Source organism: Sarcophilus harrisii, chromosome 3 (assembly GCF_902635505.1).
Source record: "Sarcophilus harrisii chromosome 3, mSarHar1.11, whole genome shotgun sequence".
Taxonomy (NCBI): Eukaryota; Metazoa; Chordata; class Mammalia; order Dasyuromorphia; family Dasyuridae; genus Sarcophilus; species Sarcophilus harrisii.
In genome coordinates, this window is record NC_045428.1 from 556334473 (window position 1) to 556395420 (window position 60948).

General features: G+C 46.5%; 2 protein-coding genes across 3 annotated transcripts in view; both read left to right on the forward strand.

Annotated features, from left to right (window-relative positions):
- ZNF683 (zinc finger protein 683) overlaps positions 1–6040 on the forward strand; it is a 6723-nt gene extending 683 nt beyond the window's left edge. The window contains exons 2-6 of one of the 2 annotated variants that reach the window (XM_023499841.2): positions 221–368; positions 2008–2197; positions 3050–3675; positions 4911–5039; positions 5438–6040. In XM_023499841.2, coding sequence (XP_023355609.1) covers positions 231–368; positions 2008–2197; positions 3050–3675; positions 4911–5039; positions 5438–5560 — 1206 coding nt within the window. In that variant the 5' untranslated portion in view covers positions 221–230 and the 3' untranslated portion in view covers positions 5561–6040. The remainder of the gene's footprint in view (positions 1–220; positions 369–2007; positions 2198–3049; positions 3676–4910; positions 5040–5437) is intronic. The other variant, XM_023499840.2, reaches the window with a different exon arrangement.
- A 23444-nt stretch (positions 6041–29484) lies between these two features.
- CRYBG2 (crystallin beta-gamma domain containing 2) lies at positions 29485–60654 on the forward strand. The gene is made up of 21 exons (XM_031961527.1): positions 29485–29586; positions 40477–42397; positions 42440–43483; positions 44546–44593; positions 45001–45116; positions 45348–45477; positions 47555–47694; positions 47875–48001; positions 48346–48381; positions 49048–49184; positions 49459–49585; positions 49787–49926; positions 50863–50989; positions 51562–51594; positions 54871–54983; positions 55407–55536; positions 57123–57262; positions 57748–57871; positions 58178–58336; positions 59950–60109; positions 60195–60654. Exons 2-21 carry the CDS (start codon positions 40538–40540, stop codon positions 60281–60283), a joined length of 4980 nt encoding a protein of 1659 aa, XP_031817387.1. The 5' UTR covers positions 29485–29586; positions 40477–40537; the 3' UTR covers positions 60284–60654.
- Positions 60655–60948: the final 294 nt, after the last annotated feature.

The following is a 60948-nucleotide window of genomic DNA, read 5'->3' on the forward strand; positions in this document are numbered from 1 at the left end:
CCAGAAAATACCACATTTGGTGGAATAGGTCCTGCTACAAGGGCAAGGGGGAGATCTCCTAAGAGGATGGAAAATGTGGCCAGCAGGGGTGCAAAACCCAAGGGTGCGCTGAGCCTGAGAGCTCTCTCCCAGACCCATGAGCCAATCAAGTCCCCTTTTGGCTCATATACAAGGGTCTTTCCTCAGCCACGCTCCTAGTACTGACTTGTGTCTCCCCAAGAAGGGACAGAATGAAGGGGGAGCCAGAGGAAGATATTTCCTTTGCCCTGTACCAGCACCAGACATGCCAGGATCAGACAGATGAGGGTCCTGGGACCGCCCCATCCCTTACTCCCATCCTGGACCAGCAGTGGAGTCAAGGTAACCAGGTGAGTCTGGGGTCCTTCCCCCTTCTTTTGGGTCATTCAGCTGGGACTCAGGAGTGGTATAGGAATTAGTATCTCTGAAAAGCAGCATGGGGAATGGGGAAATATAGTGGAAAGCGCTCTGGGTCTAGAATCACAAGATTTGGGTCTGAATCTCAGTTTCTACCCATGTACTTTTGCTCACCATCCCTTCTCTGAGGCTCAGTTTCCTCATCTATACAATACTTGTAGTGAATCCTTTAGAGACTTATGGTGAGAAAAGTCCTTTGTAAACTGTGGGATTGGACTAGTGAGTTCAGTGATTCAGGGAATTCCCATGTTAGGAATATACTGTCACCAATGCAGGTTGGTATCTTCTTTGCATCTTATGGTACAAAAGTTTACCCAGAGTCACACAGTATTTGTCAGAGGTGGATCTGTTTTGGGAATCATTCTTCCCATCCCTCTGGTACAGGCTAATGAGCTTCCTGGCAAAGGAAGGATCCGTGCTGTGGCTGTGGTTGGGGGTTAGGAGGGGAGATCTTTTGGGTAGTAATAGGTTCTGAAGTTTGGAAAAGTGGGAGGGAGGATGTTAGGGAATGGGGGAAAGGAATGCAAGGTCTTAGCGGGAGATGAGAAAGTTCTGGGAGGGAGGAAAAGAGTTCTGGAAGAAGACAAGGAGGTCTTGGTGGGGAGAAAGTCATTTTCACAGGGATGAAAAATCTCAGGAAAGATCCAGAGGAATCCAAGGAATAATGTGGAAGTCTAGGGCTAGCAAAGGGAGGGATAGGAAGGATTAGGGACAGAAGTTCTGAAGCTGGGAGGCTAGGATAGGAGGTCCTCAGAGGGAAAGATGGGGAAGATTAGGGTTAGGAGGTCTGAAGTTGGCAGGCAAGGATAGGAAATCCTTGGGATGAGGAGGATTAGGGATAGGTCTACACCGCAACCCAGTGAATATGCCCTTTTAACTTCCATAGAGTCTAAAGGAGCTGGTATCAGGCACACTTACAAAAGTAGCCCATGACACCTTGTTTAACCACATCCCCACGGGTTACAGCAGTGACTAACATTGAGCTATAAACGAAAGTTTGACTAAATCATAATAAATAAGGGTTGGTAAATCTCGTGACAGCCACCGCGGTCATATGATTAACCCAAATTAACAGAAGAATGGCGTAAAGGGTGTTTACCTTTATTCAGTGAATAGGGGCAGTGCTAAGGTGCAGGCTAGCAAGGACCTAGAGGGTTTTTTTGGAAATCATGAAGAAGATAGTTCTGGAAAGGAAAAATGGGAAGTCTGAGGGGAAGAAGAAAGGGCATTGTGGGGAAATATTCTTAGAGAATTAGGAGGGTCCACTGGGGGAGTGACACCTAGGGGGTTTTCAGTGAATAGAGAGATCCTGAAGTGTGGCCGTTTTCCTGTTACCCAACCTTTTCCACACACACACCCCTTCACTTCCATCTCAGGAAGTAGTAACTCCCAGCACAGACTTGTGAGGATGAGGATGTCAGGAGAAGAAGGGCTTCTAATGAGAGCTGAGTCCTGTGACTCTGGAGAAAGTCCTTGCTGTCCCTGGGATTCGTAGTTCAGCCCCTTAGAAAATGCTCAAGAGACCCAGAGGTGCCAGCCAGCCAGTCTCAGTTCCCCTCCTTTTGCTTTCAGGTTTACTGGTCCTTTAAGGAGTTTCTTCCTGGGGCAGATGCTTCAAATTCTCACTGTGCTAACTGGATGTGCTCCTCAAAGCCTGTCTCTGCTTTGCCCCCCCTGCTGGCCTGCCCGCAGCACTTGAACCTTCACACCTGCAGCCTGAGGCCCAACCCAATGGCTGCTGCCCTGGGAGGTCAGACTCTGAGTAAGGATGTGTTCATGGTGGAGAAGGCCGCTTTTTTCCTCTCTTGATTCTAGGTGGAAGAATCAAGAAAGAGAATCAGAAAGAACTGTTGGATTAAGAGGAATCTGGGGGTAGAGGCTCAGTGAAGGAACTGAGAGGCTCATGCAACAATAGGGTCTTGGAGCGTAGATAGTAGCTCATTGGGATGAATCAGGAAGATGAGGAATTATTGAAGGAAAAGGAGACAGTTAGGACTTTGAGACTCCTGCCCACTGCCATCCTGATTCCTTGGCTGGGGGCATGATCTATGTTCTCCATTTCCTTTCTTCTGGACTGGATAATGGGGAAGGAGCATCTTAGAACAGATCATCAAAACTGGGGGTGGAACACAGGATGTTAGAGCTGGAAGGGCCTTTAGAGCACAGGATGTCAGAGCTGGGAGGGCCCTTAGAACCCAGGAGGTCAGAGCTGGGAGGGCCCTTAGAACCCAGGATGTCAGAGCTGGGAGGGCTCTTAGGACATAAAATGTTAGAACTGGGAGAGATCTTAGGACACAATGGCCTTAGAACATAGAATGTCAAAGCAGGAAAATAGAATTTAGAACAAAAGACATAGAATGTGAATGCTGGACATGATCTTAGAAGACAGAATGTCAGAATTGGAAGGAGCCTTAGGGATAGGAAGTTGTTTAAGGTTACTGAGTTGGTTTGTTGCAGGGTCAGGGCTGCCATCTTGGTCTCCAGACTTTTAATTGCACTGGAATGAACTGCTTTGCATGGTGGGATGGATACAGATGAAGGGAAAGGCTTCCCACATGTAGCTGCTGGTTCTGACCACCATGTTTCTTTTCTACCCCTACCCTTTCCCCTTCAGTTCCTCCTTTTCCCCTAGAGCACAAGTCTTCAGGGTCAATTCTGGGCTCTATTGATGACCCTAAATTCACATCCGAGTGCCATGAGGTCAAGAAGAAAACAGAGAGTGAACCTTGTGCCCTGGACCCAGCCATGGAGATGGTCCAAAGGAGCCCCCACTCTCCTATTTCACATTCCAGCCCAACTTCCAACATGAAGTTTCCATTGAGTCCCCACCCCCCATGCCCTTCCTGCCCCCTTCTCTCTCCCAGGAAGCCCTTATCCTCACTGGATACATGCCTCTTCCCCTATCCCCTCCTCCTTCTCCCATCCCCTGCCACCCCCCACCCTAGCGGGGCTGTCCCGGTGATGCTCCCCGATGGGCCATACTCCCTTGGGGCCCACTCCCCTCTGTACCTAGCACCTTGGCAGACCCTCTCTTCGCCCTTCCCTGCTGGACTGTGGCCCACAGCTGAGGCCCAGAATGAGAGCTCTTCGCCTTCCCAGTGCTGCTCTACAGGAAAAACTGGAACGGTCCCCACCGTGGGCACCACAGTCCTGCCCTATCTGCTGAAGAAAGAGAATGGTGCCATCTTGTACAAGTGTAATATTTGTGCCAAGAGTTTCAGGCAGCGTTCCAATTTCAAGGTAGCATACAGCGTCACCTCCTTCCCCATTCCAGCTTCTCTTCTTTCTCCTTGGATCCCAAAGCCATTTCAATAGGCTCAGCCATCCCAAACCAGCTGAAGACCTCATCCCCTTCCTTCTCGCCACTTCCAACCTCCCCCAAGGAGAATTGTGAAAAAGGAGAAGAGGGAGGGAAGAGGAAAAGAAAGGGAGATTTGGAGGGAGTGGCTAGCTACTAGGACATGAAATGGAAAGGCTGTGGGTGGGGGTGGAAGGACTGCAGGCACAGAAGTCAATCCTAGTTGGTTAGACCCTAACTATGGGATTGATAGGGGCTGGGTGCTATGGATGCAAGAAAATATCTCCAAAGGTATAAATACATAAATGATTAGAGCTAGTTACATGGATGTGCTGGAACTAACTCCTAAGAACTGATTGTTAAATTTTAAGTGTGAGCATTTACACCTTGGAAAATGGCAAATACTACAAATCAGAGTTATGATTTACTGTTTGGATCATCTAGATTTAAGAGAAAAATGGAGAAACTGTTAATAATGCAGAGCAAATGTCTGCATACATTTTTTCCCCTCAGAAAGCCAGTTGTTAAACATTTACCAGGACATTCCTTATGCAGAATTAATTTAGAGATTCATAGACTCATGGATTTCAGGCTAGGAGGTATTTTAGAAGTTAGTTAAATGCTCTCATTTTATAGTTGAGACAATTCAAGCCCAGAAAAATCAATCTCTGTCCAGACAGAGCTAGCAAAAGGCAGAGGTCAGCTTGGAACACAGGTGCTCCAAATTCCAAATCTTGTGCTCTTTCCACTTGACTTCTCTACATCATCTGATTTTATCCCTTCAGTCACTTACCAGCATGTAATCAAGTCTTCTGCACATATTAGGTGCTTAATAAATGTTTCTGGAATTTAGTTATATAATTAGATTGGATTAAATTAGCTGTGTGAGCCTGAATATGTCACATTACTTTTCTGATCATCATTTTCCTCAAAATTTTTAAAAAGGATAGAGGGTCCCTGTAGGTAGCTGAGAGAGTCTGGAGGAATGGAGATGTTTGGAGAGTAAGAAAGATGTCCCAGAGAGAAAGGGAAGGTTAAGAGATTGAGGGGAGAACATAGAGAGGTTCTTTGGGAGATGGGATGAGAGGTAGAGGACCCAGGGAAAACCCTAGAAAGGGACTGTCCCCCAGAGAAATTGTCTCTGACTGTTCATAGATAGCCCTTATCTGCATCCCAGGTCCACTTCCGGGTCCATAGTGGAGAACGCCCCTTTCAGTGTCTGCTTTGTAAGAAGAGCTTCATCCAGCTCGCCCACTTGCAGAAACACCAGCTGGTCCACTCAGGGGAGCGGCCTTACCAGTGCTCGGTGAGATTTCCTGCCCTCCCCCCTTCTTCCCCTTGGGACTCAATTTCCTCATCTGTAAAATGAGAGTTGGGCTACATGAGGTCCCTTATGGTTCTTGACCATATACCCTCCTTCTCTCCCTCCATTTGGCAGCTGGAAAGAAGAAGATAGAGGGAGGAGGGAGGAAAAACACAGTGTTAAAAATAGGGTCAGATTAATCCAAGTCTCCTGGAGGAGGAAAACTTCAGTGTCCACTTGAGAAGGAAAGATAGAAAGGAGAGGAGGGGGAGGACTTTTCAGAGCTGGGAAGCAGGGAGTTAAGCAGCAGTACCTGAGAAAGGAGCAAAGGAGGAGGATGGGAGAGCAGAGGGGAGAGCGACAAGAAGTAGGTGACACTCTGCCCTCTGCCCCCATGCCAGGTTTGCCACAAATGTTTCAGCAGCACCAGCAGCCTCAAGACTCACATGCGGCTGCACTCAGAGGACCTGCCTTTCCTTTACAGACTGTGCCCCAGGTACAGTGACCAACAGGTTGGGCACTAGCCACAGGTGTGTCCTGGCCATACTGTCCTGCTTCCTTGCTGCCTGCTGGCCCCATGTCGGTGACCCGAAACTGGAGAAGCTGGCACTGCTGTGGGCAGTAACCAAGCCTACAAGTGCCAGGGGAAGCCTCTCTGCCAGTTAACAGCCTGGAAGCAGGAGCTGGGGAAGAGGCAGACTGCTAACATATCTTCAGTATAACCAACTGAGCCTTTCTGAGTTGATCCAGAGAGCATAGCACCCCTGGCAATAATCCCTCTCAAGGACCACACTTTGATGCTTTTTGACTGTAAGCCTTTACTGGGGATGGGGTGGGGAAGGAGGTGTTATAAAATCAATGGAAGTTATCTAGGACCAAATGGGTTAGATTTGACACCCTCAAATATCCTGCTCTGATATTCTGTGTTCTAAGGTCCTGTCTTTTTTTCTTATTTAATATTTTATTTTTCCCAATTACATGTAAAAACAAATTAAACATTCCCCCCCTTTTTTTTTTCAAATTTCAAGTTCCAAATTCTCTCCTTCCATCCCCTCCTCCACATTGAGAAGGCAAGCAACTTGACCTACGTTATACATGTGTGGTCATGCAAAATACATGTGTCATTCTGTAAAAGAAGATATACCTCCTTCCACTTTCATCCACAATAGATAAAGAAAGCAAAGGAAAAATATCTTTGATTTGCAGTCAGACTCCATCAGTTCTTTCTCTGGCGCTGGACAACCTCTTTCATTATAATTCTACAGAACTGTCTGAATTATTGTATTGCCGAGATTGGTTAAATTATTCATAGTAGATCGTCATACAATATTGCTCTTAAACTGTGTAAATATTCTCCTGGTTCTGTACATTTCACTTTGCATCACTTCATGTAAATCTTTCCGTGTTTTTCTGAGAGCATACTGGTCATCATTTCTTAAACCATAATAATATTCTGTCACAGTCATATGCAATTTGTTCAACTACTCCCCAGTTAATGGATATCACATCAATTTCTGGTTCTTTGTCATCACTAAAAAAGCTGCTATAAATATTATTGCACATATAGGTCCTTTTCCTTTTTGTAAAAAATCTCTTAGTGTTACAGACCTAGTAGTGGTATTGCTTGGTCAAAGGAGATATACATAGTTACAAATTGCTCTCCAGAATGGTTGAATCAGTATACAACTTCACAAATGGTCCATTAGTGTTTTAATTTTCCTACATTTCCTCCAATATTTGTCATTTTCCTTTTCTGTCATATTAGCCAATCTGACAGGTATTAATAGCTCAGAGTTGTTTTACTTTGTATTTCTTATCAATATGATTTAGAGCATTTTTAAAATTTGTCAACAAATAGCTTTGATTACTTTTTCCAAAAACTCTTTGTGTCTGTCTTCTGACTATTTTTAAATTAAGGAATGGATCTTATTTCTATAAATTTAATTCACTTTTCAATATGCTTGAGAAATGAAGTCTTTATCAGACTTCATTGTAAATCAAACTCACTATAAACTTTTTTCTCAATAATGAAATAACCACAAAAGAATTTCCAGTTTAAAAATTTTTTTAACTTTTAGTCCTAACAAGTTCACAGCACATAAAATAACACAGATGGGGGATCATGGATCTTGGGTTAAAAAGGACCATAGGGGCCAACTAATCCAGGAGTATTGTGATTCACTAAAGATCACACAAGTAACATGAGTCAGAGGTAGGATTTGAATCCAAGACCTCTCTGACTTTGGTTGTTACAAGATTATGAGAAGTCCTTACATGAAATGTCTGGTGGTACACCGCAGTGTCAGTGGAGTTCCACCACCTGAGTTCATAGAGCCCATCATGGCTTCTGTACTAATTGAATAATTCCTTCTTGTCCTGAGAGTCAAGCTTGTCCAGGACTAGTTACCCTCCTTCAATTGTTAATGTCTTTCCTTCCAGGACTATCTTCCTTCTATTCTATATGTAAAAAATCTATTTATGTTCGTATCCTCTCCCCCATTAGAAAGTAAAGGCCTTTGAAGGCAGGGACTGTTTTTGCTTTTTCTTGTATTTTTGTATTGTTGGACACAACTGAAAAATGACTGAACTGAAAATAACATCAGTACCATTGATTAATGCCCCATTATCAGTTTAACCATTAATCACCAACAGCAAATGGACATCCATTAACTTTTAGAAAGGTATATTTAATGAAAAGATACAAGAACTTCACTCCTAACTGGAGCATACTCTTTCTTCTCAGGTCCTAGGGAGAATGAACTCAAATGTAAACTGGTTGCTACAAAACATTCACATTATCAAATTCCCTTTTTTAAAAGTTTTTTTATTTTCAAAACATACATATGGATAATTTTTCAACATCGATCCTTGCAAAACCAAATTTCCCCCCTTTCCCCTACTCCAACCCCTAGATGGCAAGTAATCCAATATATGTTAAATATGTGCAATTCTTCTATACATATTTCCACAATTATCATGCTGCACAAGAAAAATCAGATAGAAAAGGAAAACAAAATGTAAGGAAACAACAACAAAAAGAGTGAACATTCTATGTTATGATCCACACTCAGTTCCCAAGTCCTCTCTCTGGATCTCATCATCACAAGGTCATTGGAACTCACCTCAATTATCTCATTGTTGTAGAGTCATGTCCATCAGAATCGATCATCGTAGAGTCTTGTTGCCATGTATAATGACCTGGTTCTGTTCATTTCACTCAGCATCAGTTCATGTAAGTCTCTCCAGGACTCTCTGAGATCATCCTGCTGATCGCCAAATTCACTTTTAAATGATAACAGGATGTTTCTGATCCACTCCTGGCCTGGGTCCCAAAGATTATGTCTCAGGACTATACTTCTGGCCAGACTGGACCCCAATTAAATTCCAGCTTCTGGACCACTGGTGATTCTACTGACCTTTCATGAGGTTATAGTCTCCTCTGTTATCTCCAATACTCGTTTGCCTAAGAGCAGGACAGAGTGAAAGAGATACACAACTGAGTCACACACTCATGGCACTATGTTGGTCTGGGTGGGAATAGCATTTGGTTGGAACTACATTTCTCCCTATCAGGAGCTTACAACTGTCTTTAACTCAAAGACAGCCAGGAAAGAGAGAGAATGATTTGTCTCATTAGTTCCTTTTGAGAGTCTGAGCTAGTATTCCTGAATTTCCTGCTTCTAGGAGAACTTCTAGAAGGCAGTCACTCTTTCATCCTCTCTTTCATGGGTCCTCTTCTAGCAGTCAATTAAAAGATTTATTCACCAGGGGTAATCGTTTTTTGGTAACATTTCACCCGGGAATAGTTGTAGAATATTGCTGCACATTCTGAACAGGGGCAAAGGCCTTCCAATCCATGTCATCCCTCACTTTCAGAAGTTGTTTCTCCAAGCAGCCATATGGGTTGGGACCAGAGTCTGTTGGCCCAAGACTGGGCCCTCATTGAATGGTCACACTAAGAAGCCTCTATATTATCCTAGAGATATTGGAGATTTCTTAGAGGTGAGTGCTCCTGGCCAGATTGATACTTTAGGACAGTGGTTCTCAAAGTATGGTCTAGAGAATCCTGGGGATCTCTGAAACCTTTTTAGAGGGTCTACAAATTCAAAAATACCTTTTATTTCCAATATGGTAAATGTCATAAATATAATCCAGATAAACAAAAATGCTTTGGAGAGATCCTCAATAATTTTTAATAGGATAAAGATACTGCAAACAAAAGTTTGAGAACCACTGCTTTAGGATTTTCAATTTGATGGCTTATATGGAGGATGTTTTGGAGTGGGATGAGACTAGAGATGAAGACAACGTTAGGATGCAATTGCAGAACATGGATAAGAGATGAAGAAGAGGTGTGAATGTAGAGAGAAAGTGTAGATGTGAGATGTATTGTGGGTATCGACTCAAGAAGACTTGGAAATTGAGTGAATATAGACAGTGAGGGAGAAGGAGAAAGAATCAGGAAGAATCAGTCCATTTTTAGTTGTCTGATTCTTTCTGACCCCACTTATGCTTTATGGGGAAGGATACTGGACTGAGTTGCCACTTTTCTTTCCAGTTCATTTTGCAGATGAGGAAACTGAGGCAAATAGGGTTAAGTGACTAGTCCAGGATCACACTAGCTGAGGCTAGATTTGAACTTATAAAGTTGAATCTTCCTTACCCCAGGTCAGGCTCTCTATGCACTATGGCACCCCTTAGCTACTCAGAGAGGAGTCATGATGGTAGGTGACTTCCTTGTTTATTGATGCAACTATGATGAAGTGGCTTACTGCTTCCCAAAGCATATAAGAAGAAAATAAGCATTTATTGAGTGACTACTACATGCAAGACACCGAGCTAAATGCTTTGCTATTATCTCACTCAATCCTTACAACCCTGACAGATAAGTGCTATGATTATCTCCATTTTACAGATAAGAAAACTGAGGCAGGCAGGGTTATGTGACTTGCCTAGGATCACTCAGTTAGTAAGTATCTGAGGCTGGATTTGAACTCATAAACATGAGTCTTCTTGACTCCAGGCTTAGCATTCTGTGCACAAGATGTGCCCCCATGTTTCCTGTCTATATCTGTATATGAAAATGTATACAGATATATAAATGTAATAAAGAATCTCCCAAGATGTTTCAGAACTGATAACTATTAGCCAGTTTGTAGTGATTCATGTGGGACTATTTCTATTGCCAGGAAGAATTTAGTATTTGTAGGTATTATAAAGGCCTGGAAAGAAACTGCAGCTCAGAAGAGCAAAAGTGGCGAATTTCCTTTTAAAAAATTATTGGTGTCTTTTGCTTTTAATCACCCTAATTTCCACCTATTTGTCCCTCCCTTCTGCTCTCTGGAGAGCCAGACCTAACAAAGAAAAAAGAAATGGGGGTTGGGACTAAAAAGACTACCAAGAAAAACTAAGCAAAATATCAGTGGAATCTTGACAGGTGTGCAATGTTCCATGCCCAAATTGTCCCACTATTGTTGGTGTTTTCCTCCTCCTGCGAACAGAGGCAAGGGTTTCAAAAGAGCAAGAAGTATATTGGCAGGATATGGATAGAGCACCAACCCTGGAGTCAGGAAAATCCCACCTCAGATATTTAATACTTCCTAACTGTGTGATCCTGGGCAAATCACTTAACCCTAATTGCCTTGCAAAAAAAAAAAAAAAAAAGTATATCGGTTAGGGAGCTAGTATGACTTCACATATAGGAGTTCTTGGCTAGGATTATACTTGATGAGATCAGTAAAAGAGCTATTTAGGGATTGGGCCTAGGCCCATACTATTTCCATAGTATGGAGAACTCCCAGTGAGGAAAATCCTTTAGCACCTTGTCTGCAGTGCATGGAGTTAGAGGGTTGTCTAATGCTCTGAGAAGTAATGTGACTTGCTTAGGGTCATAAAGCCATAGTATATCAGAGAAGGAGTTTGAATTAAGGATTCCTTGTTGTAAGTTTAGCTCTCTATCCACTATCCTAGTGATAAAACACTCAAATAGAAACTGCATATTAACTTAGAAAACCACAAATTAAATTAGCTATGTTGTGTTGTATTTTTAATTTATTTTATAAAACATTGCCCGATTTCGTTTTAATCTGGTTTGGATTGCAGTAATCAGTTTCATAGGCCCTGAGTTTGCTACCTCTTAACAACACTATGTTAGGTCTCAGACATATTTTGTAAGAATCAGTATTTTAAATCTTATCATTGATGAGGGGAGGGAGGGTTATACAAGTTATGGCAGAATTCAGAAAATTTGGGGAGATTTATATGAACTGACAGAAGAATCATTTATACAATGATTACAACCTTATAAAAGACTTGAGAATGTTTTTTTCTTTTTTTATTGTGAATATATAGATTCTGTATATTCTGAAAAATTTAAAACTTTTTTTTTATTGGAGTAAGTTTATTTTTAATACACATTGCTTTATGAATTATCTTGGGAGAGAAAAATCAGAACAAAAGGGAAAAACCATGGAAAAGATTAAAAAAACAGAGAAAGGAAGTGACTATAACATGTGTTGATTTACATTCAGTCTGCTTACTTCTTTTTCTGGATGCAGATGGCATTTTCGGTCCAAAGTCTATTGGGATTGCTTTGGATCACTGAACCACTGAAGAATCATCATAGTTGATCATTGCACATTCTTACTGTTATTATGTACAAGATATTCCTGGTTCTGCTTGTTTTGCTCAGCATCAGTTCATGTAAATCTTTCCAGGGCTTTCTATAATAAGCTTATTCATAATTTTTATAGAACAATAATATTCCATTACCTTCATATCACAACTCATTCAGCCATTCCCCAATGGATGGGTATTTACTCATTTTCCATTCTTTGCTACCACAAAAAGAGCTGCTACAAATATTTTTGCATATATGAGTCATTTTCCCTCCTTTATGATTTCCTTGGGATACAGACCCAGTAATGATACTGCTAAAACTTAAGAATGTTAATGCAATAATCAGTGATGAATCTAGAAGACAGATGATGACTTCTTTTTTCTGTTTTTCTTTTCTCTCATTTTTTCTTTTTGTTCTGATTTTTCTCTCCCATCATGATTCATAAAGAAATGTGTTTTTAAAAAGCATATACATATATAACCAGGAAAAAGAAAACAATTAATAAAAAAGAAATGATGAGGAAGACCAATGCCTCTCATGTCTTAGTGCAGAGGCAATAGAGTGTAAGTACAGAATGAGCCATTCGTTTTCTGACTTGACCATTATAAAACAAATATGTTTTGCTTAGCTACATTTACAGGGAGAATCTTATTTGGAGAAAGGGGAAAAAATAAAGGTAATGATAGTAATGCAAAGAAAAAAGAAGAAAAGTGTCAATGAATACACAAAATACATAGAAGAAAGTAAAAAAAAAAAGTTCAGTAGTAGGAGACATAGACAAGCAGGACAGTTTTGCTACTCCCATGTTCAGTCATTTATTTATTCTAGTAAGATACAACTTTTCTTTTCTTTTCCCTTCAATAGCATTTTATTTTTCCAAATAAAGATTGTTTCCAACTTTTTTTTTTTTTTTGCTGAGGTAATTGGGGTGAAGTGACTTGCCCAGGATCACACAGCTAGGACGGTTAAGTGTCTGAGATCAGATTTGAACTTAGTCCATTTGCCACAAACAAATAAAATACATTTCCTTTTAATACATCTGAGTAAGAGCAGATCTTCAAGACTTTAACATCTCTTTCAGCTTCTGTTCTAGCTAACCTTTCTTCAGTCTTTGCCAATTCAACTGTCTTCCACCCTTAAATCCCTTGATCCCTGGTATTCTGCTATTTCTGCTCTGGCTTCCCCTCTCCATCTGCCTTTTTCATTCCTACCTCCACAATACAGAACCTATTAGGAAAACTCATGAAATCATATTAATCACATCTTATTAAAATTCATATAATCTGAACATATGTTAGAAATGAGTTCAGGGCTGGTGCTCTATCCATTGTGCTAGCATTTAGCTGCCCCCAACATTCATTTTTTTAAGATTTTGTGTCCCAGATTTTTCTCTCTCCTTCCCTTTCCTCCCTCCTGCCCAAAATAATGAATAATCTGATATAGATTAAATATGTGCAATCCTTTTAAACATATTTCTATATTTGTCATGTTGTACAAGAATGAGAACAAAGGGGAAAAAATCATGAGAAAGATAAGGCAAACAAACAAAAAAGATGAAAATACCATGCTTCAAGCCATATTCAGTCTCCATAGTTCTCTCTCTGGATGTAGGTGACATTTTCCATTTCAAGTCTTTTGGAATTGTCTTGAATCACTGCATTATTGAGAAAAGCCATGTAGATCACAATTGATCATCACATAATCTTGCTATACAATGTTTTCTTGACTTTGCGAGCTTCACTCAGCATCAGTTCATGTAAGTCTTTCTAGGCTTTTCTGAAATCAGCCTCCTCCTCCTCATTTCTTATAGAACAATACTATTCCATTAACTTAATATGTAAAAAATTATTCAGCAGTCCCCAACTGATTTGCATGCGTTCAATTTCCAGTTCTTTGCTATTACAAAAAGAGCTGCTACAAATATTTTTATTGTATCTATATTTTTAACAAACTATATGTAATAGTTTTACAATGTCGCTATTACAATACCCCTGTTTTCTGACCTTTGTAAATGGAAATCATTTGTTAATTTGTTAGTAATATAAAACAACATAAGTTCATAAATATAATGAAATATTACTTTGCTAAAAAGAATGATGAATATAACTAATTCAAAAAAACATAAGAAGCTATATCAACTGGTGCAAAAAGGAAGTAAATAGAATAAGAAAAACAATACACACTGATTCTAATAATAATAGCTCACATTTACATGGCACTTTATAGATAAATAATCCAGCAGAGAGAATGCAAGTCCTGGAATCAGAAAGACTCCTCTCAACCTCAGACTAGCTGGGGGATTCTGGGTAATTTACCTCATTCTGTTGCCTCATCTGATTCGGTTTCCTCTCTGATTCATCTCACTCAGTTTCCCCATTTGTCAAATGAATTGGAGAAGGAAATGGCAAGCCACCCCGTATCTCTGCCATGGCTAAAACAACTGAACAATAAAAATTTGCAAAGTATTTTACAAATATTTTCTTATTTTATCCTATCAACAATCTAGGATTATAGATGATATTACTATCCCTATTTTACAGAACTTGCCCAGTCACAGTTATTTAAGTATTGAATGCAGAATTTAAATTCAGTATTTCTTGATTCTAGGTCCACTGTGCCATCTAGTGGACATTATTTGCAATAATACAAATGGAAAGAATGATAGGACTATATAAACTGAAAGCTGAGAAATGATAATAACCAGATTTGGACCCATAAAAGATGAGATGGTTTCTCTCCATATTGTTTTGCAAAGGTAAGGGACTATAGGTATAGAATACTGCATTAGGCTTTTAGTTAGATGTGCTGAATTCACAAAATTTGCTCATTGGGAGGGAACCTAGCTTCCAGCTATTGCATCTTGTACAAGAAAACAACTGTTATTCTATATTTCCCCAACGAGTGAACATCTCGCCTCTTCTTGAAGCCCTCTGACAAGGGGAAACATACTACCTCCCAAGGCAGACAATAAGCATTTCTCTTTGCAACTTCTACCCATCATTCCTAGTTTTACTTTCTGAAGCCAAACAAAACAACCTCAACTCCTCTTCCATGTGACAGACTCTCTTGTCCTCCCTCGATTCTTCTCTTTGTTCTAAACATGGACAGTTCCTTCAACCCATCCTAGGGGACATCAGCCTTGAGTCTTGACCATTTGGACTCAAATGGAAGCTTTTCTTTTTTCTTTCCTTTTTTAGGAGGGCAATGAAGTTGGGGTCAAGTGATTTGTTCAGAGTCATACAGGATGAAAGCTTTTCTAAGAAGTCAAATTGGAAAAAGAACAGAAGACCTTTTGGTTGTTTTTAGGGATGAAAGCAAAAAAGTAAGAAATAAGGGACCCTTATCAAATAGCCAACTGGCATGGGCCAGAATCTTTTCAGAGAGTTTAGCATCTCACATTATCTGGTAAGTGCCAAGAGTTTGACCTTACATTCACTTAAGGTTTTGGGTTTTTTTTTTGCTTCATGATTCTACTGAAATTATGGATGTTAACTGAGATTCCAATGGGCAATAAATCAAGGAGGGGGAGAGAGCTTTAATATAGATGAGGAGATAGAGCTGTGTTTTCATTATATGGGGAACATCTAGAGGAGGATACTTCTACCAGTAGAGATTAGCATCTTCTCCCAAACCCATAGTCTGAGAGAGTTTCCTAGAACACGTAATGTTTTTCCCAGGGTCATACAATTTGTGTCAGGGGCAGGATTGAAATCCAGGCCAAAGCTAGTATCTCTGAATCTATTACTCTCAATTGCCTGTCGTGTGCTTATTTTTGTTGTTCAAGGGTTTTAAGTTGTGTCTGGTTCTTTATGATCCCTTTTAAGGGTTTTCTTGGCAGATACACTGGAATATTTTGCCATTTCCTTCTCTGGCTCATTTTACAGATGAGGAAATTGAGGCAAAAAGGTGAGTGTCTTGCCCAAGGTCAGACAGTTTGTAACTGTTCAATTTAAACTCAGATTTTCCTGATTCCAGGTCCAGAATTTTGTGCATTATTGACATATTATCCAGCAGCCCTCTATTTGCAGATAACTATATAAATTTTTGTATGCAAGCGTAATAGGAGTGGTCTGCTCTATGGGGATGGGGTGAGGAGGGGGAGGAAAGGAGCCAGTCTTTGTATAGATATTTCTATGTATCTATCTATGTATAGATATTTCCTGCTGTTTTCAGTCCAGGAAACTCTATGGAAATAAGCAGGGCCAATTAACCCACCACCTGTGGAGGGCTGGATGGGAAACCTAATCGGGGCTTCTGAAACCAGAATTGACAGCTTGGGGGTTGCTGAGTCTGAAATGATAGGTCTGCAAAAGAAGCCTCTAACTTGACCCTTCCTCATTCTGTTTTTCTTTCCAGCTCTGAAGAAGCAGGCCTGTGTAGGGGGAGTGGGCCGTAAACTCACAAGGTTACCTGGATATTTACCTGGATATTCCTTCTGGGAAGTGTCATTCACTTAAGATCAGAAGAGAGGAAACTCAAAGAAAGCCTTGGCCAGGTGAGAGATAGGTTGGCTCCCTTGAAGCTATCAGAGGACAAAGATTCCTGTTAGCTGGGAAGGAAATAAGAAATATGTGACAAATTACCTCTTCTGAATACTGGCTCACTTCAAGGCTCAGGAATCCCATAGTGATCAGTTTTTTTTTTTTTTATTTTTTTTTTTTATTTACAACCAATGAGATAGTTTGTTGTCACTGCCTACTACTGACAGGACCAGGAACCATTGTCCCTTATGTCAGTCAATAATAAGTATTAATTAAGTGCCTACTATGTGCCAAGCACTTGAGATAGAAAAGAAGGCAACCCCCCCAAAAAAAAAAAAACCAATCCTCACTCTCAAGGAACTAATAGGCCATTGAGGGAAACAACATGTAAATACCTATGTATAAACAAGACAAATACAGGATGAATTGGAGATAATGATGACTTGGCTTGAAACCAAGCCAGCTTTGTTCCATGTGTGCTTCAAGGTCTAGTTCCCTACCCCTCAGCCCTGTCTACCTATTATATATATTTATAAATTGGAGCAAACAATGTTGAGTCATTTATGCTCCTCAAAGGAAAGGTGGAACTTGTAATTGGAAAATTCTAATAAGCAAACGTGTCTTTCTACACATTATTGGTAGGGGTATAGAGTCCAGACATAATAGAAAACATTTCAACCATTAAAGTGTTGCTGGTTTTGTCACAGAGAATCACCTGTATCAGTGCCTCCTGATTCTCAATCTGGTTACCTAGGGCAGCTAGGCAGCAAAATGGATAGCATCCTGGGCCTGGAGTCAGAAAGACCTGAATTGAAATACGGCCTCAGACACTGGATGATCTCTTTGTCTCAGTTTCCTTATCTGTAAAATGAGCTGGAGAAGGAAATGATGAAACACTCCAGTATCTTTGAGAAGAAAATGCCAAATATGGTCACAAAGAGTTAGACATAACTGAACAACAGCATTCTTTCACCTACAAAGCTGTCTCCCTTAGCTCGAAGCACATTTTTCTGTAGCACCAAGATTACTGATATCTTTGAGCCATGGAAAAAGTGATTGTTTGAGATTAGATTCTTCTGTAATCAGTTGAGTTCAACAAATGTTTATTGAGTCCCTACTCTGTTTAGGGTCTTTTTTAGAGATGTGCTGTTAATCATTTAATTGGGGCAGATGTATGTACAATATATCTTTAAATTTAATTTGCATCATTAACATTTTCTCTGTTGCTTTTTTTAGGTCTGGAATCAACAAACCAAAACCTGATTTATAGCATTTGCCCATTTCTGAGGTATAAGTAAGAGTGTATCCTGGAAATTTAACAATCAGCTCTCTGAAGTCTGGATGAGCTGGACTCAGCTCTTGCTCGATGTTAGGGACAAAACCCCTCCACAGTCCCTGTTCTCAAGTAGCTGAAATACATGTACACAAATTGCTATAACACACGTCAGAAGGAGAAAAGTGCAGAAATCATAGAGGACCAGGGGATCTGCGGAGATGGGGCTGAATAGTATATTTCCTTTAACAAGGAAATTAGGGAAGACTTTAGACTTGAATTGAACCTTGAAGGAAGAGCAGGATTTTATCAGGCAGGGGCTGGACGCTGGAGACCAGTATGGTGGTGGAACACTGTCTCCTCAGAGAGAGATGCCGAGGGATGAGACCAGGACAGTAAATAGAATGGCAAACGGTGCAGCACCTGCTCATCTCTGTCTCCCTCTAGTGGTCATCATGGCATCCTAAAACCAGGCGTCAGCATTTGTGGAGGGAGCAAATTTCCAACACAGAAATCCCTTCCTTCCTTCTTCCTGCCTGCTGAGTATCCATAGGTTTCTCCCCACTCTTCCCCAGGAGGGCCGACCCTCTCTAGACCTCTGCCTCAGAGAACCAGGGTAGGTCTGTTTATGTATGTTGATGACTTTGTGAAGGAAAACTAGGTAGGACAGGGGATAGAGCCCCCAGCCTGGGGTCAGGAAGTTGAGTCCAAATATGTCCTTAGAGACTTATCAGCTGTGTAACCCTGGGCAGGTCACTTCACCCTATTTGCCTCAGTTTCCTCATCTGTAAAATGAACTGGAGAAGGAAATGGCAAACCACTCTAGAATCTCTGCCAAGAAAACCTCAAATGAAGTCACGAAAAGAATGACATTACTGAAATGACTCAAAACCAACAAACAACAATGTGCCTTTGTGAACATGTTTGGGCACAATTACATGTATGTTGGTATCTCTGTGCATATGTGTATACTGTGGGTTTTCTGGGTTTCTGAAATTTGGGTTCAGGTACCCCAGATCCTGCTTCCCCTTAATGCCCTAAATTGCTTCAAAAATAACTTTGTTGAAATCAACTGCCAATGAATCAAAAAGTATTTATTAAGCGCCTGCTGTTTGCCAAGCACTACATTAGGCATTGACGTCTTTAAAACAGGAATAATAACATTCTCTACCTACTTCATAGGGTTATTAGGAGGAATAGACTTTGTAAAACTTAAAAGCTAGAGAAATAGTAAGAATAAAAGCATTATGACATTTGTGCAGTAGCTTATGATTTGTGCACATTATTTCATTTGATCTGTGGATAGGGGACTTACTATCTCATCATCTCCTGACTCTCTAAACCCCTACCCCACCATGCCTTTCAGTGTAAGTGGGTGGGCTATTCTGCTTAAGGCCACCAGGGATCACCTGGAGAGGAGTCATGGGCCAGAGCTAAGAACATAGGTCTGAGGAAGAGGAAGAGGGGAGCTAGATTGGAGAGCAAGAGTGAAGGGTAGAAAATAGCATTTGCAGTTAAGTACCTCAAGTAATATTTATTTTTCCCCCTGTAGAATGTAAGCTCTGGTTATATAAAAGAACAGGGTTCCCATTGGTTAATCCTTATGAGCATGTATGAGGCATGCTATGTCAAGCAATTTTCCCCACCTCTGCCTCCACATAGGAGATTTTGGGAATATTTTATAGTTATTTTCCACTGTATACTGTGTATCAAAAAGGCTGCTTACTGGGAATTCAATATGCATACCAAAAACATCAACTCTTTTTTATTGGAAGTGATTTAGATGATAAATACTGTAAACCTCTGGGTAAAGAGAGGGGAAGCTCTAAAGCCAGTGGCTCTCCTCACTCATAGTCACATGTATCTGTGAATAATAATAATAATAATAATAAGCAATAAATAGGTAGATAACAATAATAATAAAACAATAAAAATAATAAAATACAAAAAACAATAAAAAATAAACAAACAAAAATAAATAATAATAATAAACAAAAATAAATAACAAACAAACATTAGCCAGCATTTATGGATCTTTTTAAGATTTCCAAAGTGATTTACAAACGTCATCTCATTTCATCCACACAATAACCTTTAGAGGTAGCCATTACTATTTCCAGTGAGGAGAAACAGGAGCTTCTTTCTGTTCTTTGCCTCCGAGTTTGTTTTACCCTGCTTCCAGGTGAAGGAGCAGTAGAGACAGCTGGGAACTTGGAAGCCTTAAAAGGTCAGAAATCCTTCTCTTAGAAGCAGAGCTTGGGGAAATTCCAGCAACCTGAAGAGTTGGGAGAAGGATCCCAGGTTTATAATGGCTATATTTGGGTTTCATCTGCTAATTTGAAAAGCACATGCCAGAGCTGGCTCTCCACAGAACCTCATATAGGTCATTTGATCTCCCATCTTTGGTCCTTTCTATGCCTGGAAATCCCTCTCTGACTCTACCTTTGGATTCCCATGTTTCTTTCAAGATTCAGCTAAGGTTTTTACATGACACTTTTCCTGGATCCTCCCCCAAGGCCATTACATTCCCCCAGTTACTTTATATCTACCTAGTACATGTTTTATGTGCAAAAAAAGGTAGCACTCCTTTTTGTAGTGGCAAGGAACTGGAAACTGAGTGGATGCTCATCAGTTGGTGAATGACTGAATAAGTTCTAATATGTGAAGGTAATGGAATATTATTGTTCTGTAAGAAATGACAAGCTGACTGATTTCAGAAAAGCCTGGAAAGACTTATGTGAATTGTTGCTAAGTGAAATGAGTAGAACCAAGAGAACATGGTGAGCAGTAACAATATTACATGATGATCAACTGTGATCGACTTTTCAACAATGAGGTGATTCAAGACAATTCCGATAGACTTGTAATGGAAAGAGCCATTCATATCCAGAGAGAACTATGGAGACTGAATGTGGATCAAAGCATGGTATCTTTACCTTGTAGTTGTTTTTTCCCCCTCTTTTATTTTCTTTTGATTTGATTTTTTTTTCACAGCATGATGAAAATGGATTATGTTTAGAAGAATTGCACTTATTTAATGTGCAATGCTTGCCTTCTAGGGAAGGAATAGTAATGGAGAAAATTTAGAACACAAGATTTTACAAAGGTGAATGTTGAAAACTATATTTGCATGTATTTGGGGAAAAAAAAGCTGTCACTAAAAATAAAACAGAATAATATACATGCAAGTTATCCCCCTCCCCCATGGATGTTCCTTGAGAGCAGAAATGATTTCCTATTTTGTCCTTTTATTTCCTGTCCAGAGTACAATGTGAATAATAAGTATTTAATAAAGGCTTGATGATGAAGGAACACCTGTTTAATTGAATCCCTACTTTCCAGAAGAGGAAACAGATTCAGATATTAAGTAACTTTCTAGGATCTTAAGACTGGTTACATCTTCTGTAGGAGGTGTTTTGAGGAATCATAGTACAATTAACCTATACTCTCCTCTAGGGCTGGGAATATCTGTTGCCTTTCTTTGTGCCTGATGAGTACATTCTTAATAAATGTTCCTCGACTATGAAAAGAACGGGAGATTGATCAGTCATCAACAAGCATTTATTAAGCACTTACTATGTGCCAGACGCTGTGCTAAGCTCAGAGGATACAAAAAAAAAAAAAAAAAAGAACAAGAACTGCGCCTGCCCTCAAGGAGCTTATAGTCTAAGGGAGACATGAAAATGAGGTATATACAAGATACATGTTGAGTAGATGGGAGCTAATTCCTGCCGCTGGAGTAATCGGAAAAGTTCTAAGGGGAAATCCGAGCTGTCCAGCTGGCAGGGAAGACCGGGAAAGGCTCTCAGGAGATGGGGGAGGGGAGAAAGGGGGCAGAGGAATCTCCCCCTCACCCCGCCCTCCCCTCAGCCAGAACACAGAAACCAAAGTATCTATAGCCGTGTGGCCTTTGAGCTAGTTTCGCTACAAACTCTCTTAAGTTTCTGTTTCCTTATCTTTAAATGGAAGGGCCTTGGATAAGGGTTCGAAAGTCCCTTCCAGCCCTGGATCGATGATTTCCAAGGCGCGGGTTGTTTTATTTATGGGTCCCTAGATGCTAACGCCACCCCGGGAGCTGGTTTGAATTTTTCAAATTTGCTGGATCGAATTGGAGATCAGCTTCAAAGACAAATTTGAAGGGAATAGAAGGCCAGGGGTTGGAGGGGTCCGGACCCCTTCCAGTTCTAACATTGAGTTTCTCACCTCTGCCCTCTGACCTGTCTCTCTGCTGCAGCTAGCTCACTAACCTACCTCCAACCTCTCTCCTATCTCCACCTCCGACCCTTGTCTTCCATTCTGGTCTCTTGACCCTTCCCTTCCCCCGGAGGCCCGGAGCAGAATCTCCCACAGACCTCCGCGCAGTGGGTGGAGGACCAGGGGGATTGAGAAGCGGAAAGAACAGCTACGAGGCACGGGGAGCCGAGGGCCGGGGAGCGCTCGGGGAGAAGCGTCGCGGTCCCTTGCACTGCCCTTAGAGCCTCGATGAGCGACTGACAGGGTGATTCCGCCACTACATCCCTCCCGCCCCCCACCTTCGGCCTTCGGTTCTTCCACACCAGGCTCCTGTTTGCTCAGTGGGCGGGGGAAAGTGGATGAGGGGTGTTTTCTCAGTAAACACGGCGGGAATCCGGGTAGCACACGCATCCCCACCCGCTGCTCACTGTCCTGGAAGCTCAGCTTGGGAAGAAAAGAAGGCGCGTCCAAGGAAAACTCGTCCCCGACGGCCCCTGCCCGGCCATGACCAAGCGGCCCCGGCCCCGGCCGCGGCTCCGGAATCTGGGGTCCCGGCTGGCCCGCTTCCTGAGGGGTCTGGGCGATCTGAAGGACAGGAGGGGCAAAGAGCCATCTCCGCCGGGAGAGCCCAGAGTCCGGGACAGGTGAGGGGGTGGAGACTTGGCACTGGGAGCTCACACGCCTCGTGGGTGACAGTTGGTCTCGGGAAGAAGGGGTCTCATAGTCTGGGATGGCTCAGCGCTGGGGTTCAAGGGTGGTGGCTTCTGGCGGCTACACACAGAGTATTAGCGTTAGAGGAAACAATATCAGATATAGCATCCAGATCATTAATTAATTAGGTTTTGGAGTTTAAGAGCTGCTGTGGACCTTAAACCAGTAGGATACAGAATCCTAAAGCTGAAAGGAAACGGACTAATTCCTGGACTTTCGAAGTATTTAGGCAGGAGAGGACTTTAAAGGTCAGAGAAATAGAGCCACGAGAGGCCACGTGGGGTAGGAGAAAATGGTCCTGGAATCGTGATCATCTAGGGCAGTGGTTCTCAAAGTATAGTCTAGAGAATCCTGGGGATCTCGAAACCCTTTTAGAGGGTCTACAAATTCAAAAATAGTTTTTATTTCCAATATGGTAAATGCCTATAAATATAACCCAGATAAACAAAAACACTTTGGAGAGATCCTCAATGATTTTTAATAGGATAAAGATACTGAAAACAAACGTTTGAGAACCACTGAAGGGTCATGTCATATCTCACACATACTAGTTATGGGATGTAGCATTGAAGTCGGAGCACCCAGCTGCATTCCAACCCCTCCTGCATGGGATGCTTATTAGCAGTTGGGTAAATCACATTTCCCAACCTCAGTTTCCTTATCTGCAAAATGACTGTCAGATGAAGTAACTTCTTGGGTACCCTCTGTCTGGAGATTTATGATCCTCTCTCTGACCCAAGAGAAGTCATCAATCTCTCAGAGACCCTAAACATTTCTCAAAGATCCAGGAATTCTCAAAGTGGGATCTGGGGACCTGGAAGTCGAAAGTAATAAATAATAATAATACTTAATAATAAAACATTTAAATTTCTACTATTGTAAACCTCAATAGACATAACTCACATAAAGAAAAGCTCTTTGAGGAATTCTGAATAATTTTTAAGTGAGTAAAGGTGTTCCGAAATCAAAAGGTTTAAGAATTGTTGCACTAAGAATATAGAGACCAGTCACTGCTCTGCATGGGCCAAGGAATTTTTTTTAATGGATTTTTCCTGCATAGATAAAAATCCCAGATCTAGGCCCAAAAGAGGGGAAAAAATCCAATTTCTTCATTTTATAGATGGGAAAACAGGTTCAAAGAGGAAAAGAGAAATGCTAAAGAATACATGGCAAGCTAGTTGCATAATTGATATTAAAATACGTTCATTATTTATTTCAAGGAAAACTAGAGAATTTGACAAAAGGCTGAGAAAAGGGAAGCAAATTGCCCATAGCCATAGGACAATCAAAATTTTAAAAGCCCCCAAAACAATAAATAGCATTTATATAGCCCCTAAAGGTTTTCAAAGCACCATATATGTATTACCTCAGTTGCTCCTCACAATAGTCCTGGGAGGTAAATGCTATTATTACCCTCACTTTACAGATGAGGCAGAAAAGATCTCTGGATTTGGAATCAGAAGTCCTGAAATCACATTCTACTCTGTGACCTGGGTCTGTTTCCTCATCTGTAGAATGAGGAGTTAAAGTAAAGGACCTCTGAGATCCTTTCCAGCTGTAAATATATGAATCTACTTCCAATCTATTATCCTTGTACAATTTTTGAATTCCTAAACTTTAACCCTTTTAGCACTCCTGCCCCAGGCTTGTGGGTGTGGTGGGAACCAGCTGGGTTGGAACTCTAGAGGTTCTAGTAATGCTTTTGCCACTAATTCATTGTTTGATCCTGGGTACGGCAGTGGAAATTCATTACAGTTCATTTACTCAAACATTTATTAATTACCCATGTTAGGGAAAAGAAAAAAAAAAGTCCTTGTTCTTTTAAGGAGTAAGTGTTAAATTCTATTAGGGGTGAGGAGAGGACACACCCTGAACATAAACAAACAAATAAATAAGTAAATAAATGGGTGACCCGCAAAATTCTTTCCAGGTCTAAATCTATGATCTAGTAAGCCTCAGTTTCCCCAGCTGTAACATGAAGGAGGTTGTTCTCGGAAGCCTCTTCCAGCTCTAACAGGCTGTAAGTGCATGAGCATACAGAGTACCTAACCTCCTTATAACCTGAATTCTTCATCCTCAAAGCTCCCCGACTTGATGAAAAGCCCTGTACACAAGCATGGGGGTGTAGAGTGTGCTTAGTCTTTGAATGTTTGTACTTGGTAACAGCTGCAATTTGTTTAGATCTTATCTGGGGCCCCAGCTGTCATCAGGCAGCCTCCTGGCCAGCTGTGTGTGCTCTAGGCCTGAGGCTGGGGGGGGCAGGTAGCGGAGAGAAAGGGAAAGCTGGGGGTCTGGGACTGCTAATCAACCCCAGGGAGGAAGGACAGGACAGGGACTGACCTAGGACCTTCAGGGAGAGAATGTCAGCTCAGAAAGACCCTGGATTATAGAATATTAGTGCAAGGAGGGAGCTTAGAACACAGAATGTTAAACGGTCTAATGTTCTGTGGAAGGCTGGCAGAAGGGCCGGGGTGATGGACACTGCCCGACATCTGGAGATTCCCCCCCCCTTTCCCCTCTCCAGGGCTCCTGGGGCATCTCTCTGGAAGCCAGATAAATACCAGTCAGACCTTTAACCCCACTGAGAGAAGCCACACCCCACCCCGTTGGCAGAATCTGTGGGCCGCACCCCCCTCCATCTCCCTCTGCCTCCTGCCCCAATCTGGGAGCTCAGTTGCCTACCCCGGCCTACCTCGGCCTACCTGAGAGAAGGCAGGGCAGGGAGGAGTGAGTCAGGAGGAAGAGAGTTGGATGACGGGCTCTCTGCATGTAAATGCCTGTTCATAGGACCGGACCGTGTTCGCATGAGGCCGTGGGAATGCAGGGCCCTGGGCATCCTAGGGCTCCTTCCCCATGCCAGGGTTCCAGGGCTGGGTCAAGGCAGAAACCCGGGAGGCAGTGGGCTTACTAGGGGGAGAGGGTGGGATCCTGGCTCTCTCTGTTCCTGCTCTGCCTCCCCTGTATCCATTTGTGTCTGTCTATTTCCTCTCTGTATCTCAGTTTCCAAATCTGCACAATGAAGACAAACTAGAGGGTCTATCAGGCTCCTTTCAGCTCTGACGTACCACGTTCTCATGCTATTTCCTGCTCTGCCATTCTGGGTTCTAAGGGCCCTCCCAGTGCTAACATGCTGTGTTCTAAGGTCCCTTCTAGCTCCAACTCTCCATGGTTTTCATTCCTTCCCAGTTTTGGCATTCTGTGTACTAAGTTCTCTCCCACTTAGGACGTTTTTTATTCCAAGGTGATTTCCAACTCCAATAATTGGTAATTCTCTCCGTCTTTCTGTTTGTGTTCCTGTTCCTAGCCAGATTTCAGTTCAGTGGATGTCTAAGGAATGGAACGGAGGCAGTGTGTGTGTGTGTGTGTGTGTGTGTGTGTGTGTGCGCGTGTGTGTGTGTGTGTGTACTTGTGCATGTATGTGTACGTGTGTGTATGTGTAGGGGATAAACAGAGTAGAAGCAGAATCATTTATTTTATGATTCCAATGGACTCAAGAAGAGTCCTACATTATAGCTGCTTTTCCTTGCCCACTCTTGGATAGGAGAAATACTTAAGTTCCAAAGCAAGGTCTCTTAATCTTTTGTATCATGGACCCCTTTCATAAACTGATGGAACCTATGGATTCCTCAGAATAAGGTTTTAAATGCATAAAATAAATAAGATTATAAAGAAAGTCAATTATATTGAAATACAGTTATCAGAATTTTTTTTTTAAGTTCATCAACCCCGAGTTAAGAACCCTTGCTTTAAAGGAATGGAATGAAGGGGCCAGAGCTGTAACTAGCATGGGGGGGGGGGCGGGGAGACAGGATTTTGCCTTTTTTTTACACAAAAGGACATATATTTGTTCTTTGAAATGCTTGCTGTGCTTCTTCCCTCTGATAACCAGTTTCCAATAGATACAAGTAGGCTTGAATCATTTCCCTGGGATCTCTGGCCATGGCATCCCTCTTTTGGACCTTGCCTTCCTCCTCCAATCCTCAAGTAGGGGTAGGCTATGCCCAAATGTCTGTTTTCTTTTTTTCCTGAGACAATTGGGGTTAAGTGACTTGCCCAGGGTCACACAACCAGGAATTGTTTTGTGTCTGAGGGTAGATTTGAATTCAGGACCTTCTGACTTCAGGGCTGGTGCTCTATCCACTGCACCAACTAGCTGCCCCTGTCTGACTGTTTTCCATGCTGCCCCTGACTCCCCCCATCCTTGTCCCACCAATTGGTTTGCTCCAGGTGAAATTATTCTTATGGGAAAAGTCTAACCTTGAGGGATTTGGAGCGAATGAAAGGGGCAAGAGACACTGTTCACCCTTGTATTCTCTGGTATTCTCTCCTAGGCCCTGGGGAGGTCAGAGCTGCCCAGACCTGGTTCAGAGCAGCAACATCAATCATGCCAACAAGGTAATGATCATGATAGCAGTTTGTTATTTTAAATAATAATCTCAATAAGAATAACACCTAATAGGACTATTTAGCTGTGTCCTTTTGTGTCGGTGACTTCCTACTGGTGCCCCATAGCACCAGAGATTACTTCTAAGTTCCTACTTCCACAGAACATTGCTTGTTCCAAAATGTTTTCTTTATCACAAAGTAGATAATGAAAGTTCCATCACCCCCATTTTTTAGGGAAAAAACTAGAAAGGGGAAGTTCCTCCTCCAAAGAACACACCATTTCATCTTGTTTGGAGGCTTGTGAGGTGGGAGGCTTACAGAAATGGGACTCTGACACCAAAGGGGGTCCAAGCTAGGTTCCCATGGGAGCCACTTACTGGAGAAAAGGAAGGGAGACTTGAATCTAAGGCTGCTGCCCCAAGATGCTCCCCCATTGCCTTCTGAGCCAAACCTAAACCAATCAATCGACGAGTATTTATTAAGCCACTACTATGTGCCGTGCTTATTGCTGGAGACAGAGATACCAAAAATGAAATAATCTCTACCCTCAAGGAGCTCATATTGGACCAGAATCATCTTCCCTCAGTGCCTAAATTCTGCCCTTTCTTTAAAATTATTGCTGTCTACTCAGCACAGTCACCCCCCCACCCACCCAAACATACACACATATATACATATACACATATACGTCCCCAGTTCCTACAGACATCACCCAGTCCTGGGTACTTTGCCCAGAAAAGGACAGAGGGTTTTATGATCCCTTCTGTCGCTTCATTCAGGCTGGGGTTCCCCCAAATGGGGTACAGCTCTTTAAGTGCTCTACACTGGCCTGAGGGGAACTCTCCCCTCCTGTCCTGACTGGGAGGGCTTGTGCCAGCTCTGACCCTGACTTCTTGTGTGACCTTTGGCAGGCAGGTAATTTCTCAGGATTCCACTTCCCAGCGGGGCCTCCTCCCTGCCATGCTGCCTGGAAAGGGCTGTCTTACGGACCGAGCCTGACTGGCACGTCAGTTGGCACTTCCTACCCCCTAACAACAACAACAACCAAATAGCAGTCAGTGGCTGTGGGCGGGGGCAGCTGGGAAGAGGGGCAGAGTCCGGGCCCTGTCTGTGGGGAAGATGGGGCTATACCTCATGGGGGACTGGGCCAAGTCAGTCAGGACCTAGTCTCTGCCTCTTGTCTCGAGTGCCAGGCCCTTAGTAGTCCAGGGGAGAGCAGGGTTGTGTGCCTGAGAGTCCCTCCTTGCTTGGGGAGCTCTTGAGCCCAGGACCTGTGCCAGTCAGGAGGCAAGGAAGATCATGAGCTCTTGAAGAATTGAGAACACCCTCTCATTTTGTGCGGCTGTGAGCAGGAGTGGGAAATTAAGGCTCAGAAAGTGAAATGGGTGACCCTGTGTCACACAGCCAAATGAGTGGGAGCTCTCGGCTTGATCTAGGTGTTCTGACTCCAAATTAAGTGCTCCTTCTGTTCCACTAGAGCTGAGGACAATGACAGGAGTGGTGGGAGAGGGATTTTGAGGGAAATGTGTCCACACAGTCTCTGTGATCCTGTACATCACTGGAGAGGGAGGCAGTCCGGCTGGCCTTGACCATGGCTCCTAGCTCTGCCTTCCAGGACCAAGCCCAGCCTTGACTCCTCGCTCTGCCCTCTGGGATTGAGCAGGAATAAGTATAATCCTTTTCTAAAAGACTCCTTCATATACTCAAGGCAGCAATCATGTTCTCTCTTAAAGTTGCTCTTATTTGGGCTAACCATTCCCAGGAATTTCTAACAAGGCTCAGATGGCACAGATTCAAGGTTCTTCCCCATCTTGGGCGCCCTTCTTAGGATGAGGTCGAGCTTATCATTGACCTTCCTAAATATCTCCCAGAACTCTGTATGTTCTGAGCTGAGTGGGAAGGACAAGGAGTCCGGTCTGAAGGGGCCCTGAGGTATGATGGCCTGTGATTACTGTGCCCCCAGGCAGGTGTCCGGAGCAGCTCGGAATGGGACCTGCAGAACTGGGACTTGGGCCGCTGGCCCCGGAAAAGAAGCCTGGGGACATCTACTCATTCCTTAGGGCGACTGCAGAGACCAGCTGTGGGCAGTGCCTCCGACCTCGCCAGCTGCTCTCCTGCCCAACTTAAGGGCTTAGGATTTGCGGGTCCCCCAGGATCTCTGTCCCTGCTACAGTCCCAGGAGGAGGTAGCCGCTGGTCTCAGACAACCCTTGACCTGCCATGAGGTGGATGGGCAGAACAGGGGGCCCTTTGATGTGGCTCCTTTGGGTTCTAGGGGTGCTGTTCTTCAGGAGGCAGACCTTAGCCCAGACAAGGAGACCGCAGGCCCCTCTGCCCAGGGGGACACCCCTGACATCTCCAACACCCCACAGCCCCAAGATTCGGTGGGGGCTGAGCCTGCCCTCACCCTTCCAGTTCCCTTTCTCACTCCTCAGCAAGCAAAGAGGGACAGCTCTCACGGTCACTCAACAGAGGACTCTGTTGTTGGGAAGCCAGAGCCAGCCCCCGATGGCCTACCGTCAGCCGGGACCATCTGCTACCATATCACCATCACCCTGCAGGGGGAGAGAGGGGTGACTACTGGGGAGGGTGGGGGGGAACCAGAGCGTGTAGCGCCAGTGCCGTGGGAGCTGAAACCGGCCCAACCAGCTCCTTGCCCAGGCAGCCCTGAGGAATTCCGGGGCTGCCGGGCGAGGGTGCTGGCCCCTCCCCAGGAGCCACGCCCCATCACGGGGTGCCCCGACTCCCGGCCCTGGGAACCCCAGTTGAAACAGGACCGGTGCCCAGGGAGAGCAGGCGAGCCTGCTAGAAGCCAGACCACAGAGCCCCCCGGATCTTTGGACCCAAGGTGAGTGGTGAAGGGCTCCATTGACGAGAGACGCATTGGGTTTTCTATGACCCCATTCTCTGAGCCCTACCTTCTCCTTCCAACTAGGAATTCATTCATTCCTCTCCTCCGGCTCTGAGCTCTGTCCTTCTCCACCCTTATCCCAACCCCCAGCCTGAGAATTGACTGTATTCTCTCCCTTCTCCTCCTGTCAGTCCCTCTATGCAGTTTCCTTTCAGGTGACTAGAGGCCAGCCCCTACCTTGCTCTCCCCTGTATGTGACTGACCAGGGCAATGCCCAGAGTCACAAGGGAGTCACCCCATCCCCACCCTCTGAAGGGATCAGGAGCCCAAATCCTGGCCTGGGAACCTGCTTCTAATCTTAGCTGCCAAGGTGCTGAATCTCCTGAGACAAATTGTTCAACCTTTCTGGGCCTGAAGCTGTCAAGTTCATCTGGTGCTGGGTTGGTAAGGAGGCAGCAGGACGATGCTCTGGGGTCCTGGCAGTGGTGAGCTATAGGGGCCAGCGGGCTCATCATCTTAACAAAAATTATGGCAACGCTAAAATTAGCCACTGATGCTGCGGGTTAATGGAGGGAGACAGTGGCCCCAAGGCTCCCAGCCTGAAGGAGGTGGGCAGCTCTGGAAGTAGAAAAAGAGAGGGGAGATTTGTAGTTTCCTTTGGCCAAGGAGAAGCCATCCTAAGACTTAACAGTGAGATCAAAAATTAAATAGCTTCAAATATCCATTCTCATGAATCTGTGGGCTCAGAGGTTTCCCATAATGCCTGCTTGTTGTCTTCTTGGGGGATCTCGGGACCATGATCATAGGAATGTTGGAAGGAACCTCCATTTCCATCTAGTTCAACCCCCTCATTTTATGGATAAGGAAATTGGGACCCCGAGAGGCGAAGTGATTTATCCACACTGGGAGCAAATGCCAGAGTCCCCTCTCCCTATTATATCAACTTATCTTCTTAAGAGAAAGTCCTTTCCAAATTTCCCTGGTTCCTGTAGCCATAGAGCTTTCAGGCCATCTCAGAAAATAAAATAAAAATAGAATTAACCATTCACTAGGTAACAACCACTAGGAATACCAGTGTAAAAATGAGACAGTTCCTGTTCTCAAGGAACTTATATTCTTTTTTATTGTTATTGTTCTAATATATTTTAAAATAGTAGCTTTTTATTTTCAAAATACATGCAAAGATGGTTTAACATTGTGTTAAACCTTGTGTACCACATCTTTCTCCTTCCCTTCCCCTCACCCTCTCCCTAGAAAGCAAGTAATTCAATATGGGTTAAACATGTACAATTCTTCTCAACATATTTTTACATTTATATTCTAATGGAAGAAAGATCACGTATATAAGGGAATGGTGGCTGAAGGAAGGGTATTTTGATCTGAGGGGCAGCATAGTCTAGTGGTTAGCATTTCATGGAATCAGGAGAGCTGACTGTAAATCCTGCCTCAGATGTTTACTAGCTGTGGAACCATGGGCATGTCACTGTACTCTAAATTTTTGTTCCCTCATCTGTAAAATGGGTTCTACTAATAGCTGGAGCATCTACTTTGCAGGGATTAGGGGAACTTCAAATAAAAATCATGAAATAATAGAAATCACATAATAACGGAAATACTGGTTTTTGTTATTATTTTGTCCATCCTTCATCCCCCGGTAGGAAGCTTTTGAACACTCCCTCTCCCTTCTTTTCATGTTTTCCCCTTACCCTAGAGAAGAGTATGTGAGAGTCTAGGGGATTCTGAGAAGTTCTGGGCCTGAATCCTGACCTTGATCTTCCTACCTTTGCCCCCATTTCACATTGCAGAACCTCAGTTTGCTTAGGATCTTTGATCCTCAGTGCTAGGTGATACTGAACTGGTGGTACTCTTGCCTTTCATTCCTGAGTGTGAGGACAGTGGGTGTGTTTATTGTTATGAAAGGCACAGAGATTATTTAATCATTATATTCATAGTAACCAAGCACTCTTATCTTTATGGCACCTTAAAGTTTAAAAGGCCTTTCACATCTCATTTTGCAGATGGGGAAACTGAGGCTAAGAGAAGTATTATATCAATGTTCTATTAGGGGAAAGATTAAACAACTAAATGCTGGACTGGTAACTAGAAGGTCTGCATTAGAAATCAAATTCTGCAAATAACTTGATGTATGATTTTAGATAGTCTGCTTTAACACTTTCCATCTCAGAACCTCAGTTTCTCTGGTCAGGATACAAGGACATAGATGAAACAATTTCTGCCCTCAAGATGTTTGCTGAGGAAAACTAAATATAAATTGCATGTCTACAGTATATACTTATATACTATATATATATATATGTGTGTGTGTGTGTGTGTGTGTGTGTGTGTACCTTCTACACATACATATGAATACAATATATACAAAGTAATTTACAAAGTAAATACATGGTAATTTCTTGAGGAGACACTGGCAGCGGGGAATAGGAAATAAGTAAAGGATGAATGTAGGAGCAAGACTTGGAAGCAATCTGGGAGTTTAAGAGGTGGAGATGAGGAAAGGAGTACCTTCCAGTTTGGGGGGGGGGGCAGTCTGTAGAAAGGCATGGGGATGGGGCCAGAAGAATTAAGAACAGCCAGAAGGTCTATTTTATTTGACCATAGAAGACATGAAAAAGATTAGTAGATGATAAGCCTGGAAAGGAAGATTGGATTCAGATTGTGAGGGCCTTTAAATACCAAAGAGAAAAGTTTGGTCTTTGCTTTAAGAGAGAATAGGGAGCTACTGAAGGCTGGTGAGTAGGAGAGATGATATCATCAGAAGTGCACTTCAGGAAAATGACTTTGCTTGCTCCGAGGAAGGTGGAGTGAAAGCAGATCAGGGAGACAGATTAGGAGGGTGTCGCAATCATCTGGGTGAGAGGGAAGGATAGCTCGAACCAGACTGAGGAAGTGGAGGGAAGGGGAGGGTTTTGAGAAAAGTTTTATAGGTAGAATCAACAAGACAGGAAAATAAATCAGATACCTGCTGTTGTTGTTGTTGGTCCTAAGAGAACCTGACATCACTATGGGGATGTCTTGGCACCATCACTCTCTCCTCTAGTCACTCACCCCTTGACTTCGATGGGGAAAAGTGAAGAAGAATGTGCATGACATTAAGTTTAGGAGCTGGGGTGTCTGAAAAGATGGTAGTGTTCTCAACAGAAGTAGCAGAAGAGGGATTTGAACACAGGTCCTTTAGGCTTGGAGTCAGAGAGCTTGGATTTGAATCTGAATCATCTGCTTACTAATTATATAAATCACAATAGGGAGGCCCCTAAAACTTTCTTGACTCCAGTTTTTCATTTATAAAATGAAGGAATTGAGTAACTTCTAAATCAATATCTACATTATTTATATATTCATCTAGAGCAGTGGTTCTCAAAGTAGGGTCTAGAGAATCCTGGGGATCTCTGAAACCCTTTTAGAGGGTCTACAAATTCAAAAATAGTTTTTATTTCCAATATGGTAAATGCCTATAAATATAATCCAGATAAACAAAAATGCTTTGGAGAGATCCTCAATAATTTTTAATAGGATAAAGATACTGAAAACAAAAGTTTGAGAACCACTGATCTAGAGCATGTATGAATATATTATATTTGTATGTTAATCTGTTTATATTACATATTAATATAGAGTATATATGAATATATTATATTTATATATTAATCTTATTTCTATTTTATATTAATATGTAGTATGTGCTTACATTATATTTATGTGTTGATCTATTTATATTACATATTAATATATAGTATATATGAACATATTTATATGTTAATCTATTTCTATTACATATCAATATAGTATATATATAACTAGTATATATAAAAATATGTATGTATTAATTATCATATTAATATTTAGTATATTATATAATATATTTCTTATTTTATCATTTCAAAGACCTTGTGAGGTAGGTAGAACAAATGCAATTACCTTCTTTGTACACATGGGGAAAATGAGATCCAGACATACATCACATTATTGGTAGACTTTGGACTACAACTCCAATGTTCTGATCTCCATCCCAATGTTTTTTTTCCCTCTCTGAATCTCTATTTGCCAGCCTGCAAAATGAACCAGTGAGTTTGATGGTCTCTAAACCTTTTTCTAGCTCGAATACTCTGTATTTCAAGGTTCTTCCCAGCATTGAGGGTCTATATTCCGAGGCCCTTTCTAGATCTTAACATTTGATGTTTTAAGATCTTTTCTTGCTCCGATATTCTATGAATCAACTTTCTCTTGACTTACAGGTTAGAGGCAGATGTCAGAGAAAACTCTGATTGTAGATAGATACAATGGGCAATCAAGGAGATTATAATGTCCTTGTGTCCTAAGGCGTTCAATTCTAAGTCCCTCCCAGCTCTGACATTCTACAGATTTTTTTTAAACGAATGCTTTTGATTCCTAGAGAAGTCCTGCTCTTTCTCTCCTTCTCCTTCCTTTCCCCATGGTCACCCCTACCTCAGGTCCACACAGCAGGTGGTGAGTGCTGGACTCAGAATGACTTTGATGAGACCTTGGGTAAGGCTGCTCTCAGATCCTCTGGGACTCAGCTTTAGACAGGGAGAGAGAAGGGTCAGGGAGAAGGGAGGAGAGATTGAGGGAAGGAACTGGGGTGAGGCAGTGGGTGGCCCCCACCCAGTCCTCTCCCTATCTATTTTTGGCCTTAGGTGCATAATGATAGACTCTAAGGAGTCCCAGCTAGAATCTGAGGAGCTGAGCTGCTGCCCCCCACTTTGTGCCCCCACTTGGACAACTACCTTGAGAAAGCTTTTGAGTGGAAAGCACCAGAAAAAGGAGAGCTGCATTTTGTGGGGAGGGGGTGACCAGGACAGGTAGTTTCGGTCGGATCCATGGTGGTGGATGGGTGTGTGAGTGCGGGTGTGCATGGAGACTGGTTTGGCCCAGTTTTGGGGGTGACTCACAGGTGAGTTGAGGGTTTTGTTTGACTTGTTGGATTAGGCATCTCTTCCCCCTCCCCCTCCGCTTCCCAGTTCCACAGACCATATTTTGAAGATACAGGTTATCTTGTCCATCCTTCCCCCTCTCCCAAACACATACCACTCTAGACGAGCCAGACAGTCCCTGAGGAGCTAACCTATGGTGAAGGTAAGATGGGCGAGAGTCCAAATTATTTTTGAATCTCTTGCTCGGGAAAGACACTTGGACAATTGGGAAGTGCTTGCTCTCTATCTCTCTGTCTCTGTCTATCTATCTCTCTGTGTGTGTCTAACCCAGAGAGACACTGACCTAGAGTGTCTTTCTGTCTGTCTCTTGTCTCTTTCCCTCTCTCTGTCTCTGTCTCTCTCCTCGTCTGTCTCTTGTCTCTTTCCCTCTCTCTTTCCTTTTCTCTGTCTCTGTCTCTGTCTCTCTCCTCATCTGTCTCTTGTCTCTTTCCCTCTCTCTTTCCTTCTCTCTGTCTCTGTCTCTCTCCTTGTCTGTCTCTGTTTCTCTTTCCTTTTCTCTGTCTCTGTCTCTCTCACTCTTTCCTTCCCTCTGTCTCTGTCTCTCTCCTTGTCTGTCTCTGTTTCTCTTTCCTCTTCTCTGTCTCTCTCTGTCTCTGTCTCTGTGTGTGTGCGTGTCTGATGGTGTGATATGTATAGACATCTGATGGTAGAAAATTCAATCCAGGAAAAGGACTGATGCGGGTTGTCAGCCATTAACTGTTTTCTTTTTCTGACTGACCTATGGGTTTTCCGAGGTCATGGTAGCCTTCTTTCTCTTTGCTTATATTAGGTCTTCTCCTGGACTGAGTGATTTACTGTTAGTGCATGAAAGGGGAGAAGTGAAGGCTGTTTAGGTAGGGGACGGGGTCAATAAAAGGAAGGGGAGACTTGGTGAGGGAAAGGAACTCAGGAATGAGAAGCTCATTGAGGGGATGGAATTCAGTGAGGGAAGTGGCGCTCATGGGGGATGGAGTCCCAGTGAATCAGTTCATTGGGGCTGGATTAAAGCTCAGTGAAAAGATGGGATTCAATGAGGAGATAGAGGCTCAGTGAGGAGCACAGAGGACTCAGTAAAGAGGATGCAAATTGTTCTTGGGGATCAAGGAGCCCCAACTGTACCCCATGCTTAGAGATTGCTGGGCCAGGCCCTGATGGTCACCCTTTTCTCTCCACCCACTTCTTTGAAGGCCAGCTTATTGCCAAATAGATACAGGCGTCAGGCTTGGGGCTGGGCCCATATACCTTTTTTATTCCCCCCACCCCCAATCCTGGCATCTAGTCTGACAAGTCCTGAGGCTGAGACTGGCTTTTCACAGCTTCTTCTCTGCTTTAGCCCCTTTCATCTCAGCCCCTCATAAAAAACTGACTCACCTGGGGACCGTCAAAGTAGGGCCAAAGTCCCAAGGCCCCCAGCCAGCTCTTTAGGGAGTGGGTGGAATACTAAGATCCTGGGGACCAGGAGCAGGTGGATCTGAGAGACTTGCTGGGAAGATTGCTTCAGGGATGATTGAATGAATGAGTGAAAGGCAGGCAGAGATCCAAAGAACTAGAAACTTCTGTCTGACTTGGGTTAGGGACATGAACAAGATGTTCTCTCAAAGTCCTTAGGAACTGGGGTCCCCAAATCGCCTTTCTTACCTTCTCAATGGGTGGAGTTGGGGGTGGAAGGTGGGAGAGAATTTGGAATTGAAACTAATTTTTTAATTAGAAAAAAGAGAAGAGAGTTCCTTAGAGAAGGGAAATGGATGGAATTACCTTCTGGGGGCAGGTCTGTTCTGTGTTAAGCAAACCTGACCTATGGAAACCCAAATTTAGAGAAGATATAACCTGGAGTAGTAGACAGAGGATAGGCGGGGGAGTCAGGAAGAATGGTCTGACTCTCCTGTGACATACTGGCCTGGTGATGCCCCATGAGTCACTTTTCCTAGAAGATTAGAAGTTATGGTACAATTGCTGATTTGCATTAATTTACAAATTAGTTTTCTTAAGGAAACCTGGAGTTTCCTCAATGAATTCATAGTATGGACAATCAATAATGAAATTAGAAAGGGAAGTTTTTAATTCACTCCAGGGTCCTTTAAACATCAATATCCATGGGTATTGCTTTTATTATTTTTGTCATTCACTTGTTTCACTCTTTCTGATCCCATTTGAGGTTTTCTTGGGCAAAGATATTGGAATGGTTTGCTGATTTTTTCTGCAGTTCTTTTTACCGTTGAGGAAACTGAGGCAAACAGAGTTAAGTAATTTGCCCAGGGTCACAGAGCTAGTAAATGTCTGAGGCTGAATTTGAACTCAGTTCTTCCTGACTCCAGGCCCAGAACTCTATCCAGGGTACCACATGGCTGCCTTTGCTTTAATTAAAGCTAGCTTTAATATTTGCAAAGCATTTTATAAATATTATCTTGCTTTACTCTCATAATAACCATGGGAGGTAGAGGCTATTATTATACCTATTTTACAGGCAGATTAAGTGACTTGTCCAGGGCCATACAGCTAGTAAGTACCTGAGTCACTTTGAGATCAGGTCTTCTTGACTTTAGCTCTAGCATCCTATGCATTTTATTTTCTAGCTATCTACATTAGGGAGACAATGTTGTATGGGGGGGGAGGGGAGGAGAGAATATTGGTTCAAAATCAAAGGTCCCAGGTTCAAATCCCATTTATACTATGTGCTTCCTGTGAGTTTACCTCTCTAGTCTAGTTTCCTCATCTATAAAATAAAGGGGTCAGACAAAATGGTGAATGATGTCCCTTCTGGCTGTGGATTGATTTACTTATGTTTCTGAGTCATTCTTGGGATAGAAAATGTCATCTGAATCCAGAGAGAAAACTATGAAAACTGAATGGATTGAAACAGTATTTTCACCTTTTTGTTGTTATTTGCTTGCTTTCTTTTTCTTGTGTTTTTTTCCCTTTTGATCTGGTTTTTCTTGCACAACATGACAAATATAGAAATAAGTTTAAAAAAAGAAAAAAGTTTAAAAGTTTAGTCCATATCAAACTGATTGTTGTTTTGGGGAGGGAGCAATAAGGAAGGGACAAAAATTTGGAACACAAAGTCTTAAAAAAAATGTTGAAAACTATCTTTACATGTATTTGGGAAAATAAAATACTATTAAAAAATTAAAAGACAGAGAGGGAGAGAGAAACTGAGTCATTGTGTTAAGGCCAAACTCTCAAAGTCAGAATGGTATTAACAATAATAATTCACATTTATCAAACTCCTTCTCACTTGGTCCAGATGACATACCCAAACAGGAGGCTAAAAACTGGGTTTATATCCCCATTTTCCAGACAAGGAAAGTGTAGCTCTAAAACATTAATTGATTTTCTCAGGATTGCCCAACAAATCAATGGCACAGTTTGTTAGTGGGTTAAGAATGATTTTTTCCTACTGTGTGAGAGGCCAAAGACAGGCCCTGTTCTCAAGGGGCTCACAATCCATTTAGAGAAGGGGTTCTTAAATTGAATTTCTTGAGTTTATTTGTGATTTTGGTTTTGATAACTGTGTTTCAATAGAATTAGTTTCCTTGGTAACCCTAAAGATTTCATTTTATTCATTTAAAAACCTTATTTTGATAAGGAGTCATCAGATATTGCCTGAGGGATGCAGGACCCAAAAAAGGTTAAGCGCCCCTGATTTAGAGAAACCATAAGCATCTGTTCTTATTTTTATAGATGAGGAAAGAGGAATCAAATTACACAAATATTTACATAGCGTTTGAGTGAGGGTTTTTGAAGTGCCTTCATATACTTTGTACCATTTGAACTCAGGTCCTTCTGATTCCAGGGCTGGTTCTTGGTTCACAAGGCCATCTAGTTGCCCCTATTATTGCCATGCCATTATTCAGAGACTGGGATTCGAAGGTTAAGTGATCCATCCACTGTCACATAGGCCATAAGTGTCAGAGCTGGGATCTGAACTCAGTTCTCCTGATTTCATGCATAATACTTTCTACTACATCAACACAGATATAACATGGTAAGAGTGTGTCAGGAGGGAGTCTCCTTTAAGGGGGTAGCATGTATGTCTATATGTGGGAATCTATAATTCCTTTTCTTCTTGTTAACCCTGGCCAGGATTTCCTCCCTTTCAGCCCCTGGAGGCCTCAGACACTTACTAGCTATGTGACAGTGGGCAAATCACTTAATCTCTATGTGCCTCAGTTTCTTCAGCTGTCAAATGGGGATCATTAAAGCATTACCTTGTATGGCTATTGCAGAGATCAAATGAGATATTGTAGAGAATATAGAGAATTTATTATTAATATTTGAGATAATATTTGTAGAATATACTTAGCATAGTGCTTAGCATATAGTAGACACTTGGTAAATGCTTATTTCTTTCCTCCGGCCCCTCCTTCTCCTTCCACCTGGCTTTGGCTCCCTCTCATCTCAACTCTGTATCTTTATATCCAAACACCCAAGTACCCATCCCACATCTCCTTTTGCACTGGGCAAGCTGGCCTCCTAATTTTATCAACTCCCTCAAGGTCCTCCCACCCATATGGATTCTATTTCTGTCTTTCAAGGTCATGTTCAAAGTTTATCACCCCAGGAAGCCTTTTCTTTCTTCTCCCCCAACTTTTTCTTTTATAATAATAGCTTTTTACTTTTTTAATTAAAACTTGTTATTTTCAAAACATATGCATAGGTAATCAACATTCACCCTCGTAAAACCTTGTGTTCCAAAATTTTTTCCCCTCTTTTCTCCCCATCCCCTGCCCTAGACGGCAAGTAATCCAATATATGTTAAACATATGCAACTCTTGTATACGTTATTTCCACAATTATCTTGCTGCACAAGAAAAATCAAAGCAAAAAAGAAAATAAAAAAGAAAACAAAATGCTTAACTTGTTCGTTTTCAAAATATATGCAAAGATAGTTTTCAATATTTATCCTTGCAAAATCTTGTATTTTAGATTTTTCTCTGTCTCTCCCCACCTTTCTCTTCCTCTAGACAGCAAGCAATATGATATAAATGAAACATGTGCAGTTCTAAACATATTCAGGAAGCCTTTTCAAATTGAGGGCACTTTATGAACATCATTCTCACTTTTCCATATGCTTCCACTACCTTTAGTCAAGTACAGTTAAGAAAGACAAATGAGTCAGTGATCATGTCTGACGGTATAAACCCTGTCCCCTTCCTACAATGCCTTGCCCCTCTCTGGAGGACAGAGAGTTGTGGGTTCTTATCAGTTCCTTGAAGTCAAGATAAGATTGGGCATTGCCTTAGATCTGAGTCCTGAATTGGGGGGGGGGCATTTAATGTTATTTACATTATAACAATATTGTGACCATGGGATTATATTGCTCTCTTGTTTCTGCTACGGTCCATTTCATTCATAAACCAGTTTGTTTAACCAGTTCCTGATCAGTGGGCACTCACTCTTTTGGGCATTCACACTTTGGGGCACTCAATCTTTTGCTATCATGAAAATATAACTGTAAAAAATAGCTATTTTAGTAGACAAACAGACAGACCACAAACAGATACAGATAGAAAGAGGGACAGATAGATAAGTAGGTAGACAGATAAATGATAGCTTCTTAGCCAGACAGAGAGATAAATATATAGTCATAAATGGAGAGATGGATGGGTAGAAAGACTAACAGAGAGAAAAGGATAGACACACAGATTGGTTTATTTGGATATATCAATATACATATACATATACTATATACTATGTACTATGTACAGGAAATCGGGGCTGGGAGGGCCCTGAGAACCCAGGAGGTCAGAGCTGGGAGAGGCTTAGAGACGGGGAGTGGACACGATTACTTTTCTAGAAGGCCAGTCTGAAGAGTCAGTGTTAGCCATGTCAGTCGTCATCCTCCTCCTCATTCCTCCCATTTTGGGGCTGGGACCCGCTGAGTGTTGGGAGGGGCTGCAGGGAGTCCCTGACTGACCGTCGCCTCTGTCCTTTGCAGGGCTCTGGGCCTGCTGAGCAGTGAGAGGACTGTGCCGGGGGGCACGGTGCCAGGCCCGGGCATGGAGGAGGCAGGCCCCCAGCTGGGGCAGCCGGAGTCCCGCGTGGTGACCACCACCCTGACCTGGCGGCATCGGCCCCCCGCCCAGGAGGAAGTTCGGCACCGCTTCCACAAGGTCTCCCTGGTCTCGCACGGAGGGGGAGCCGCTCCCCAGGAGGAGTCCTACGCTTACTCCTACCATCGAGAGGAAGTCAATGGCATCACCACGTGCGAGGAAGAGACTGTGAACTCCCAGGGGGCCAAGGTCAGGGCCAGGGAGCGGCAGGAGCCCCCCAAGGACCTGGCTCTGGGTGACAAAAAGAAATTCATCAGCCACCAGCCCATCTTCTCCAAGATGTACGCGCCGCTCCCGAAGGAGAAGCGGCAACAGGGGAAGCTGAGGGAGGCGGGGGGCCAAGACCACAGCAGCGCCCCCGCTCCTCAGGCAGAAATGGCAAGGCTCAGCGTCCCTGCCGGGCCCCGGGAGGCAAGCCCTCACTCTGGCCTGGGCGCCTCCAGCGGAGTGGTCCAGGGCGCTGAGGAACGGCGGGTGACTCGCACTGTGCGCACCACCACGGTGGTGGGGGGGCGTGTGGAGAGGCGGAGCAGCAGCAGCAGCTCACTAGTGATCGGGCCCACTGGGCCCGAGGGGCTGCCGCGGGGCCGCCATGTGGCCCGAACTGTCCGGGCTGTGGTGGTAGGCCCTCGTCCTGAAGGCTCGCCCTCACCCAGTCGGAGCCAGGCCCTGGAAATCCTCACCAGCCTAGTGCCCTCTGAGCCCCTTCCCCCAAAAGCCAAGGCCCTGAGGCAGAGTAGGCTACCCCAGGCTATCTCCAGGTTCCAGGGGTCCCCCTCAAGCCAGGGGGGAGTGCCGGAGTCTCAGGAACAGCCGCCAAAATTTGGGAAGGCTGACCAAGAAGAAAGTCCCCTCAGAGCCACCAGTATCATTGTGGAGGCCTGTTCGCCCAAAGAGAGGGAAGTCCCAAGTACCAGACTGGCTGAGTCTGGAATCAGCCGAACTCCTCTTGGGTTTCCTTCTCAGGGCCCCCCCACCAGGACTTTAGTCCCCTCTCCCCTTGGGCCCCAGCACCCAAGCACTCCCACTGTACCAGAGCTGCTCCCGGGGTGTCCTGGCCCCAGCATTGAGCTCTCCCTGGAGTCTAGAATATCCCCAACCCCATCGCAGGGGAAAAGTGAGGTGGTCCGGAGCCCTGGAGCTCCCCAGGACTCATCCTCCAAGAGGACCGAGGTACTTGTGAGTTCTGAAACGCTTCTTGTACCATTCCCCAAAAGGGACAAAGTTGCCCCAGAACCTAGACCTTCTCTTACCCCATCACCCAAAAGGAATGAAATTGGCCTGGGTCCTGGAGAACATTCTGCCCCATCCTTCACAAAAACTGAGCTTGTTCCAGCCTCTGGAACCCCTCCCATCCCATCCCCCCCAAAGACTGAACTTGTCTTGGGCCCTGGAACACCTCCTGTTTCATCCCTGATGAAGACTGAGGTTATCTCAGTTGCCAGAACTCATCTCATTCCATCCCCAGCAAAGACTGAGGTTGTCCTGGGCCCCGTTACCCCTCCCGTCTCACCCCCAGCAAAGACCCTGGGCCCTGTTACCCCTCCCGTCCCACCCCCAGCAAAGACTGAGGTTGTCCTGGGCCCCGTTACCCCTCCCGTCTCACCCCCAGCAAAAACCCGGGGCCCTGTTACTCCTTCCGTCCCATCCCCAGCAAAGACTGAGGTTGTCCTGGGCCCCGTTACCCCTCCCATCTCACCCCCAGCAAAGACCCTGGGCCCTGTTACTCCTTCCGTCCCATCCCCAGCAAAGACTGAGGTTGTCCTGGGCCCCGTTACCCCTCCCGTCTCACCCCAGCAAAACCGGGCCCTTCTCCTTCGTCCCATCCCCAGCAAAGACTGAGGTTGTCCTGGGCCCCGTTACCCCTCCATCTCACCCCCAGCAAAGACCCTGGGCCCTGTTACTCCTTCTGTCCCATCCCCAGCAAAGACTGAGGTTGTCCTGGGCCCCGTTACCCCTCCTGTCTCACCCTCAGCAAAGACCCCGGGCCCCGTTACCCCTCTTGTCCCACCCCCAGCAAAGACTGAGGTTGTCCCGGGCCCCGTTATCCCTCTTGTCCCATCCCCAGCAAAGACTGAAGTCACCACGGGGCCCAAAGACTCTCCTGCCCAATCTCCCTTGGAGACTGGGGCTTCCCTCCCACTTGGGCCCTCCCAGGCCCCTGCCAAGGAAGCAGCCAACCTGGATACTGTAGAAGAAGAAGAAGTAACTCTGACCGCTGACCTGGAGCTCTTCTTGGACACCCTGCGGAACATGGAGGCCCCCGAGATCCTGCGCACCCACAGGCTGCCCCGGGCACCCCGCTCCTCTTACCTGGCCATGTACGCCACGCTGCCTGCCATCGATGAGGACCAGGCTTCAACTTGGGCTCCAGGACCTGGGCCCGAGCTCAGGGTGGAGCCGGAGCCGGAGCCGGAGCCGGAGCCGGAGCCGGAGCCGGAGCCGGAGCTGGAGCCGGAGCCAGAGTCGGATGAGGAGCCCGAGAATCCCTATCTCAGTGACGATGAGAAGCTTCAGCGGCGCCAGGAGAAGGCCAGCCCCGGGCCCAGATTGCTCTGGGACACCCGACCCTCCCAGCAGCCCCCGAAAGCCCGCTCCCCGCTGGACATGATGAAACTGCACATGGCTGATGGTCAGGGGCCACAGGCAGGGGAGCTGGGCCTGCGGCGGGGAGCCCCTGGGGCTCTTCCCTCCCGCCTGGAGGGCAGCCTCCTGTTTGGAGGAGGGGAAGTGGCGCTCCCTGCCACTCTGGGGGCTAAACTATCTTCCCTGAAACCCCTCGTGTCCCCGGTCCTGGAGAAGGGCCCTGGACGCATTCCCCTGCTGTCCAGCCAAGGAAAGCCACAGGTGCAGGCTGAAGCCACGGGCTCTGTTCCACCTCGCGAGGGCAAGGTAAGAGAATTCAACAATAATAATAATAATGAGAGAATTAACAAAATAATAATTATTTAATAATACTACATAGCACTAACAGCACTTTAAAATCTTATATTATCATAATCATTATAGCCAAAATTTATTCTGTTACATGCAAATACGTTCTCATTTGATCCTTGCAACATCACCTGTGAAATAGGTGCTATTATTATGACCATTTTACAGCTAAGCAAACAAAGGCAGAGATTGTGATTTTCTAGGATCACACAAGCAGAAAGTGTTTGAGGCTGGATTTGAACTCGGATCCTCCCGAGCCAGGTGCAGCCCTCTCTCCACGGCATCGCCCAGCTGCCTCATTTTTATTTTTAGAGGTACTGCATTGGGCCATGGAACAGAGGTGCCATAAGGGGCAGGAAAGGAGAACGAGAAGTCCTTTCAATGTGTCGGGGAAGGTGGGAGAGAGCTCATGGAAGAGAATGGGAAGCACTGGGTTAGGAGTCCAAAGGCTTCCGTTTAATTCCTGGCTCTGGAGAACGTCTTGTCCCATCCCGTGTGACCTTGGTCAAGGTGGCCTTTTCCCCCTTACTCTGATCAAAGAAGAGATTGATTGAAATCCAGATTTCGTAGCCTTTTTCTGCATCCGCGTCCTTGCCTGTGGCCCCTTCTCAGAATAATATTTTTGAATGCACAAAATAACAATTAAGTCCACGACAAAGGCCAGTCATATTGACATACAGTTATCAGAGCAATACATTCATAGACTCCACATTAAACTCCACTAAATGATTTCTAAGATCGCTATCAGTTCTACATCTCATGATCCCATTTGACTAGGTTTGAATCCGGGGCCTATCTCAGTTTTCTTCTCTAAAATGGGCATACTAATATTTCTGCCGTCTCTCACAAAGGGCTTGCGTAACTTTTTAGTTCCACAGAAATTGCATTGTACTGTAATAATGATCTGCTGAGTGCTGGGGGGTTTGTCAGGTCCAAGGAGTGGGGTCAGGGGTCAGAGGGGCCGGCCTGAGAGTGCTCTTTCTGAGCATCCCTTTTCTGTCTCCTTTCCTTACCTGCTAGAGTTGGGAAGGAAAACCACAAGGAAAACTGAACAGCAGACCAGGAAAGGTAGGAGGGTGCAGGGGGGTTGGGGGGAGGCCCTGTGGGCAGGGATGGGGCTGGCGGAGGATGGTCTGTCATCCTCGGTCTGCCTGGTCCACAGTGGACCATTTAAAAGTGCTTATTGATGGATAGATTAGAGCTGAGGGGAACGGACTAGTGCAGCTGGAGAGGGGAGGGGATCGGCCCGGCCAGAGGGCCTGGGATCAAGCTCTGGGGGAGCTTGGGGCCGAAAGGTTAAAGGTCTGAGCATAATTGAAGGTAGAGGAGAATCAATGGTCGGTGATGCAGGGAGAAGGGCAGAAGGGCCAGTGGGCTGGAATGGGCTGGGGCAGAGGGAGGGCAAGGCGGGGGTGCCAGAGGGAGAGGCGGTGACCCCTGTGGGAGGGATCTGACCTTCCCTCCCTCACCCCCAGATCATCCTCTTCTCGGAGCCCGGCTGCCAGGGCCAAGCCCGGGAGGTGTGGGATGATGTCGCTGATGCCACAGGCTGGCTTCCCCCTCCAGCTTCCCTCCGGGTGCTCCGCGGAGGGTGAGTGAGTGCTCTGGCCGATTGCCCAGGCAGGACTCTGCAGAGGGGGGCATCGGGATGGGGGTGGGATACAGGCCGTTGTCCGCCTCCACACCAGCAGAAACGAAGCGGTGAGCCACCACAACTGGACCGGCCAGCCCTCTGGGGGGGTCTCTTGTTCTCTGGGCCAGGCTTTGGCGGAAGGCCCCTCTCCCCCAAGGTCCCCTTCCCAGGTACCCACTGTGCCCTCAGGTGGCTGCTGTATGAGAAGCCTGGATTCCAGGGCCTGAAGCTGGCCCTCTCCGAGGGGGACACGGAGCTCAGGACGTCAGGCGCAGAAGGGGGTCCTGTGACCGTGGGCTCCCTCAGGAGGATTGTCCGGGTGAGTGAAGGAGCTTAATGGGGGTGAGGGGCAGGAGTTGTTCCCCACCGTCATCCCCTTCTCCACAGAGCCCGAGAAGATGGGGAGCGTTAAGTCTCAGGATGCCCTAGGCAGCCAGAGACAAAATCTCTGCTTATGGGGAGCCCCGAGTCAGGGAGGGGCTGAGGGGCCGGGAGGCAGATCTGCGTTGTTCTAGACTGGGTGGGGCCGAGAGGAACCAGGGGAAGTTTGGGGCAGGAGGAAGAAGCAGGAACAGACCAACTGATTTAGGGGAAACTGATATACTGGGGTTTCCCCAGTATAACCCAAGTGTGTCCTCCAGCCTCAAAGGGAGGGGGCAGGGCAGGCCATTTACTCATTCATCAATTAGTTGTGATCAACTTTTGCCTTTGGAGGGGCAGCGGGGCAAAGTGGGAAGTGGTCAAGGCTCCAGGTTGGTACTGTCTCTGGAACCAGCCACGGGACCTTGCCTCCTCTGTCAAATGGGACCTCACAGAGCTGTTGGGTTCCCCTCAATTTTTATTGACTCCAAATTGATCTCAGTAGTAGTGGGGAGAGTCATGAAGAAGGCTGTAGCCCTCAAAGAGCTTAGTCTGCTTAGTACAGGACAGCATGCTCCAGGAAGGGAAGATCCTGTTCAGGTAAGAGGATCTAGGAAAGGTATCACTTGGGTGGGAACTTGGAGGAGGGGATGGTGCTCCAGGTATAAGGACTGTAGCGAGCAAAGGCTCAGGGGAGGGAAATGAAAGATATGTTTGGTAAATAGGGAGTAGTCCAGTTGTGTAAATAAGGTTGGAGAGACTAGAGCCAAATTGTAGAGTGCCATCAAGTAATCTGATTTGCTCCTCACAAGCCTGATTCCATGACCTTTCTACTTTGCAAGTTTTTTCTCCCACTAGAATGTAAGCTTCTTGAGGACAGGGACTATTTCATTTTTGTCTTTCTATCCTCCTGACACATAGCAGCACTTACATGATTTTTTTTAACACTTAATTTGTATTTTTTCTCAATTTTCTCAATTTTTTTCTCAACTTTTCTCAATTTTCTCAATTTTTCTCAATTTCTCAATTATTTTTCAATTTTCTCAATTTTTACAATTTCTGAACAAAAAATGTTAATATTGATTTTTAAATTTTTGAATTCTAAAGTCTCTCTCTCCCTCCCTTCCCTCCTCCTTGAAAAGGTAAGCAGTTTGCTACAGAACCTACACAAGGCACTTAAATGATAGTGTAATTCTAGGATGGAAAGAACATTGATTTTTCTAGTTAGAATATGACAAAGGGTCTTATCACTTACTTGCTGTGTGACCTTATTCTAGTCACTTGCCCATTCTGAGTCTAATTTTCCTCTCACCTGTAAAATGGAGCAGTGTGGTATAGTAGAGTCAGTGCTGAATTTGGAATTAGGTGACCTGACTTTGAGGTAAAACTCATCCTACCACTTCTCTCTCCATAAACCTCGTTATCTTTTCTATAAAATGGACATGATATCTTCACTGTCTGTCCTGGAGAAAATAGGAGGATCAAAAGCGATAATCAGTCAGTCAGCGTTTGTTAAGTGCCTTCTGTGTCAGACACTCTGCTAGGGACTGGGGAATATAAAAGGAGGCCGTCAAAGAGCTTACAATCTAACGGGTGGGGGGAACCAAACATAAAGAAGTTTATGCAAAGCAAGCTATCTGTGGGATAAATAGGAAATAATTAACCAGAGAAGGTGCTAGAGTTAGACGGGTTGGGGAAGGCTTCCTGTAGAAGGGGAAGGACGCCAGGGAGATCAGAGCAGAAGAGAGAGAACGTTCCAAGCATGGGGGACAGCCAGGGAGAATATACAATAATAATAATAATAATTATTATTATTATTATAGGGAGCCCTACTGGGGGCCTGCCCAAAGCCAGTGGCTTGGATGAGGTGCTAGTCCCTTCATCAGCCTGAGGAGCTGGCAGAGTTGAGTAATGGACTGAACTTTTCAGAAGTCATCTTTGCTTCTAGACAAGATGGCCCCAGACCCAGAGGCCAGGGAGGCCCAGCGATTCTCCCTAGAGGCTGAGCATCTTGTCTGTCCTTCCTCCTACCCCAGAACTATGTCATCCCCGAGATCAGCCTGTTCTCCAAGGAAGGCAACGAGGGTGTCCAGGTGAAGCTGACTGAAGCCTTGGAAGATGCCCAGGGGCAGGGACAGCCCTTACTTGCATCATCTGTCACTGTCACTGCTGGATGGTAAGACAGGGATGACTTCATTCTCCTCCCATCCCCCTGCCCAGAGAAGAGCTCAGGGGACATAATGATGTTGACTTCTCTTAGCCCCAGTATCTCCCAATAGGGCTCCCATGATCCCCCTTCAGCCCCAGCCCCCTGTTTCTGTGGGACCACCTCAAGGATACTCTTGCTTCTCCCCAGGTGGTTGCTCTACTCCAAACCCTACTATGCCGGGGTCCCCTGCATCCTGGAGCCTGGCATTTACCCTTCCTGGGAAGCCTGGGGGGCTTCTGACCCTCATGTCAGCTCCCTGAAGCCTTTGAGACTGGTAAGACCCAGACCCTGGAGAGCAGTAACCCATGAGCCTCGGCTCCATCCTTATCTAGGAGCCCTGGGTCTGAAGAGACGCATGGCTTGACCATCAGGCCCAGAGGGATGGAGAAGGGAGGGAAGAAGGGAAGGGAGCACTGTCCAAAGGACAGAGGAGGAGCTGAAATGGTCATTTTTGACTGTGGGAATATTCACTTTGGATGAAGGAATGGGCAAAGTGAAAGAAGTGGAAGGTCAAAAGAAACTGTCCCTAGGGGTCAGCCCCTAAAGAGATGGCCCTTCCTGAGCTTTCCTTGGCCCTTCCTCTGTTCTCTGTCCCCACTTTACTTTGTCCCTCTTCAGGGTTGTCCCACCGTGGAGAAGCCGGGGGAGCCCAAGGTAAGGCCCGAAGCTTTTCGCCCCTACTCCCTCCTGGGACCTGTTCTGTGACAGGGATGTGATTCTGAGGGGAAGGAGGGAGCCGTGAGGAAGGGGGCTTTGGAGATAAGAGCCTCTCTGAGGTTTGGAAGGGAGGGGGGTCTAGGGTAAAGGGCCTGGTCTTGTGGATAAGGGTTTCCCCTGAGCCCTCTGGGATGCTCTGGGAAGCAGCTCCTAATAACATCCTCAACTCAGGCTTCAGCAGAGAGAATGGAAGATCCCAGCAGGTGATGGGGGCTTCCTGAGGGGGATCCATACTCAAGGAGTCTAAGGGCATTCAGCAAAAGGGGTGGGGACTCATTAAGGGCGCGATCATAAGGGTGGGAGCTTCGTGAGGGGCTAGGGCCCACTGCAGGTGGGGTCTCATGAAGAGATATGCCGGGAAGAGGAGCTCAGTGAGGGGATGAGAAGGTCTAGCAAAGGAATGGGGAGCCCATCCAAAGACTTAGGGATTGGTGAGGGAAACGAGGGTTCGGAAAGGCGGGATGATCACTCTGTATCCGAGGGTCACGGGAATCCTAGTTCTGGCCCTGAAGAGGTAGCTGGAGGGGTCAACTGCAAGATCACAGTTGGGGTCAAGACCCCAAAGCCATGATCTTCCCCTGGCATTCCCTCCCCCCTTCCCAGGCCCTGGTATACGAGGCCGCGGACTTCCAGGGGCACTGCTGGGAAGTGAGCCGAGACATCTATGACCTGAGGAGGCCGGAGGATGTCCAGAGCCCCAGCTTGTCCACTGTGGGCTCCCTGCGTATCCTTGGGGGCTGGTAAGGGGCAGGGCTCATGGGCTGGGGACCCATTCTCTTCACTTAACACTGTGGGTTGGTTGTTGACCTCTGACACCCCCTCCTCTCCACTTGGTCCCCCCATGCTCCTAACTCATAAAGTTTAGTCTCCCCTAGCCCCAAATGGTGCCCCCTGTCCTCTGAGTTCCAGAGCCTGCGCACCACAGAGCCCCAGCGGCCCTCCCTCCAACAATGGGAGTGGTGGAGGCTGAGGGGGCTGAAGGGGTCTGTCTGTCTGTCTGTCTGTCTGACGTAGCTGGGTAGGCTATGAGAAAGAAGGCTTCCGGGGACACCAGTACTTGCTGGAGGAAGGCGAGTATCCAGACTGGTCCCACTGGGGCGGCTATGACGAATCCCTGACCTCGCTGAGGGTCATACGCACGGTAAGGGAGCATCTCCAGAGCCGGTTGGTCCATCCTCCCGCCTCCCCTCCCCTCAGAGAGAGATCTTGCCACTGCCTCCGGCTCAGGGGGAGCCCCTTCCCTGTAACCTAAGGGGTGTCTGCCCTCTCCCCACCAGAGGCCAGAGTAAGCCCGAGCAGCGGGGATGGGAGCGGGATGGACTGACTGTCTGTTTGTCCCCAGGACTTTTCGGACCCGGCTGTGATGTTGTTTGAGGCTGCGGACTTTGAGGGACAGAGTGTGGGGCTGAGCGAAGCGTTGCCCGACGTGCGGCTGGCGGGACACGGACTCACCACACAGGCCATCCACGTGTTGAGTGGCGTGTGAGTGACTGGTGGGAAGGGGCAGAGGAGGTCCCAAGGGGACGCAAGGAGGGCATGGGACCCTAAGGGCATAGACCGGCAGCATCAGGCCGAGGGGGTGTGATGGAAAGGGACCCTAGGTGGGGCGCGTGTGAGAGAGAGAGACAGAGAGAGACACAGAAACAGAGAGAGAGAGAGAGAGAGAGAGAGACAGAGAAATAGAGAGAGAGAGAGAAACAGCGAGAGACACAGAGAGAGAGAGACACACAGAGAAACAGAGACAGAGAGAGGGGTAAAGAGAGAGAGAGAAACACAAAAACAGACAGAGACACAAAGACAAAGGTAAAGACAGAAGGAGAGGAAGGGAAGGAGGGAGACTGAGGAGAAGAAGAGGGAGCGGGAAAGGGAAAGAAGAAACATAGAAAGAATGAGAAAACAAGAGAGGGAATACCAGGGTGTGTGTGAGAGAGGGCCAGAAAAACAGAAAGAGAAGGTAAGAGCAGGGCAGAGACACACTGGGAGAAGGGGAAGGGCCCCCCGGGGTATGTGGTAGGGGGCACATTGCGATACCAGGAGACTAGATTTGAAACCCTGGCTTTGGCACATCCTAGCTATTTTTCCTTGAATAAGTTATTGGCCCTCCCTGAGCCTCAGTTTCCCTACCAGAGAAGGGGACTGATAGAACATTGCTGTTGACAAGCCTTACGTTGCTTGGAAAGCGGAGCTCTTGCTCCTTTTCCTGTCTCCATGGATGGGGGCCCCGCTTCCTGGTAGCTCCCCCGTGGCTACTCAGTAGCTCTCGTCCAGGCTTCTTGCCCTATCCCCGCGCCCACTTCTGTGCCGTGTGGCCCTTCCCTGGCATCACGCCCTGCTCAGTCCCAGGGCCCGAGACTTTCCGTCCCCCTTTCTTCTGCCTCCCCAGGCTTTCCCCACTCACAGCCTCTTTTCCGCCCACAGGTGGGTGGCCTATGAGCAGGTGGGCTTCTCTGGGGAGCAGTACTTACTCGAGAAGGGCGTGTACCGAAACTGCGATGACTGGGGGGCCGGCGACAGCACCATCTCCTCCCTGCAACCCATTTTGCAGGTCAGTGGGGTCTCTGGAGGGGGCATACGGGGGGTGGGATCAGGACTGTGGAAAGGGCCTTTGAGGGATATTGGGGTTGGGCCAGGCAGGCCTGAGGGCTTGGGGGTCTCCAGGCAGAAGAGATGGAATTGGGGGCCAGGCCTCTGAGGACCGTGGGCCGGGGAGGAGGCTCAGTCCTAGAGCTGGATCTGGAGAGTGTGTGAGGGAGGGGCAGGGCCAAGGGTGGGGATGGGGTGTCTTGGGGGTGGGGCGATGACTTAGGAGCGATGGAAGGGCCCTTTTCTGGGAGACCTGGGCCCAAATGAGGAGGGGAAGGAGCCTCCCTTGTCTTCAACAAACCCATGTTTTCAAGACCAATGGAGGCAGAGGGGGCCAAGAAACGGATACACATGGGGAGGGCCAGAGCTTCTCTCAAAGGGATGAAATTGGGACAGAGCCAAAAGCAGGAAGGGCCCAGGAGGGGCAGCTGGGGACGCTTCCTGTGTAGCTTGGGGTGCCGGCTGCTGGTCGTGCCGGAATTCTGGTGAAGCCTGGAGACCCCGGGGTCCTCCTGATCCTCTCTTCTCTTCCAGGTTGGGGAGCAGAACCTGCATTTTGTCTCTAAGGTAAGAAAGGGGTCCTTGCTGGAGGGAGGGAGGGGCTGGATGAGCTCTGGCAGTCACTGACTCTGGGTTGGACAGGCTTCCAGGCCCACCTGTCCTAACTGTCCCCAGCAGGAAACTCCAGTCCTCTCCCCTCATCCACTTCTCTTCGCCTCCAGTGCTGGGTGTGCCCCGGCTCTGATTCACATGTCTGCTCTGCTTGGGGTGACCTCATCTGCTCCCAGGGGAGCCCTTATCGGCTCTGAGCCACTGCCAGCTGGTCGCTTCCACCTGGGGCCTCACAGGAGGCTCAGACTCAGTATGTCCCCAACAGAACTCTTCTCCAAACTGCCCTTCCCCAGAGTTCCTTACTGTGGTCTAAATCACCATCAGTCTTCCATCACCTAAGGTCCTGGAATCAGTCCCCCTCAGCCCTTCCCTCTCCTTAACTTCACATATTCAGTCAGCTGCCCAATCCTTTCTTCTCTCTCCCTTCCTCCTTTCTCTTCACTCTCGCTCTCTCTTTCTCCCTCTCATTCTGTGCTCTCACTCTTTCCTTTCTTTCCTCTTTTCCTCCCATCCTCCTCTTTCTTTTCTCCCTCCCTTCCTCCCTCCCTCCCTCCCTTCCTTCCTTCCTTCCTTCCTTCCTTCCTTCCTTCCTTCCTTCCTTCCAGCCTTCTCCACTCCAGGGCTGGTGCTCTCTGCAATGCACTCACTTCAACTCTTATTATTTTGAACTCCATGACATCTCTCGCACTCTTTGCCTTCTCTTCACTCACAAGACTGCTACCTCGATTCAAAGCCTCCTTCACCTTTTTTCTTGATTATTGCAATAACCTCCTAGTTGATCTCCTGCCTCTAGTCTCTTCCCTATTCAGTCCCACTTCTGAAGCTGCTGAAATGATTTTTCCAAGTTATAGGTTTGACCACATTACTACCTTACTCAATAAACTTCAGTGTCTTCTTCCTATTACTTCTGGGACCAAAGGCAAACCCTTTTGCTTGGAATTCAAGGTTCTTTATAATCCATCTTCTCTTCCAGGCTTTTCATGTTTATCATAGGTTTGCTCTGCCTAGGGAAGTTGACCTTTCACTGTCCCCCATAGCTACCCATCTCCCCCTTCTGTGTCGTGGCCCAGCTGGTGCTCCATTGCCCTCCCTTCTCGCCGTCATCTCTTAGAGTCCCTCCTTTCCTTCAAAGCTCATGTCACAGGCCATCTCCTACATGAGCTTTTCCTCATCCTCCTAGCTCCTAGTGCTCCTTGTTCTCTTACATTTAGCATGTGGTTCTATGTACGCACTGTCTGATGTAACAGAATGTAAGATCCTCGAGGAGAGGGGCAGGTTTAAAAAGGTTATTTTTAATCCTGAACTTAAGAGACATCCAATAAAGGAACCCTTATATATACATAGAAGAGCAGGGGAAAGAGGTCCTATTCTGCTTGCTTGCTTTAAGAATTGGACATTGAATGGATGCCCATCAGTTGGGACATGGCTGGATAAGTGATGGCGTATGAGTGTGATGGGCTATTGTTGTTCTATAAGAAATACGAGCAGGATGATTTCAGAAAAGCCTGCAATGACTTATGGGAACTGTTGCTGAGGGAAGTGAGCAGAAACAGGAGAACATTGTACGTAACAATAACAGGATTATGTGATGATCAACTGGATGGACGTGGCTCTTTTCAACCATGAGGTGATTCAAGGCAATTCCAATAGACTCGTGATGGAGAGAACCATCCGCAACCAGTGAAAGATAATGGGGACTGAATGTGGATCAAAGCATAGTCTGTTCGCCTTATTGGTGATGGTTGTGCAGCATGATGAATATGGAGATATGTAGAAGAAAAAGTTATTACTTGCTTTTCTTAGGGAGAGTGTAGAGGGCGGAACTCTGGAGAAATATGCTTGAAACAAGGTGTTAACTCAGTGGAACTGATGAGATGATAGTTCTCTAGTTCACATATATACTTAGTACTCAGTATGGTGATATAATGGTTCTCTAGTTCACACATAATCAGTGTGCTGTAAGGATGTAATTACAATAAGGTACAGAAGGACTAAGGACTGGAAGATGGACACTCCATCTTTGCCCAGCCTCCCGGTGGCTCTCCTGCCTTCATCACTTCACCTAAAGACCAAGGCCCGTCCGAAAGACCTCTGGAAAGCCAGCCGGGACACTATGGAGTAGTTTTGCTTTTGTTTTTGTCTCTTTAGGGCTTGGCAAATAGTGGCTACAATAAGTGTTAGTTGATTGACTGGTCATCCACTTGGTGTTCGGGGAGCCTGAGATGGCCCAGATTCGGGGACAGCTCTGATTCTCCCAAAGTTTTCCTTACCTTGAGCCCAAATTTGCCTCTTTGCTGTTTCTCCATCATGACAATCCATTTCCAGACTCCAAGCATTCTCCCTGCCTGTCTCCCATGCCTGAAACTCTGTCACTGCTCATTCCCGGACTTACCTGGCTTTCTCTGAGCCTTAGCTGCCCTCTGCAAGAAGGGATCTCATCATGGCTGATCATCAGTCTTGCTGTTGCTATTTACCTTTTCTTGGTTCTGTTCACTTCCCTCAGCATCAGTTCACCTAAGTCTTCCCAAGCTTTTCTGAAATCGGCCTGCTGGTCGGTTCTTGTAGAATAATAGTATCCCATTATATCCCTTTCTGGGAGGGGCAGCTAGATGGTGCATCCACCCTGGAGCCAGGAGGCCCTGCCTTCAGATCCAGCCTCAGACACTTAACATTTCCTGGCTGTGGAACCTAAAGTCACTTAACCCCAGCGGTCTCGCCAAAAAGCAGCCGCCTTTCTGGGCCCCTCTTGATTTGGATGCCCTTCCCGTGAGACATGAGACCGCCCTTAGTTTATCCCATCTGCTCTTTCTATAGCTGTTTGATGTTCTCTCTTGTGAGACTATGACTTCCTTGGGGGCAGGGACTCTTGCCTTTCTGTATTTTCCTCTGTGCTTGGTACGGTGGCCAGCATGTAGCAGGGAATAAACTTTGGCCGGCATGCAGTAGGTGATTACTAAATTTTAGTTGATTGACCGTATCTTCTCCCCATCGCTCTTAGCGCTGGCCCTTAGGGACTGTTCTCCCACCATCTTTCCCCGTCCTCCTCCTTCACTCTCTCCTGGCCTGGGTTTGAATCCCAACTGCGTCACTACCTGCCCCCACGATCCTGCAGAAGTCTGTCTTCTCTCTTGAGTCTCCTTGTCTGTCAGTGAGGAGATCGTGTGTCCTCTGGTCTAACAGTCCATGTTCCACGGGCCCTGCCCGGCTGACAGGTTATTCTCCTGTCCCCAGATCCAGCTCTTCTCAGCGCCCGATTTCCTCGGGGACCACGTCTCGTTTGAGGATGACCAAGCCTCTTTGCCTTCCTCCTTCCAGCCTCAGTCCTGCCGGGTCTATGGCGGCAGGTGACAGAGGGAATCCTGGGAGCGGGGAGCCCTACTCTCAGGCTGGGCCCAAGGGGCTGGTTCTGTGGGACGGGGGGAGGAGCTTCCCAGAGTTTATCCAAGACAAGTGCAGCAGAGGCAGAGCATGAGAGGAGAGACCCCCAGAGAAGGAGACTCGGTGCTCTTCCCTCCCTGCTTTCCCTGGAGCTTAATACCCATGCACAGGCCAAGCCATTCTTCCTGAGTCTGACTTCACTCCCCACTACTGAAGGGCAGGCCTGCCTGGACTGAGGGGTGCTAGAGTGGAGGCCGGCTGGGCTGCAGGCTCCGCACTGAAGGGAGCCCTTCTCTGCGCCTGAGCTGGGACCCGGCAGCCTCGGGGGGAGGCCCTCGTGGGTGCTCCAGAGGCTCAGACCAGACTGAGACGCCTCCTCCCCCCAACAGCTGGATCCTGTTTGAGGAGCCGGGATTTGAGGGGGAACAGCATGTGCTCTCAGAGGGAGAGTTCCCAACCCTTACAGCCATGGGCTGCCTGGCCTCCAGTGTCCTGAGCTCCCTGCGAAAGGTCCCCCTGGTGAGTATCCCCTCCCCTCCCAAGGTCCTGCTGCCCTCAGTAAAATGATGTCATAGATCATGCAGAGCTGGGAGTCACAAGACCTGATTCAGTCACTGGAGTCATTTCTTCTTTCTTTAGGCTCCAGTTTACCCACCTATAAAAAGAGGAGGTTGGATTAATTGAGATGTAAATTCCATTTCAATTTCAACATTCTGTTTTCTAAGGATCCTTCCCAGCTCTGACATCCCGGGTTCTAAGGGCCCTCCCAGCTCTGACCTCCCGGGTTCTAAGGGCCCTCCCAGCTCTGACATCCCGGGTTCTAAGGGCCCTCCCAGCTCTGACCTCCCGGGTTCTAAGGCCCCTCCCGGCTCTGACATCCTGGGTTCTAAGGGCCCTCCCAGCTCTGACCTCCCGGGTTCTAAGGGCCCTCCCAGCTCTGACATTCTGGGTTCTAAGGGCCCTCCCGGCTCTGACATCCTGGGTTCTAAGGGCCCTCCCAGCTCTGACCTCCCGGGTTCTAAGGGCCCTCCCAGCTCTGACCTCCCGGGTTCTAAGGGCCCTCCCAGCTCTGACCTCCCGGGTTCTAAGGGCCCTCCCAGCTCTGACCTCCCGGGTTCTAAGGGCCCTCCCAGCTCTGACCTCCCGGGTTCTAAGGGCCCTCCCAGCTCTGACCTCCCAGGTTCTAAGGGTCCTCCCGGCTCTGACATCCTGGGTTCTAAGGGCCCTCCCAGCTCGGACATTCTATAGTCTATGACTCCAGTTTTGAAGGGAGACCTACTAGGAGCAGTCTCATTCCTCACCCCCAAATTCAGGGAACCCTGTTTAGAGGAGATGGAGCTAGACCATAGACTTGGGCCAAAGTGAAGGGTGACTGAAGGAAGCCTTGTAACAGTTTGGGACTAGAGACAGGGCTTCCATTGTGAGTAAAAGCTCTGCCTGGGCCAGGGTTTAGTAGACCTTCATTCTTAGTTTTGACCAGTGACATTCTGTGTGACTATGGGCAAGTTGTCTGACCACTCTGGGACCCAGCTATCTCTTCTGTAAATACACAACCTCAACATGCAGGCATTCTGTAAATAATTACCTAGTTTTGACAAAGCCCTTCATCCTATGAAGTGTGGTATAATAAAGATGGAGCTGATGAAGATGATAGCTTGCATTTGTATAGTGCTGTAGGGCTTGGAAAGTAGACAAAGCGACTCAGTGGATAGTTCTCTAGAGCTGGAGGCATGAGTTCAAATGTAGCCTCAGACATTTACTACCTGTGTGACCCTGGGCAAGACCTTTCATCTCTATCTGCCCTGTTTCCTCATCTGTAAAATGAGATAATAATGATTTCCTCCCATGGTGATTGTGAAGATCAAATGAGATGCTATTTGTAAGCACTCAGGACTGTTTCTGGGACGTTGCAAGCCCTTAAAAAATGTTTTCTCCTTCCCTTCTTTCTGCTCACAACAACTCTGGACGATAGGTACTATTATTATCCCCATTTTACAGATAAGGAAACTGAAGCACACAGTCACGTAACTACTGTCTGGAATCAAATTTAAGTTTTACCCAGAAACACACGACTAGGGTCTGACTCTGTGCTTCCCCTTCACCAGCATTTTTCAGAGCCATCTATCTTCCTCTATGGGCTGGAGTGCTTTGAGGGAAAGGAGATTGAACTCAATGGGGAAGTCCGGAGCCTTCAAGCGGAAGGCTTCAACAACCATGTCCTGTCCATCCGGATTAAGGGGGGCGTGTGAGTCAAGGGAGCTGGTGGGTGTTGGGGGTGGGGAGGACATAGGGAAGGAAGGAGGGCAAAACCTTGGAGGGAAGTAGAGGACAAGAGGGGGAAAATGCATTTGTTGTGGGATGGAGCAGGAGGCCCCAGGAGAGAGGCTGAGGGATAGGACCCTGAGGAATGGGGGATTCCCAAACTTGGAGCATCCAAAATATTCTCCTGCTGTAGAAGTTCCCTCTCCCCTCTTAAAAATCACAGTAGCTACATCTTACCTTCCCCAAAATAGTAGGCACTGATTAAGCACCTACTGTGTACCAGGTACTGAGCACAGGGGATATAAAAAGAGACAACCCAGACTGATCCCCGTTCTCAGGCCTAGGGGAGCCATACCTGAGGCGGGGGCTTCCATTGCGATGACAAAGAGATCTGACCTCCTTCCTGCCATTTCCTTCTTCCCCGTGTGCTTCTGCCTCTGTCTCCCCACCTTGGGCACGGGTTCCCAGCTGGGTGCTGTATGAGCACAGTGACTTCCGAGGCCGCCAGTGGCTGGTGGGAAGTGCCGAGATCACCAACTGGCTGACCTACAGCGGTACACAGAGGATCGGCTCTCTCTACCCAATCAAGCAGGTTCGCCACGGGCGGGGGCCGCTGAGTCTGGTTGTCTGGGGGGGCGCTCACTGTGTCTTGGGGGGTCTTCATGAGGCGCTCCCTCGTGGCTGCGTCTCTCTTTGCCCCTGCCCCGAGATGAGTCTGGGTGCTGGTTGGGCCCCTCTGTGGGGGCTGGGCTCACAAAGGTGGGGTGGGAGATGGGCCTGGGTCCTGCTGGAGAAGGGAGGCTGGGGCTGGGGCCGACTCCAGGAAGGCAAAAGAGGAGGCCTGAGGGACCCGGGAGCTGCAGGTCTTCCTTCCTCACCTTCTCCCCTCTTCTCTTAGCGCCGAGTTTATTTCTACCTTTGGAACAATGGCCTGGGCAGGTGGCTGGCAGTGCCAGAGGATGTGGAAGATATGAAAGCCGGCAGGGTGGTGGTCTCAGAGGCCCGGGCTGGGGGCAGCTGTGTCTGGTACTATGAAGATGGACTGCTGAAGAACCTGGTGTGTGCGGGGGTGGGGGGCAAGGGGGTGGCAAGGAAGGCACTGCCCGGGCAGTGCCCAAACCCAAGAGAGCTCAGACAGAGCCAGGCCAGAACTCCCTCTTGTGGGCTTGCCCGAGCTTCTCATTACCCATGGAAAGGACCCAGGGGCTGTTGTATCGATGGGGGATGAACTTAGACCAGTGACTCCCCTCTCTGGGACTCAGGCCTCCTGTATAATGAGGGTGTTCGAGTAAATCGTCTCTAAAGTCCCTCCAGCTCTGACCTCCTGGGTTCTAAGGGCCCTCCCAGCTCTGACCTCCTGGGTTCTAAGGGCCCTCCCAGCTCTGACCTCCTGGGTTCTAAGGGCTCTCCCAGCTCTGACCTCCTGGGTTCTAAGGGCCCTCCCAGCTCTGACCTCCTGGGTTCTAAGGGCCCTCCCAGCTCTGACCTCCTGGGTTCTAAGGGCCCTCCCAGCTCTGACCTCCTGGGTTCTAAGGGCCCTCCCAGCTCTGACCTCCTGGGTTCTAAGGGCCCTCCCAGCTCTGACCTCCTGGGTTCTAAGGGCCCTCCCAGCTCTGACCTCCTGGGTTCTAAGGGCCCTCCCAGCTCTGACCTCCTGGGTTCTAAGGGCCCTCCCAGCTCTGACCTCCTGGGTTCTAAGGGCCCTCCCAGCTCTGACCTCCTGGGTTCTAAGGGCCCTCCCAGCTCTGATATCCTGGGTTCTAAGGGCCCTCCCAGCTCTGATATCCTGGGTTCTAAGGGCCCTCCCAGCTCTGACCTCCTGGGCTCATCCATTCATTTGACAAACATTTCTTACACATCTGATCTGCAGAACACTGTGCAGCATAGGAACTGGGGCCAGTATGAAGATCAGATAAGACATGGTTCCTGTTTGGGAAATCAAGCAATCTAGAGCCTTCATCAAGTGGCTACTATTTGCTAGTGACCGTGCTGACACAAGGGAGGGTGGGGGTACAAGCACAAAAGCGAAGCAGCCCCTTCCCTCCCAGAGCCGACATTCTATCGAGAGAGAGGTTCTATGCCACAAGCAATCAATGAATCAATAAGCATTTATGAAGTGCTTACTGTGTACCAGAGACCAGTATACAAAGAAGGGAAAAAACAGTCTGTCCCTCAAGGGGTTTGCATCCTTGGTGGAGATGACCCTGAAATAAGCAGGTATACACACACACTCCATAGGGAAGAAATGGAAGGCAGCCTCAGAGTGCAGGCTGGGGAGTGGGGACACGTTGGGGGGCAGGCAGGGAGGAAGAGATGCCCCTTGCAGAGATGACACAGCCAAACTCTTCATTTTGTGGTGAAGGACCCTGGGCCCCGAGACAGGAACTGGCTTGCCCACATGGGCGTTTTTTGCTGTAAGAGCTTCTTTCCGGCTGTATTCTAAGGGCTAACAGCCTTTTTCTGCCCTGAAGAAGTTGCTCCAGGTGCTAACGTTCTGGACCTGGGGTTTCTTGCAGCAGTGACTATGCTCCTTGGTGTGATTAGCTAAGGGCTCTGGGCAGGGCTGGGAGGGGGGCTTCTGCAGTTAGGCATGTGGCCGGGCAGGGCCCCAGGGGTTTGCTCAGCACGCAGAGCCTCAGGTAAAGGTGTAACTGTTTCTTGGGGGTCCAGGTGGCCCCAACAATGAGCCTGCAGGTGATCGGGCAGCCCAGCCCTGGGTCCAAGGTGGTGCTTTGGGCTGAGAGCCGCCAGCCCAGACAGACCTGGAGCATTGACCCCTCTGGGCACATCTGCAGCGAGATGTTTGAGGACAAGATCCTGGATGTGAAGGGTGAGCAGGGAGCCAGGGAGGGGCCGGGCTCTGGAGCTCATCGGCCATGGAGCCCGCCCTGCCTGACCTTCCTGTCTCCCTGCAGGTGGCCGGGGCTATGATCGGGACCATGCTGTGCTGTGGGACAGGACTGAGCACAGGCCTTCTCAGATCTGGGATGTCCAAGTGCTCTGAACTCCTTCCTCCCAGAGGGCTTGGGGAGGGGGTTGGGAACGGAGGTCTGAACTGGACCAGATGTTTGTACAGATATTGCCTTTGTAACATAAGATGTTTTATAATGTCTCTTTGGCTCTTTGTGTCGTTGAGTCCCTGTAACTAGAATTTGGAGTTTTCAGGTCAGGTTCCTCATTTTGTAAAATTCTCCATTTTCTCCCTCCTCTCTGTCCCATTCCTGCCCTCCCCACCCCCCCACCCCCCCAGCCCATTCTTTGGGTGGGAGGAAACTCTTAGGAAAAAGGGCACTCCTTTTAGCCACCAGAGGGCACACACAGAGGACAGGGGAAAGCAGGGAAGGAGAAAAGGACAGAAAGAAAGGGAAAGAGGGAGAGAAAGGGGAAGAAAGAAGAAAAGAGAAAGGATAGGGGACGAGAAAAGATGGGCAGAAAGAAGTGAGGAGAAGAAGGGGAAAGAGGGAAAAGGGGGAAAGGAAAAGAGAGGAGAAAAAGAAGAAATAAGGAAAGAGAGAAAAAGGGGGGAAAAGGAAATAAGAGAAGGGTTAAAAGAAGAAGTAAAGAAAAGGAAGAAGCGTAGCAAGAAGGGGAACAGGAGAGCTTAGTTTCTACTCTTCTCAGAGGAAAAGACTGCCTCGGCCCTGTGTGGGTGTGGGTTGAGGGGTGGGT

Bases quoted from the DNA above. Each gene is read 5' to 3' on its own strand.
- CRYBG2 (XM_031961527.1), top strand. From the start codon at position 40,538: ATGGAGGAGGCAGGCCCCCAGCTGGGGCAGCCGGAGTCCCGCGTGGTG. The intron at 44,594-45,000 runs GTAGGAGGGTGC...CCTCACCCCCAG, and splicing joins TGAACAGCAGACCAGGAAAG to ATCATCCTCTTCTCGGAGCC. The intron at 49,586-49,786 runs GTAAGGGAGCAT...GTTTGTCCCCAG, and splicing joins CGCTGAGGGTCATACGCACG to GACTTTTCGGACCCGGCTGT.